Source organism: Eucalyptus grandis, chromosome 11 (assembly GCF_016545825.1).
Source record: "Eucalyptus grandis isolate ANBG69807.140 chromosome 11, ASM1654582v1, whole genome shotgun sequence".
NCBI lineage: Eukaryota > Viridiplantae > Streptophyta > Magnoliopsida > Myrtales > Myrtaceae > Eucalyptus > Eucalyptus grandis.
This window is the reverse complement of record NC_052622.1, coordinates 29,576,229-29,643,395: the sequence shown is the minus strand read 5'-3', so window position 1 is coordinate 29,643,395 and position 67,167 is coordinate 29,576,229. Positions and strand designations below refer to the sequence as shown.

Sequence of the window (67,167 nt, the reverse complement as noted above, 5' to 3'; positions counted from 1 at the left end):
TTCATACAATTGTTTTTGCATGATTATTTTGATCAAAGTTTAAACTAGATCTAGCCTAATTTAGAAAAGAAATTAACACCCAATTTATTGAAAAGTGGTGTGAAAAAAGTAGGCACTTAAGCTATTGAATTATAGTGCGGTAAATAAATACTCAAGTACTTGAAAACTTCTAAGTAAATTCGATGATGCGTCGAGCAAATTATGTAACATGGTCTTATTATTAAGCTTCAGGATAGTAACCCCAATGAGCTTGGCACTAAAGACATTTTGAAAGTTGAGCTAGACTAGGGCAAGCCTAATTATACTAATTTATTCACGATTAGACTAATCTAAGCTAAACCAACCATTATTCTAAAAGTGATTCTATGTCTATTTGATTTTAATGGATTGGAGTCTAATCTAATTAAGGCCTCAATTTATGAGAAGCTAGTCTAACTAATCTAATCTAAACTAAGCTATAATAAGCTAGAGTTGCCTTGGACTACCATTGTTTCGCCTTTGATTGTCGAGCTCTCAACCGCCTCTCGAGGTGTTGGGTCTCACCCACTCATTCATCACCATTCAAAGCACGCTACCAATTAAAGTAAACGACTAGCAAAGTTTACAGCAAATCAACATTCAATTTGCCTTGAGATCGGCTTTGGATTTAGTCATGCAATTTGATTATCCCAAGCCACCTCCTAATCCATTAGGTGTTCGTTGATTAAGATTAGTGATAATTAACCCAATTTGATTTTTTTAGCATAATTGTCAAATTTTATATTTAAAAAGTTGCATACATTATTTATTTTTTTCAATTTTAAACAAATTAAAATTAAAAAATTCCAACAAAGGGTTTGGTCTTTTTTTCTTAATTAAAAAATTATATATATATATATATTTGATTTCTTAGCATTATTTTCAAATTTATATTTAAAAAGTCGCATACATTATTTTTCAAATTAAAAAAAATAAAAATTAAAAAATTTTGATGAAGGATTTGGTCTTTTTTTAAAATATATATGTATTTGATTTTTTAAAGTATTATTGTCAAAATTTATATTTAAAAAGTTGCATAAATTATTTTTTTAATTTTAAACAATTAAAAATTTAAAAATTCTAATGAGGGGTTTCATCTTTTAAAAAAATTATATATGTATTCGAATTTTTAGTATTATTGTTAAAATTTATATTTAAAAAGTTGCATACATTATTTTTTTTTTCAATTTTAAACAATTAAAAATTTAAAAATTCTAATGAAGAGTTTAGTCCTTTTTAAAAAAAATTATATATATGTATTTGATTTTTTAGCATTATTTTCAAATTTATATTTAAAAAGTTGCATATAATATTTTTTCAATTTTAAACAAATAAAAATTCTAAAAAAATTTGGCGCTAGTCTCGTTGTATAGTGGTTCAAGCTTCAATATATACTTAGCTTTCACCAAAAAAAAAAGAAACAATTAAAAAATTTTGAGGAAGGATTTGGACTTTTTAAAATAAATAAATTATATATATGTATTTGATTTTCTTTGTATTATTGTCAAATTTTATATTTAAAATGTTGCAGACATTATTTTTTTTTTCAATTTTAAACAAATAGAATTAAAAAAACTAATATTAATCACCCAAAGAACTTTTGAAATGTGTTTTCTACCAAATAGCATTTTTCTCGAAATTGCTTTTCAAAACATAGTTTACCAAACGGTCTTTACATTTGCCTAAAGTCCTTTAAGCTAAACTACTTTGTATTTTCCCAATGGGCTTTCAAAATGCTGAACCAAACGCATCTTAAAGCATCCACAAATGGTCTAACCTAAATTGACTAATTTAACTCATTTTGATCCATTTTTATGTAATACGATTTTGGCTGCTCATGCCTGCCTTGGTCTATGTAAAACACATCCATACTTAACTTGGTCTATGGAAATAAATTACTACCTGTTTAACCCACACTAAGCTCTTCACGTTAACGGGTTACTTAAATAAAATTTCATACCAAATTTAAAAAGTAAATAATAAAATATGAAATGTAAGTAAATAAAACAAAAACAAAAAAATTGAAATACCTATAAGAATCAGAAAAGTGCACATACATTTGATGACACATATTCTAGATGCATTTTTTTTTATTGATCGAACTAATTTTTTGTTTTAAACGACAAATGAATGTAATGATAAATCGAATTTTCCATAAACCTCGCACTTTTGCTAAAGTTACTCTCTCTAAAATGTGAAAAAATCGAGAATCACATAGTAGAATGCTAAAATTCCACATGAAAAATGCTATCAAATGAAATGTAATAAGCCTAAATAACTTTTCAAGTTGGTGGAATGATTTTACATCTCTCTCTACTTACCTTCTTCAGTTCATACTAATCGTAATCCTAACCCTAGGCCTTAAAAAAATTGAAGGATTGTTGTTGTTGTTGTTTTTTTTTTTTTGGTAAGGATTGTTGTTGAAGAGGATGGAAACTCTCCCAATGAAATCATATCAAGTAGATCATTAATAAGAGGCTATTGGTACCTTTTTTTTTTTTTTTTTCTTTTGTTGATGCTTAGGATCCACCGAGCCCACCGGGCAGCCCACGGCTCGTAAAGTGGGCAGTGCACCTTGGACTAAGTGTCAATACCTGGAAAGAAGTTAGTACAGGACTCCACTACTTTGGCCCCTCATTTAAGACGTGTTAGCAGCTGCGGAGTTTCGACCCTAGGACCTCTGCGATGAAGTGCCTAAAGCCGAACTAACTCAGATGCCCACTGGTGGGTAGGCTATTGCTACCTTCTTCACTAGAAGTGCCAAAAGTTATGTGTAGAGCTTATTTTAGTGTCAAAGTGCCAAAAGTTATGTATATGACTTATTTTAGTGTCAAAATTTTTTGCCAACTTACTTAAGTGCCAAATCGAGAAAAAACAATAATTTAAGTGTCAAAAGAGATAAATTCCAGCCAAATTGATTACGTAACATTTATAATTAATATTATAATATGACTTGGCAATTTTTTTTAAAACTTTAGTCCACATGGCATGTTCACGTGGCGTTCTTGGTATTAAAGTGATCGTTTTTTAACAACGACTGGTACTAAAGTGGTCACTTTAAACAAAATTTGATACTCAAATAGTCACTATTTAATTTAAATGGCATTGTTTAAGGGTTATATATTGACTAGGCATGCCAGTGAGCCACATAGGACTGAGAAATTAATGAAATATGATCATGTCGGATTTTTGGCTACCCAGATTGAAGTTGGCATTTAACTGATCTTTTTTTTTTTTAAAATTTTTTTTTTTTAAATTTTAAATTTTTTTTTTAAATTTTTAAATTTTTTATTTATAAAGTGGCACTTAAGTGATTCGATTTTTTTTTTTTTTTTTGGGACTAAAGTGACCATTGTATACAACTTTTGATACTTTTAGTGGACTTATCCCTAACATTTGCAATGAAAGATGAAATTGGAACATATTATGCCTAAAAAAGGCTCATCCCCAAAGCAACTCTTCGAAGACGCCTAATAGTGTAACACAAGCTGATGCTTAGTGGCTAGCCCTATAGCACCGACATGGATATGTGACATGTGACACAATACGACATGACACGCCGACACGTCATTTATAAAAAAAATAGAGAATTCGACACGTTATATATTAAATATATTTTTATTTATAAATGCACAAATAAATAAATAATAACAGAAAGAGCCTATGATTAATTTACAATAAAAACATTAATCCAACATTAATTTGACAAACTCAACTGCATTCCATTGTAATAATCTGTAAAACTTGGAGGAACAAAAACAAGCAATCCACATTTCACTATTAAATTTAGGGATATGTGTGCTACAAGTGTTGTGGTATTTTTAAATTATTTTATTTATCCTACATGACATTTTTTTATTACTTTTTTTCTTTAAATAAGATTTAATGAAACAAAATCAGAAAAAGCTAATATAGTTCTAAAAAAAACTAGAAAAAAATAAAGGCAGGGTTGTTGTAGCGATTGGGCATGCCGCCATTGCCATTGCCATTGCCAAGGGCTGGCAACTAGGTGGCAAAGGGGGTGGCCTTGTTGATCCAAGCAAGGCTCGCCCAGATCTGGGTGACACCGACCTTTGCCTATGGTTGGCAAGCCTCCTTAGCCCTAGGAAAGGCCTAGGAGATCCCAGGTGAGGGCCGGCGACTCTTGCTAGGCCCAAGCAAGGGTACGACGTCACTTAGATTTGGGTGAGCCTCACCGACCCTTGGTTGGCTGGTGATGGTCTTGCTTGGGCTGAGGAGGGCTGCCCCACCTCCGTCGCTTAGGACTTCGCCTTGCCAACCCCCACCAATGGTTGTAACGGTGGTGGCAGCAGCCCCTAGCCATGATCCTTGCCCATTTTTTCATATATTTACATTTTGACCTTTCAAGTATTGAAAATTTTTAAAATTGACCATGTGCATGTCGGAATTGTGTGTTGGAATTTTGAACTCAGGTGTTAGAGCATGTCAAGGAGAGTTGACCATGTGTTAGATTTTTCGACACTTGTTGACCGCGTGTTGGAACGTGTCGAGCATGTTGGATATGTGTTGGAGTGTTGAACACGATACGAAGGCCCTTGGAGAGTGTCGTCTGCTTCTTAGGTGGCTAGTGGCCACTTCCTTTATGATCTCGACCCATCCCACCATCTCATTGCTCATCCACTGGAGCACGCGGATCTTCATGTAGCCTTGCGAGAGGAGGAGCCGCGACAAGTGCCCAAGGTCGCAACCTTGTAATAAAGTGCCAATTTAGTGCAGATTGGAAGTAGGAGTGTTGCGATGGCGGATTGGCCGCCATCTTCTAGTTGTTTGATAATGCAGAGTGTAGGTTGAACATGGTGTCGCCACTTTGGGCTCGGAAGCGAAGAAGACCTTGGTCTTGGGGTCCTTGACGGGGAGGTCGAGATTGATTGTGCAGACAATCGGGGCGAATGTGGGCATGGTGGAAAGGGTGGCATAGGGTTTTGTAGCGGCAAATATGGTCATGACGTGTGAGTGGACTGAGGATAGAGAGTGACAATCGTTAGAGATGAAAAAGAGACGAAGAGAGATCTATTTTGAAAACTTGTCAAATGGGTGAGTTGGGTCTGGTTTGGATTGGGTTTGGGTCAGGTCATAAATGGTCAAACCCAAATCTACCCATTTAATTAGTCGATGGCCCGTTTATTATAGTGCAAAAGTCTTGACCCCTATCCAACTCAACCCATTCATAACCCATACCCGACTTATTTAACTAAATTTAAGAAGGCTTATTTCTTGTAATATATTTTTTAAATGGTATTGCTATACAAATTTAGCTGGCAATTTTTATAAATTTTTAAAACATAAACCTTCATTTTTTTCTTGGAAAACCAAAAGTATTTTTTTCAGGAAAATTACAATATTTTTGTTTTCTCGCCTACTGAAAATAAATTAGAAAATATCTTTTGCCATTTGGCATGAAAAATATGATTAAATTTCCTCCATGACTCATTTTTAATATTTTTATTTTTAAAAAATATAATTTATAAATTTTTTTATTTTTATAAAAATCAAAATTTTAATTATTAATTATTTTTATTTTTAAATATAATTTTTAATTAATTATTTTTATTTTTCTTCTTCTTCAGTCGGTTGCTGACCATAGCGAGCTCGGGGCTTGCTAGATGTCGATGAGCTTCTCAAGTTTCGCTAAATTGGCGAGGCTCAAACCTTGCTAGAGGTTGGCGAGCTTGAGTGTCGCCAAATTAGCGAGATTTAAGCCTCGCCAATCGTTGGGGAGGCCGAGGCCTTGCAAATATGGGGAACTTGAGCTTTGCCCGATGTCGGTGAGCTAGAGCTCCAGTCTCACTAGTCATTGATAAGCTCAAGCCTCACTTGGCGGATCGCTAGTCATCGCCGCGTCAGCCACTGGCTGAGGAAGATGGAAGAAAAGAGGAAGAAAAGGAAAAAAGAAAGAAAAAGAAAAAAGAAAAAAGAAAAAGAAAAAGGAAATATAAAAAAAATCATAATTTTGATATGTATAAAAAAAAAGAAGAAGATTTTTATAAGGCTAAATAGGGAAAGAGAAAGTGTGAGCCTTAGGTTGAAAATGGGTTCTAAGTCTAACCCATTTAAGACCCATTTATTCTAAACTTTTAATTTTAAACCCATTTAAGTAGTCTTTAAGTAATCAATGGGTCATATATGGGTTTAAGACCCATTTTAACACCTCTATTGTTTTGTTGGGCTAATGGATCAAATATGGGTTATAAGCAAACCCATATTTGACCTGTTTTCTAGACTTTCTTTGTCTTCTTTATCCACTTATCGAGGGGGTTTCCTTCCTCTATCTTGTCTTTCCAAGATGTCAAAACCTTTTAAGGTCTTGCTTAGGAACGGAGTTATATAATATTGGGCCTCTTGAAACTAAGTTACATATTAATCTCTAGTTGGAGTAAAAAAAGATATCTTGCAGTGTGAAGTTCAAACTAGTTCATGATACTAGTCAAAACTCACTCTTAGGAAAGAAGCAATGAAGTACAATGATTATATTCGTTCACGGAGCATGAGTTTGGCTGGCCAAACATGTTAGATACAATTAGTCGCGTGGACTTGATTAATGACATAGTCTATAATGACCTAATTAGTATCTAATTTGTTTGCATTAGTTATATATATGTATTTATCTTTATTGCTAATGACTATAAAAAAAATGAATATCTTCATCATATGTCCGGATTTATCTATGCTATTATTCAACAGAAGATAAATTCAATTGATATGCCGTTTTAATTAATGATAGTTTTTAAATTGACCATAAAAAAGATAATAGTTATGTGAAAATCAAAATGTATTATAACTGAAGACATATCTAAAAATCTTTATCCTTCAAAGTTAGGGAGAGTAGGTGGCTTGTGATTATGGTGGAACCATAATAGCTAAACGGCTTCTAATAATTTATGGACCCGTGCATACCCCTATTAAATTTTTTACCTTCACTTATATGGAATATGTCGCAACACACCAAAATGAAAATGGATCATGGCCTGTGTATACAGCCCCATCGTATAGATGGAAGCTTGAATTTATCAACCAAAATGGTCAAGATCTTTTTTTTTTTTTTTTTGGGTCTCATTCCTCTCTTTTATATACATGTGTGTAGTGCTCATGGGTCCAAACCTTGGAGGGTCACTCCCCATTCCCTTTACCAAGGAGGCTGCATGTTTATTGGCTGCCAATATCTTTTGTTATATAGTATGATTTAAGCACTCTAAATGCTGCACGTGCTAATAATTAGCGATATCACATTTATTTTATATAAATAAAAGGATTGGGAGTGTTAAGCAGTGCTGGACATCCTTTGTAAGTGTTATCATAAGAGTCCCAAACTTGCTACAGAAGGTTTAGTAGATGACAAATTTTTCATTGTTGCACCACCAAGATGTTAATAGTTAAGAAGTCCCTCCACATGATAACAACCTGTTTCGCAAAAATTGCCCTCTTGACTAATGAATCTGATACACTAAGATAGGTTGATGATTTCATCTGTCCTGAAAGACCGTCAAATACCACCTAATTGAACACCCATTTTACTTAGGGTCTTGTTAACAAACATTTTAACAGTACTCGATGAGAACCCATACATAGAAAAAAACTACAATTTTAGTACAAGTTAAAGCACATCCAAAATTAAATAAAAGCCTCTTTCTAACATGTCATAATAAAAAACCCAAATTACAAAAGCATTAATACTTCTTATGAAGTGTTTAACAGAGTCCTTTTTATTTAGTCCATTATTCATTACACACTTCGAAGGTAAAAAAAGAGAAGAAAAAGGAAATAGAACCATTTTCTTCTATTACATCGAACTACCAAACGATAATAAATACGGCAAGGAAGGTCTTCATAGTAAAATAGCTCCGATCATATTATTCCCTTCCCTCCACTTAGAGGTTCTCGTAGAGATGAAGCGGAAGGCGCGGCTCCAGTGCAACTCGAAGCGGTTTCACCTTGGGCAGGGCAATGCCCGACCCTTCCTCCATGTCCACCGTCGCCCCCTCTTCCGGCGTCACCTGGAATCCCTGAAGGATCCGTGCTAGCGTGAATTGGACCACCTGCAATTCGTATTTACGTGTCAAAGTCGAGTTTGAATATTCAAGTTGGGTCTGACGAGTCACCGAGTCCCGTCAGACACATACTCGTGCCAAAAAGGTTGGAAGCATGATATAGCGAACGTGCGTATGCATTTTCTTTCTTGGTTTAAGCCTGTCAATATAGGCCCTCTAGGCCTTGCCGAGTCCTGTTCAATTTTGTAACTCGATTAGTCAAATACGTGATTACCAAAACGCCTTAATTTCTAGTGTCACTTTGGGTTGGTCCTTTTATAAAAGAGCGAGAATCATGCCAAAAGTGACCCTTACCTGCAACCCCAGCGTGGATCCTGGGCAAGACCTCCTGCCCGAACTGAACGGAATAAACACGAAGTTCTGATCTCTCAAGTCTACTTCCTCCTGCTCCTTCAAGAACCGCTCCGGCCGAAACTCATCGGGCTTCGCCCAGACCCGAGGGTCTCTTTGTAACTTCCAGATGTTGACAAGCACTCGAGTGCCCTTAGGAACATGGTAGCCGCTGATGTGACAGTCCTCCATGGCTTCTCTGATCCCCGTCAAAGGAGCTGCTGGGTATAAGCGAAGAGTCTCTTTAACGATGGCTTGGAGGTATTTGAGATTGCTAATATCCGACTCTTGGACCCATTTGTCTTGCCCGACGATGGCATCGAGCTCCTGTTGGGCAGATTTGAGAGCGGCCGGGTGGTTGAGGAGGAGGGAAAGTGCCCATGTAATTGTGATGGATGTGCTCTCTGTCCCAGTTAGTATCAGGATCTGCAGATCGAGAGAGTGAGAGAGAATGAGGTGTCGTAATGGAGAAGTAAGCTGGAAAGCATATATAGATTCAACCGAATCTTGAGTGGATGTCCGATAAGCAGATTCAAGAACATGAGGGAATAATTGATTTGTTTAATCAGTTAACAAGATTTCGTCAATGTGACTCATAATATCTAAGAAAGTTGTTGGAAATTGTGATCCATTTTCTCTAGAAACTATTACTTAACCGTGAAGAAAGAAGAATCAAGAAAAATGGACAACTAGAACGAAGCAACATACAGCCTGCAAACTAGAAGAATCCTCAATGGTGATGGCTGCAAAATTGAAGAATTGCTAGCTGAACCGAGAAGATTCACGTGGGAATACAAGCAAGCAGCAGCAAAAGAAACAATATGCACAAGCCAAGTTGGAGAAGATTCAAGTAAGAAACCTTGAATAAAACTCAAGAATAGCGGCTGAAGAAGAAATTGGAACGTGGACAACAAGAAGTCAAGTTAAGGAAGGAAAGCTTTAGTCAAAAGTTGAGGTCAGACAAAATTGTGTGCTACTCGGTTGTAATTCCCTATAAATAGGCTTATGGTTCATCATTTGAGTGAGTGTGAGGTGAATCCTCCACCGTGAGAGGTTTTAGACCTCCACGGTGACTCGGTGTGGGGAGTGAACTTATAAACTCCATATCAAGATTCTCCTCCACCAACACCTCTATCAAGCTATTTTGTGCATCTAATAAAACTATTTCCCCCATATCCCATGCTTTATTCTTGAACTATCGTATCTTGTCCCTTATCCATCTACTACAAAATATATCATATATTTGCACGCATCACTAATCAAAACCTATAATCAATACCAAAACTATGCTTCCGCATGCACACATCCAAATTTTTAACAAAAGTAAATTATTTTCAGTATATGAACATTCGAAAAAAGAAATTTCCATGAACAGTGCCGGAGTTGAAGGCATCTTCCTTAGACGAGGTCGAGAAAAGTTTTTCAGGTTGAAAGGAGCGACTGTAGACTTTCAAATCAGGAGCGGCTGCATCTAGCAAATTTATATTTGTTCATGCAGTATGATCTCAACCTTAATAAAAAATGATGATAATGAACGCAGAAATTTATACCCAAGCTGTGGCTTTGATTATGTTCTTACGCTCGTGGCCAAACACCACATCGTCCTCGGGCAGGCTCTCCAAGAGATGGTCCATGACATCGGCGTCGCCATCATCAACTCGAAACCCTTTGTTTGATCTCTTCTCAAGGTGTTGTCTCAGCCACTTCTCGAGCACGTAGTCGAGCTCCCGGCCCGTCTCCTTCATGGACCTCACTTGCCCCTGGAAATCTAGCCACCCCAGCCACGGAATCGCATCCGAGAGCACGAACGCCCCGAAAAGACCCAAGGCCTTGTTCATCGCTGTCTTGAACCTCCACGCATCCGACCCGACCTCCTCGAATTCCTCATCCTCGTACCTGTTCCCGGATATCATCCTCAGGTTCATGTTGAACGTCATGTGCTCCAACTTCTCGCTGATTGCCACTCCGCTGCCGGGGGGTCGATGCCACAGCTCCTTGGTAAGGGAGTCGACCTCGGAGTTCCAGACCGGGCGCAGCGCCTTGAGGCGCTGGCTCGAGAAGAGCACCAGGTTGGCAGTCTTGCGGACGAGGCGGAGGTAGGGGCCATAGGGGGCGAGCCCAAGCAAGGCCCTGTTGTAGCCCATGTACCGGCTGGCTGCGATGTCTGGCCTGGAGGCGAGCGCGTGGTCACTCGTGGCGAGGCACTCCTTGGCGGCCTCCCAGCTGCTCAGGACGACCACGCGGTGGATGCCGAGCCGGAGTGAGAACACTGGCCCGAGTGCATCGGCCATCGCCCCGAGCTTCTGAAAGGCAGGCCTTGCGCCCGAGAGGAGGTGGAGGTGGCCTACCAGAGGCCATGCCCCGGGCAGTTCCGGGGTTCTGCTTCCGGTGGCATTTTTATTGTCGGATTTGACAAGTTTGTGAATGATGCGGAGCGCTAGAAGGGAAAAAACTATAGCCAGAACGACATGCATTTCATGAGGGATGTCCGCGAAACTGCAAGAATCCATTGTGGAATGGTGTGATTTGCTGGTAACAATCTATGTTTAGTGCACTGGCATGCATGCCTATTTATATTCTCCTGCGATGATTTGTGTTAGTATCCATTCTAGCCCAAAGGCATGAATTTGTGGACAGCATCACTTTGTACCCAGCTAGAAGCGTGAAACACATGGGTGGGACATTTCCATCTGATTAATGCGGTGGAACCTATTACATGTCGAGCATCACGACATGAGCAAAGTCTTTGGGGAGTACATCAAATTATGACCATTAACCTTACTAAGAGATCGTTCGAAGGATGAGATTGAAGTTTACGAATGATCTCGAAAGCAAAAGGTAAATACATATATTTGGGCAAAAAAAAGCTTCAAGTGTCAAAAGTTGGTATAAAAGGACACTTAGTGCTAAAACTTACAAAAGTGCCACTTTTTATGAAAAATGAGACACTTGAGTGTCATATCCAGTAAGTCTCGCCAGAAATCCTACATGGTATTTTTTATTATTAATTTTCTCGCTTTGGTAAGCCTCGCCGGAAATCTTACATGATATTTATTTATTTATTAATTTTCTCGCTTACGTGACTCGCCGGAATGTCGAATCAGCAAAACATACACACAAAAAACGTCGCTTTGGCATAATTTAAATTTTAATATAATATAAAAATTAATTAAATTAAATTTAAAACTAATAATAATAATAATAATTTATTATATTAAAAAAAAAAAGGAGGAGGAGGAGGAGGATGAGGAAGGCAGCCGGCGGTTGAGGGTTGAGCCCTCGCCATCACCTCCTCCCTGCTGTTGTTGAAAGGTTGGGGAGGGTCGACTAGGGCCACCGAGCCTTGGCTGAGGGCCAGCGGCCCAAGCTTGGTGCCCCCGGCTGACACTCCCCCACCTTCTCGGCGATGGAGGGGAGGCGGCGGCGGTAGCGGTGGCAAGGGCTGAGCCCTTAGCCGCCGGCTACCTCCCCTCCTCCTCCTTCCCCCTATTTTTTTAAATAAATAAATAAATAAATAAATAAATTTAAATTAATTAATTATTATGTTAAAATTCGAATTATACAAAAATGATATCGTTTTGTGTACAGCTCGCCGGAAAATTGCCACGTCAGCGTTTTAGTCGGATTTTCTCGCCGGTGGCAGTCAAGTGATCCATTTTGCTTCGATTTTGGCACTTAAGTATCACTTTCATAATTTTTGACATTTAAGTGTCCATTTGTGCCAACTTTTAACACTAGGGGTCCAGGTATCCATATATTTGATATATTCAAATGTAAGCAGTGGTTAGGTGAAAGAAGAGATGCATTTCTTTCTTTTTTTTTTTCTTTTTTTTTTTAAGAGTTTTTATGTGGGTATTGAGATCTAGAAATGGAAATTGCCTTCCATCTCTTCCTTGTCCTCCAACAAATTTGCTCTTGCCGTGATGTCGGACAATTTCAACGGATCCGTCCTAATCAAAGGACATTTTCTCACCCATGTGTTTCACGGATCTGGCGGACAAGTGATGCCGTCCCCACGACGTAGTTTGCACAATTTGTCCATGCTTCTATATAGTAAGTCAACAAGCAATCAAAATTTCAAATCTTAAAGTGCATCTCCACGACGGAAAACTAATGGACTTTCCGTAAATTATTGTTCTTTTGTTTTTTTTGGTGACCGAGGATCTATTTTCCCTTGTCGGCTTACACTGATTCGGTATTCGTGACTATACCTCGGGGGCAGACTAGCACAACAATTCACCGCCATAGACTCCCACTTAAATCACGTAGCTGATTAGAGAGTTTGAAGCCAGAACCTCCGAGGAGGAAAGGCAAGCTCTCAACCACCTCAGCCATGTGTGGGTGGGTTCCGTAAATTATTGTTGGAAGTTAAAAGATCTTACTTTGAAGGATAAAGATTTATGAATCAATCTTCAGTTATGATAACATTCTGATTTTCACGTAACTATTATCTATTTTGTGGTCAGTTTGAAAACTATCATTAATTAAATCGGCACATCAATTGAATATATCTTCTGTTGAATGATAGTGTAGATAAATCTTGACATGTGATGAAGATGTTCATTTTTTTTATAGTCATTAGCAATTAAGATAAAAAAATAATATAACTAACACAAATTAATTAAATACTAAGTAGGTCATTATAGACTATGTCATTAATCAAGTTGACGCGATTAATTATATCTAACATGTATAGCCAGCCTATCTCATACATTGTGAACGAATGCAATCGTTGTATTTTATTGCTTCTATCCTAAGAGTAAGTTTTGATTGGTATCATGAATTAGTTTGAACTTCACATTGTAAGAATTTTTTTTCTCTCTCCAACTAGCGCTAGCAAAATGGGTAACACAGTTTCAAGAGGCCCAATGTTGTATGGGTAATTTTTTTTTTTTTTAAATCCATATCCCTAAAAAATATGAGATCATACTATAGATAACACTTGGAACAGTTATTCCATATGACACGCCACATGTGGCAATGTACCAATTACAAAGGTAAAGTTAGGTTCCACGTGGCAAGTATTTGAGTGAATATTATCTCAGTTCTAACTTATATATAATCGAATGATGGGCCAATGGACACCCTCCTCGAGAGACCTTTCTTGGGTGCATTTGATATTTTTCTAATATTTTTAATATTAGACGAGATACATTTTTTAATTATTTTTCAAGAGTTTTTATGTATTGAGATCTAGAAATTGAAATTGCATTTTCATAGTCACAAACTTAGTGTAATAGTTTAGAAAAGATTAAATGCACCCCAGAAATCTGTCGTACTAAATAAATAATACTTAGTTTGAAATATACATTTGTTAATTACACAAATAAATGCATTATTTATCCATCAATTCAAAAATAGTTTAAAATAATTTCAACAACAACTTATTTTATTACTCGAATAAACTTCACTAGATATTCGCTATATTCAAATAACAACAAATTAATAAAAACAAATTGCAGCTTAATTTGAAGCATGTGTGTTTGCATTTTATTTAGTGTTGTTTCCTTCTTTAAAAACGTACATATTTCATATACATCTTATTCACGAATCCATAATCTGGTACTGACATGAATTGACTTGAACTAAAAGCGCTATCGTCACTTTGGCACGTCTAGCAAAGAATACTAATCTTTATGGTAACACTACTGGCTAAGGATCATCAACCCGATCAATCCAAGCATACGTGGAGGAGTCTCTCCACCTACAACTACCTAGCTGAGTCAAAGGCACAATAGGCCACTGGGTATATCAATGGCATGCAACTCAATGTTCAAGACCGTGTTTCATTGCATTGTTTGTTCTCTGTTTAGGATGTCCAAGAAATGGCCCGAAAGGTCAAGATGCAACTAGAGAGAAGTACCCCCACTAATTTAATTAATAGTTATTTCGCCCAAGGATCATTTGGAAGAGGGACACAATTAGATGTTCCAAAATCCTCCAACTAGAAAACCGGCAATATAAACCGAACTTTGGGGAGTGCTATTGGGGTGCCTGAGGCACTAGTTGCTGCAAATAACTATGACATCAACCAGAATGCCCAGAACCTCTATGCTAAGCCACAACCAATCAAATGCTACAAGTGTAACAAACTGGGCCATCGTTCAAGCGACTGCCCACAACGGAAGAAGGCCAATGTTGTCAAGTACAACAATGACATATACGAAGATGGCTGGGTGGATGAAGAAGAAGTGGAGGACAAAGAAGGCAAGCATGTCGACTGCATCGTTAGATAACTATTGCTTGCTACAAAGAGAGGACACCTAGAGGAATAATCTTTTTGTACTCGTTGCATTGTCAATGGCAAAGTCTACGATATCATAATTGATAGTGGAAGTTGTGATAACATAGTGTCCGAGGCCCTAGTGGACCATTTATAACTAAAAATAGAGTCACATCCCTCCTCTTAAATAATCGGGCGGATTTGTAAAGGGGCCAAGCTCAAGGTAATGTAGTTATCGTTTATCTATTTCAATTGGAAAATCCTATAAGGACACTATTATTTGTGATGTGGTGGAGATGGGCGTGTGCCATGTTCTGCTAGGACAACCATGGTAGTATGACGTTGATATCACCCAATGGGCTCAAGAGAACACCTATTCCTACGTGTGGGAAAAGATAAAGATTACTTTAAAGCCGGAGAGTAGCACTTCCTAGGCCTCATAGAAGTAGAGTATGAGTATTATGCTAAACGTTAGTAAACGTGAGGAGATGTACATGATTGTGGAGGAAGGTGATCGACAAGTTGTTATTTCCATTCCTGAGGCTCTTTAGCCCTTGTTGAAAGCATTCAACAATATTATTTCGGAGAATGTGCCTATCGGATTACCTCTCCTGAGAGATATCTAAATGACATTGACTTCCTTTTAAGAGTGAGCCTCCTTAATTTGCTGCCCTACCAGATGAATGTGAAGGAGAACCAGCTTTTACAAGACCATGTAGGATAACTCCTTTGAAAAGGCTTCTCGCGCGAGAGCATGAGCTCTTGTGCAATCCTTGAACTCCTTACTTCAAAGACAAATGGGAGCATGCACATGTGCATTGATAGCTGAACAATTAAATGGATTACTGTCAAGTACCGATTCCTAATCCCTCTCCAAGATGACATGCTTGATCAACTTGTTGGATCAAGGATTTTCACAAAAATGATCTGCATAGCGGATACCATCAAGCCCGCATCCACCCTTGCAATGACTAGAAGATAGTCTTTAAAAGAAGTGAAGGTTCGTATGAATGGCTTATCATGTCATTTGGCCTCACCAACACAACCAACACTTTCATGCTTTTGATGACTCAGGTCCTCAAATCTTTCATTGGCAAGATTGTGGTGGTCTATTTTAATGATATCCTCATGTATAGTCTAGATGACTGGCAACGTATTGAGCATCTAAGGGATGTCTTGTTGACTTTGTAGACGAACCAATTGTACATTAATCGCAAGAAATGTAGCTTCTAGTATAATCGCCTTGCCAAGGAGATGATCCCCCTTAACGGCTACAACCACGAGCACTATTTCATGGTCATGGAGTTCCCCACTGACTTCAAGCCCTCTAACGAAAGATGATCAGCGCTTGCATCAAAACCCTGGCCTCCATTTCTGTAGCGAAGATAATAATAAAAGAAAATACTATCTTTTTTTACTTTATAATTTCTGGTCCCAGTTCACGCTGAAAGTGTTCAGTTTGTTTGTTTATTTGTTTCTTGGTGCTGATTTTGAAGCATTCGAAGTTAGTGAGGAGTCTTATTGATACTTTAGTGGTGAGGACCAGAAGAAATGTTGATGCAGTTGAGGTTAAGTCCAAATTGAAAAAATCTGGGAAGCTTGCCTTCATTGCCTGTTTTAATATGCCCCTTGCCAAGTTGTGAGAATTTGAAATAAAATTATACTCATAAACAATGTATGCAACAAGAATAATGATATTCATCCCTCTACTGTAACAAGAATGATGATATTCTTTGTGTTGATTTGGATGAATTCTATGTTTCATTGAGGAGGAGGCAAATTAGAAGGCTTACTTGGTTTGCATGACCCCTTTTACAACATTCGGATGCTTGATCTCCGAGGAGCTCTCCTGCCAAGTTTAAGGTGATTTTGATGTTCATATGGTTTTTGGATGCTAGTGTTTTCCTTTTTTAGCTTGGATATGCACTTGATTAGTTTGGTTATAGGTTTAGTTGTCATTTTTTAGTGATGCTCTAAGCCTGCTTTTGGTAGTCAAGATAAAATTTATAGAATAAAGTTTATCATATCTTATGTTTGGTATTTGCTCAAGATATGATAAAGTTAAATAAAGAGGAATATAGACTAGATAAAATTATCCCATGTAGGATGTGAGATAAATGTGGCTTGGATTCTTAATATTTGTAATAGGAAAGTTATTTTTCATGAATAACAAACTTCTTAAATTAATAAAATTAAAATCATATTCTTATATAAGTAATATTTGAATTCCAATATAAAAATTTTAAAAAATAAAAAATAAAGTTTCAGTTTTTTAATTTAATCTAATTTTTATATTTATATATGAATTTAATTCTATCTTATAATATAAATTCAATATATAAATACAAATATATTACATATTTTAGGTATATCGATATAGCTTACTATTTAATAAAATGTTATTAGAGAATGATGGAAGGGGAAAAAAAAAGAAAATTGTTAAAAAAAAAAGAGAGGAAAATAAAAATAAAGTAGGCAAGAGTGTCATGAGATATTTTTATCCTCTCCTTTTATGAACTTCCTTTTAGGTTAATTTACATTAATATACCGTTTATATTAAATAATGTACATGATATGATGTGAATAAATCCGACTTTATTATTACAATCACTAAACAATGGATAGGTATAGCAAAATGCTTGGATTTCATGTTTTATTCTATCTAGTCCTATTATGATTAGAAATCCAAACGATCAAACATAACTTAATTAGATATGCCAACCAATTAATTCAATGATTGAGGCTGGGTCTTACCTTGTTGTTAGATCACGTTGGCTTGAATTTGATTAATGCTTCATCTTGGTTAAATAGGATTACTGGGTGTTCTCTAGGTCTTGTCGGATTCATATCCTGATGTGCCAAACAAAGATTATGAATATCATTATTGTTGTTACATACATGGATTTTTCCTATAATTTTAGTTTAGATTCTCACAACTTGGTAGGAGGCATATTTAAAAAGGTAACTTGAGCAGTGAAGCCAAGCTTCTCAATTTTTTTCAATTTGGACTTAACCTCAACTACAGTTACGTTTCTTTTACCAAAAAAAAAAAAAACTATAGTTACGTTTCTTTCGGTCCTCACCACCGAAGCATCAATGGCCAACTGAGACTCCTAACTGAAACTTCGAATGCATCTAAATCAGCACCAAGAAACAAATAAACAAACAAATTGAACACATTCAACTTGAACTAGGACTGGAATTTAAAGGGGGAAAAGATAGTATTTCTTCTACTCTTTACCTTGCAAGAAGGGAGGTTAGGGTTTTGATGTAAGCATTGATCATCTTTTGTTGGAGGGCCAGTGGTCGATAGGGAACTCCATGATGATAAACAGTGCTCATAGTCGCATCCATCGAGGAGGATTATTTCCTTGGGAGGGTAGTTGCCCCAGTTGGACGACAGGTCCTTCAAAAGCGAATAGCGAGACCAGGAGTCTTTGGGCGAGCCGAGTCGAGTCTAGGTCTTGACAAGGAGAGGCCCTAAGGAGAGGAATGGAGAGGCGAGAGCATGGGGATGAAGGCACAATTGGGGAAGGAGGACGAAGGTGGAGTTCGAGAAGGAGTATTCAAGCGAGGAGGGAACAAATTTACGATTTTTGTCGTCCTCTTTTTGGGTTGAAGGAGGAGAGAGAAAGTTGATTGGCCATTTCAAATTTTTTAATAAAGATAATGTGCTTCTATCTTCCTCATCTTCAGCTTTTTGTAGGCTATTTTTTTTTTTTAAATGCTTTGCCACGTATTCGATCGAGACTGGTCTAATTGGACGAATGAGCACCCCCGTCCACACATGACTTGACTATTTGATACCACTGATATTTTCCCTTGATTGGAGGAGAGCAAAGAACGTGGCGCTTTGTTACCCTTGAATTTTTAATAGAAGCGGGTTGAGCACTATAAAAATATTTCGATGAAGTAAGTGGAGCAAATTAATTCAAAGTATACACTATTATCTATTTTTATCATGACATAGATTGTGGTAATATACTAAGAAAGAACTCATAACTTGAGATTGTGTTCTTAATAGACCATCTTTTTTATAAAAGAAGGGCTCGCGAACTGGTTAATTCCTAGCCATCGACCTCAAACGGTTTGCTTATACTTGATGGGATTACTGATACGTGTTTCTTCAGTTCCCGAAATGGAGACCCCTAATGCCTTGACAACCAACCAACCGGCTTTGGGCCCTGAATTCTGACGTTTGAACTTCACCTAAGTTAATCCAATTTCAAGAATGAATTTGAGTTCGTGAAATGTGGATTTCACCTGCATTAGTTCACGGCAGCTATGAATTTCCACTTCCGTCATGGGGATAACTAGAATTACCCTCAACTTGCCTTCCACGGTCGAATGGTTCAATGAATAATATTAAATAAAACATAAACTAAGTGCAAGTGGGCTCGTGTCTTATTGTCTTGCATGCTTGAGTCGTAGATAGAACGATCTGGTCCCCCTTTACGTCGGTCCTGCTTCACGACAAGGGTGTCTGGCATCGGAAATTGGGCAACTTGGTTTCCTACGGAACATTGACCAAGGACGTGTGAGCTGCACCTAAAATAAAAGACAACCTCTGTCTCAAGTGGTCATCAATGATTTAGGTTTAATGTATATGACATGACATGATTGTCGACATAGGTGGGGTAATGAATCGAAAATAGATTATCTCTACCATGCTTCTTATGAATAACTAAATAAGGAAGTCTTGGGTTTTCAAAGCGTTCATTTTTCTTGATTTAGATCATCAATGAGACGCCTTTTGTGCCTTACACCCAGTCAGCCATTGGTGACTTTTACGTGGCCTGGGGGGATAGGATTGCAATCCGGCTTCCATGCAGCTCGTGATCTCGATATCGGACGAAGAGGCCTGTGACCTCGGTTCAAGGTGTTGATGCCATGGCCACTTGTGAACCCAGAGAGAGAGAGAGAGAGAGAGAGAGAGAGAGAGAGAGAGAGACGCAAGCGCTGATGGTACTCATGATGGCGAACAGGGAGGAGGGTACAGGCGGTGGTTGAGTTTGGGTTCGAATTGATGAAGACGAATGTAGATTCTTCGTAGAGATATTTTGTGAAGAAGAATGACTATTTTGCAGAAAAGGACACAACGTTAACTGATGATTTCACATAACAGAGGGTACCAAGTGGAATCAGACTATTAGAGCGAACGGATGAAATAATGGTCGAACGAAGACAGTTAGATAAAATCCGCGCAACAACTTTACTTGAACCTCGAAAAAACGTTTCAGAAGGAGATAACATTTGATGAAGACTCTCGACAATTCCATCAAAATCAATGTTGTTGGTTGTCATCATCTAAAGGGCACGACTTTGAGTGGAGAGTGATCAGCAATAAAATAAGCAATTTCGGCCCGTCTTTTGGATGGAATTAAGAGCCGTCCTTCTCTCCGTCGAATCGCTGGGCCATCTTAGTTTTTGTATAATTTCGCGCACCCTCTAATCGAAAAATCATCTCACGAGCTGAAGTTGTAACAGCGGCCGTCTGTAGTATTCTCTTACCGTCCTCCGGATTGTTTCTGAAACTGGCATTCGATGTGTCGTAGACAGATATCAGAAGATTACTCTCACATTTAGAATTCCGTTTTGAATCAACACCTACATTTCAATCTTGTTTTATGGTATCGTAATTGTCCTTCCAAATTAGGCTCTTTCACTATGTCAAAAACACTGTCCGTCGCAAAGTCCGCAATACTAAAACCTTAGCCCAATCCGATCTCAGCCCCACCTCCCTGGCATGGCCCACTCCGCCGCCTCGAGCTGAGTAATGGACGATCGCGCCAATGGAGCTCATCTCTTCCTTCATCCTTACTACTCCATCACCCACATTAAAATATTATATTGAACCATAATTTTTATCCAACAGTTTGAGTTTTCTAATTTTTTCAAATCAGTGTCCCCAAAATTTTACAACCTCTCTCTCTCCCTTATCCTTTGTGCGTCTCAACCGCTTTTCACCTGGATCTGCGATGCTCGATCCCAGATTTGCCACTAGACATCGAATTTAGTTTTTTTGTTTTGGCGGGCCGGTGGCTTTTTTCAGAAAGATTTTGGGAGTTGATGCAAATTGTTAATTTTCCAAACTAGAGAGGGCGCTTGATATGTGCACGCAAAAGTGAGGATGGTCTTAGAAATTATTCTTTTTGTTAATCATTTTTGTATAGGGAAATATTTGGAATTGACAACAGTACACCATTCTTCGGATTATTAACTAACTCGGGTTTACATTAACCAAAATCCTCTACTCACCATTCGTCCTATTTGTGCTCGACAAAGATCTTGATATTTTGTTGACACCTAAATTTATAAAGGTTTTAGTGACTCTTATCTCACCGCATAGATAACAAACCTTAATTCTGAGATTAAATATGTCACATTTTGAAACCGACTTGATTTAGGACAAAGCGCTAGAATGATGGCTATATATGCCTTTCATTTTCTTCAATCTTATCTTTGATTGCTTTTCATGACGTCGTGTGGGGCGCGTATAAGATACAAAGGAAAGCTCGTCACTTGTTTCAGGCTGCATGTCATTATAATTGGTATTCAAAATATTAACACGTTTTTATTCAAGGATCAAATAGTCGTTTCTTATACATGGGTCAAAATCACAACCGTCAGCTGAAAAATGAAACACAGAGTTCGTATCCGAATCATAATCCAACCTCAAATTTAAATTCATTTTTAAGTTATCATCATTACGCATGGCTGCTCTGCCAATTAACTCATTCTCCTTCATAATTAAAGAGGCCGCAGAGACTCACAATTCATCCTCGTGCCAAAGCTAAGACATCGCAACTTCCTTTTGTTTCACCAGTAGGAGCAGAGAGAGAGAGAGAGAGAGAGAGAGAGAGATGAGCCAAACCCTCTTCTACGTGCGCGCAAAACTCGACCCCAAGTTCGTGCCCCGACCTTCTATCCGCCCAAGATTCAGTACCGGTCCATTAAAACCAGGCCTTTTCGTCAGAATTCCATGTGGGTCTTCCTCGTCCGCAAGATCAAGAACCTCTTCGAGAGCCGCCATTGACGACCTCCGCGTGGCAGCGACGGAGATGGACAGTTTCTACGACCTTTTGGGCATTTCGGAGAGCGGGACGATGTCGGAGATCAGGCAAGCTTACAAGCAACTGGTCCTGAAATACCACCCTGACGTGTCGCCTCCTGACAGGGCCAAAGAGTATACCAAGAGATTCATTCGGGTGCAGGAGGCCTACGAGACGTTGTCTGATCCGACAAGCAGAGCTTCTTACGATCGAGATATGGCCACTGGTGGTCGGAAACCATTCTGTTATAAGCAGGTGTTTGCTGTATCTTCCTTCTTTTTCCATGTTTCACCTTTTTATTTCCTTGCTTGTCTTACTGTAATTGATTGTCATGAATTCAAAATTGTACATGTTAATATGCTGACTACAGTCAGATTCTTCACATAGAATCCTGCTTGTCATAAGAAAAGAATTGGTATTTAAGTAGGATGAAAAGGGAGATACCAATCATGCCCGTTAAAAGTTAAAAGTTCTTTTACCGTTCGGTAGATTTGTATACTCCAACCAAAAAATTAGATTAATCGATTGTCTTAAAATATCGCAGGTACAACATGGCACGGTGGAGTGGAAGCTTCGGTGGGAGTTTCAAATCAATGAGCTACAAAGGAGAAGCGCCGAAAAAGATCTCCGCCATGAGAGCATGTCCTGGGGAGCTCGAATTCGCAGGCGAAGAGATAGTTGAAACTGATCACTCTATATGACACTGTAGAGAATGAAATCAACGGTCTTGATCTAACACACATCCCGCTCCAATCATCAATAAATTCACAATAGGTGGCGATGTGTTTCCACGTTAGCCAAGGAGATCACAAATCCCCTTTTCTTCATAGTGACATAAGTCACCCGCCACCCAGGCAAAACCTTCCAGCACTAGAACACTCCCAAAATACTCACTGTGCAATATCCTACAAAATGGAAAGTTTTAAGGAGCTCTAGGAACCCTCCTTTTGATTAGCTGTATGTAAAATATTATTGTTTCTCCTGCATCACCCGCGATCAGTAACAGTATGATGAGGCCCTACCCTGTCTCACAGCCGTCGTTCAAATCTCCATCCATTTTGACTCGTATAGAGAAGCAACGGGACCCGAGTCCCCAAGCACGTAAGACAGTTGCCCGTCCCTAACCGGGAATGTGGGCCATTTCCTTGCGCAAAGAATCCCTCTTCCTACCTGAGAATATTTTCCAGGTAGCATGCGTCCATCCACAAATACCATGTAGGCTATTTCAAACCCCGAAGGCATGTGCAAGGCTGAATGTCTTACGCCACAAAAAGACAGCCCAATTCAGACCATTACACGACTTCATTCAAAAACTCACTACCCAGCAAGACGTACAAATTGTCTTCCTCCCAAATCACGATGACCTATGCAATTCGTTCCTTGAGACAGCAATTTATGTACCCACACGCATCACAATAAACTTCGCAACCACTTATCTGCGAGCACCTAGAAAAATTTGATTACTCTGTTGATATAACGCAAGAATGAAGTCGAGAATCCTGTACAAATTTTCTCCTCCATATTCCAATTTGTTCATCATGTATTTCCGAACTATACTCCCCAAGAAGCAAACGTATTGCGGGGCATGTCCATTTATGGACATCATACTGATGTCCTGTTGAGCTTTACAGGAAGAAAAAAATTGAAATAAATTACAAAGTTCATTGTCGTTGACGTCAATGCAATTAGTTACTCAAAGCCAATGACCCTGCTGAAAAGAAGAGGGCATGGCCAATAAAGGGTAGTCCAAGATACCGGGCTGCAAAGAAGAAAGGGTCAACCCAGTTGACTGTGGAACTCCAATTGATGGATGCCGAATTGAACTGTTACAGCACACAAAGATAATTAGATATCATTTCTCTGAAAGCACAATCGACTTGTTTGCATGATAGAGATTTGTTTCCAATCTAATCTTGACAACTACAATGTGGTCTGTGATAAAAAGTTTATCCACATTACTGATTTTTGCCTGCACAACTGACTTTCAATGGTTTTATTGAAGAAAAAGATTCACCATATATTTACTCCAAGAAAAGTCTAGCATTCTTATAAAAAAAAAAAAAAAAAAATCAGTCCGACAACTATATTAACATCCACGTATAACTTTTCCGTATGATCATATAGGAAAAGGCTGTCACAATTGTTGTACAAGTGAAAATTGAACAATTTCAAACCTGGACTTACCTAAAGGACAGTGACAATGAAGAGTCGACTGGTGTCTGAATTTGATTTTGATTAGGAGAGAGAAGCGACCAATAAACTGAAACACCAAAACCACAATATGTGAATGACAGCTAATCAAAGACGTGAGATATTTATTCTAAGAAAACGCTACACTAAGATTCAGAGCAAAGAAAAGGGCCTTTTTCATTTCAAATGCTACACTTGCCTGATGGTTCTGAGCAGTCTTTATAGTCGGATCCAAAAAAAATATCCTGCAGTGTGAAGTTCAAACTAGTTCACGATACCAGTCAAAACTTATTCTTAGGACAGGAGCAAAAGGTACAATAATTGTATCTAACAAAAAGTCTCTTTACAACTTTTGTTTCTGAAAAGCAGTATTAAGTAAGGATACATAGCGAACTCCATTATTAGCACGTTCAAACAACAATTTACATGAAGTGCTTACAAAGTTTAAACTCACCTTTGCTAAACCCTGGGAGACGTTATGCACCAAATCTGCCAAAATCAAGCATATAAAAAGAAAGATGATTGCCAATAGAAATCAAATGGGGAAGGAGAAAGATGGGATTGGAAGACAAGCAAAAATTTGTGTCAAACCAATGCCAGGGAGATGAGCACCCAAACACAAGTCAAATCAAGCATTTACAGAAAATGACAGGAAGAATGTATAGAAGCGTGTAAAGGCAAATTAAATATTTCTGAGAGGAAGTGTGTGCAAGGTTTCAAACTATCATGTGAGTTTATGCATGTAACACCTCCAATTCCTCTTGAACCGATAAGTGAAATTGAACTTCACAATTGGATAGCAGAGAAGTTCTCTATAGATATCTTACAATAAATATTGACAGGACAAAAAGTTCACTTGATGAATATGAAGATGATCTTGACTGTGAGCAATTTCTATAACTTATCACAAATTAACAAGACAAGCATCAACCAAACAAGAAAACTAAAATACATACCCAAGTTCTCATTACTTGGCCTCACTGCTAGCGTCAAGCCAAGAAAACAGTCATCAGGTTGGTTGCCAAAGTCCCACAGGTTCAACTCAAGGTTTGGGATTGCACCTGCAGCAAAGTCTGTTTCGTAACACTTTTTTCAAATAGCTATTGCTTTTCCCAAACTTTGCTTTGACTTTTATTTGACAATGAAAACCTAAAACCTTTAAAATTCTAAACCTACGGTACAGACAAGTTTTCATAATTTTAACCTTCCATATATATATATTCAAATCTTGAAGTGGGAGTAGAAAATGCTTATTAAGAGTGTAAGCAAAATACAGTGAAGTTGTTAAATAAATGCCGCTGCTTTAGGAACTGCATAAAATCTCAATTCCGCAAGACTCACCCATCTTATCCAGCTTCCTCTCATATGGATCACGCAGAGGAAAAGGAACCCGCTTGCTAACCTGTGTATTGGGCATTAACAAAGCATTCCCTAAAGGTGAAATAAATATTAAAAAAAAAAAAAAAAAAGTACCAAGAAGGGGTGCTTACATTGAAAAATGGATGTTGAAGCGACTGCTCGGCAGTTGGCCTTTTCGAAGGGTCCCATGAACATAGTAGCTAATATTGGTCAAAAGCAGCATCTGTTAATTTATAAGTCCATAGATGGCAAGAAAAACATAATTTTCAAAGGGTCCCATGAGCATAGTTCCTCACCATTATGAGATCAATTGCTTCCGAGCTAGCATTGGGTATCATAGCAGAAAGATTGGCAGGCAGAATCTGGCCAGAAACAATGACATCACGATGACGACAAAATACTTCCAGAGGAAAAAGGATTGTAGGAGTTAAATATAAGGCAGAGGATGACAATAATGGGATTACAAACAGATTAACTTCAACACTCACCTCTGTAGAATTGATATCAATGAAGGGAAAAATACTCGCTCCTTCAGAAAAAGGAGAAGAATCTGGCATGCCAAGAATCTGGCATATCTTGTACAATTGATCAGTTTCACTGGCCACAAGAACTTTTTTTATGAGATCATATTGGTTATATCCGCAGATAATTCTCCAAAACTAATTTAAACTTGAACGCAACTAATGTACATATGTGATTCACTGGACAAATCACAAATAAATTTCAATGATAATTGTGAAGAGAAAATATTAAAAATCACCTTTCACCAGGAAAAATAGGAGACAAAGTGAACAGTTCAGCTAGTATTGCACCGACAGCCCACATGTCTGTAGAAAGTTCTACTTCGTTAGACATGAGTATAACTTGCTTCTATGAAATGGAATATGAAAATCTGATTAACAGAAAATAGCAAATACATAAGCTCATATAGGTGCTTCACAAGAATTTGCTTAGTATGATCTAAACATCACAGACAGAATTTATACACACAGGGACACTAAGCCATTAAGTGCATGAGAACATGGGCACCCTCGTAAATCTACAGCAACAGCATAAGAAATCCTCATGAGAAGTATGCTTCTGAGATCAATGAAGCATGTCATCTTCTTACAAGATACAAGTATGCCCATTAAGCACAGGTAAACATATCAGACCCGATTGATGATCACTTAAGTAACCTTAACACTAAATGTGACAATATATTGGCGAACGCTTTCCTTCTTTCACGTCACGCAAGCTAACCACCAGCTGTTTTCCAAAGAAAAGTGACATATTTAACTCATTACACAAGATGGAATTTCAATTGTCAACATATAGGCTGATGAATAATGGCCATAATGCATGCTAGGATGTATGATACCAGAGAATATAAGATTTCACAACCTATGAATAAGCTTGGTCCCGTACACTAACACAGTATTATATTTTAATGTACTCCACTATACACATAATTTGACTATCTTGACAGAATAGATTTCAGTTGCTCATCTCTTGATTCATGGCATGGGTGATAGACAAATTTCCAACATAATATCCTCTCCAAAATGATATTCTTAAATGATATTAACAATTGAGCATGCCAACTGCATGATATGAAGTTAGATTTCGACATAGATTGACAACTGTATTAAAATCTCTAGTACGGACTTCTATGTACGTACAACATACCAATCGCAGGAGTATATGATGATGACTGCAAGAGAACTTCTGGTGCTCGGTACCTACAAGAAATAAGGCACAAGATCATATGTAGCAACTCAGTCACGCTGTTTGCATTAACCAGGAGCTGACAGCTGCATCAGGTAAGCAAAAATTACCAGAATAATTTAAATAAACAAGACTCACCAACGTGTGGAGACATATTCAGTGTAAGGTGGCATGGAAGCCACCTCTCTAGAAAGTCCAAAATCAGCAATTTTGAGGACACCATCAGTCACAAGCAGATTCTCTGTATGAAGGAAATGTAAATTGTCTAAAACTTGGAAATAAAAATCCTCAAGCATACTAAAGATGCTAAATGAAATCGAACCAGGAATTGAGCATGCACAGCACCAAACAACAACTACAACAATAGTAGAATTTTACCTGGCTTCAGATCCCGATGGAAATAACCTACTTTATGCATGTGGGCAAGACCTTGCACCAACTGAGATACAAAGTTACATATTTCTTCCTCTGAGAAAGGATTTTGATGTTCTCTCATTAGCTGGTACAAGTTGCATTCCTGACAAGATTAGGAGCACATTAAATATTAGCACCAATAACATCACCTTTCATGTACTGACCAAACCATAGAAGAATGCCACTCTTATGGAGCTGCAATTTTCTTTAGTCACAAGGGAACTTAAACATAACACCATACATAGCTATTGACAGATTTCATGCGGTCAGTGTTGCATGTGCGCCAAAGCATCTTTGGCATTCTTGGTTTGACGAAACTTTCTGGGATGTTATTTAATAAATTCCATTGAGATAAGATTTCAACTCTCAACTACACTCTTCACACAAGCTGTAGGTTGATTATGTAAGAGTCCTGTTCTACATGAGCACCAAAGCAACTCTTAACCATCTTGCTTTCAAGAAATCTTAGAGGCGGTAACCAACAAATCATTTTCATGGAATACCATATAATGCATTTGATGAGAAAGACTTGTATCATACTGCTGATCATCTGAAGATAAAATCTTAAGCAGCAGAGAAGTTTTATCGCTTGCCCATGTTGAATGTTGCCACTACAAATTTAACAATAGTTTTCATTTAAAAGAAAATGTAGGAGATATCTTAAACCCATTTATTTCTTCAGTTCTAATTAAAATTCATTCCTCTCATTTTCAATGTACTTGTAGAAAATAACTCCATCTTCCCATTGGCACACACCAGGGACAATAATTGCTAAGGCTGTAAATATGTCTTCGTAAACTGAGCACAGCAGTAAAATATCAAGGAGAGTTTTGTGGAAGGTTCTTTCCTTAGAAGTAAATTTAGTGGCTAAATCATTCTGTACTAAAAAGAGAGTACATTAACCATTCCTATTACAGGCTAGGTAAATTACACGAATATCTGCGAGGAGGAAAATGCTCACTCACCATGTACTCAAAAATGAAAAACAGCTCATTGTTTTCTCTGACAACCTCCTTCAACTTGACTATATTGGGATGATTCAACTTCCGAAGGGCCTGCAGAATTATTTATCATTATTGATATGATGCATAGAATAGATTTATAGCACAGTATCCTGTAATATCTGAAGTACCTTAACTTCCCTAAGATTCATGCACTCTTCCCAATAGTAGAACTTCCTCTTCATTTTCTTAACAGCAACCTGAGATTGTGAAAAGCAAAGCTAAAAGCATTACACTCCATTGATCAAGGTATGCCCAAGGAGCTCCTCAAGCCGCCCCGCACCCCAAGACCTCTATATATAAAAACATAAAGTTTCCAATGAGCATTAAAGTCAATAAATGAAGGCCCAAGAGGAAGCCACAATGATAACCATACAAATCCAGTTCCTCATCCCCACCTACAGGGCGACAGATGTCAAATACCACACTACGGTTCCCAGAACCGCATGTGAAACTGTTTTGTTAGGAAAGACTATTTCAGACAAGAAAATAACAGAAAAAGACTCTAAAAAGTCAAGTCATGGAAACACAGCCACGCATCCCCAAATCTTATTAAGACTCCAGCAATGGCACCAGATTGCCAAAGCCAGCAAATAAATGCAGCAAGCACAATCCGCAAATTTTGCTGCCTGATGAAAAATATCATTATAACGTCCAAATGAAAAGGAGGTTGGGAAAAAACATAAGTAAAAAAAAAAAAACTTGTAAGTCAACATGATGTGCCAAGTCATATCCATTTTTTCCAACAAAAGATCCCTTACAATTTCACGTGTCTCCTTATTGAGGGCCTTATAAACGCTGCCACAGGTGCCATCTCCAAGCTCTCCTGAAATTTCGTATCTGGAAGATAGACAAACAGGTGGACAGTTAGTGCAAGATTATCAAAATATATATTAGCAGTATCGAACTTAAAGCAGTCAGAATCAGCAAACCTTTCCATTTTTCGTGTTGCCACAAATGACAATCAGCACTTTCTCAAGGGACTTCCAAAAAAGACAAAAAGCAGGTCTCTACACCGTCAACGCAGTGCAGGCCACTGGTTTGTGAACACTTTCTGGTGTTATTGAGTCGCACAAAATATCCAATCTCGTGAACATCGGACTTTGCATTGGAATGATTGAGCATTAGGGACAAAACCCCCAACATGCTGCAACTTCCAACTAGTACACTCGTACAAGATGCATCCAACTTAACACCAGATCAATCTAATCAGAATTTCTTCACATCCTTCGACGGTGGCCCATTTAAGACGGCGAAGCAGGCTGCAGGACAGAATCGATCTAAATAATTTATTAATAGTTCAACAAAGCAAGGGAGGCACATATACGCCGGAGCTGAGCACGAGTCCTTCACTCTCCTGGCTAAATACCAAGATTCAGTATTTCCCCTTTTCGGATACTTTCAAAATAGATATGCTATGTAAAGAAAACAGAGAGAAAATTTGAAATCTCTAATTACACACTCGACACACTAAGATAAACAGCAAATCAGATAATCTTTGGAACGACAAAAGGACCGTCACCTATTAATGAAAACCAAAAAGGAAATAACAATCCCATTTCTGCAATAGAAACACGGATTCCGGACGCATTTGACCAAACCACGCAAAAGAGGAGAAGGGGGCGCCCGAGGAAAACACAAGATTAGTCCTCGGGAGGCAAACCCGTTTCGGAATTGGAAATCACGACGAAACATTCGCCGAACTCCAATAAATGAACTCCCTTTCATGACTCACTCCGACAACTCGAGAATTTTTCTCTCTACTTCATCCTAACAACCAAAAAAAAAAAAAAAAAAAAAAAAAGAGCAGCCCGCACGACAGAAAACTCCACGCGCATTCCAACGCGATCGAACGATCGAACAACGCAACCTCGTCAAAGCCAAGGAAACGAAACGGGAGATGGAGAGGGCGGAATTGCACGATCAAAAAAAGATTATCTTGGGAACGGCTGGAGCCAAAGACCGGGGGATCGATGAACTCACCATTGATTTGAAGGAGAGAGAACCGAGGTCGAAGAATCTGAGGAACAACGGGGAAGAACAAGAACGCCAATGCGTGAAACCATTCAAAACGAGAGAGAGAGAGAGAGAGAGAGAGAGAGAGAATTAGAGTGTTGATGAAGCCATTGAAGGAGGAGGAATCCGCAGCAATGGAGAAGAAACCAAAGAAACATTAAAGTAAAGAAAAACTTTAAAAACGATTTAATAATTCAAAGAATATTTTAATATTCGAAAAAAGAAATATAAATCGGGATTGCTTGGTAGAGGTGGGGGAGCGCAGGGTGGGCCCCGCGTGGCAGTATTTTATTGGGTAGACCCTAATTACACGATTGTCCCTGGGCTGCTCCGTTTATTTCGGTGGTGCACCTCGCAATGACGATACTGACCCGCTGGGGGCAGCGGAGGGCGTGTTGGTGCCATCGGTTATTAGAGGTCTAGCTTATGGCCTTAACCGTCAATGCATTCGGGGCCCCTCTTATTTTGAGGAAATTTCAATTTGCCCCCCCGAGCCCATTTTCGCAAAATGACCCATCAACTTCAATTCGTTCAATAAGGCCCCTAATGCCGACCAATCGTGCGTCATTGTTCGATCAAAAATAAAAAATAAAAATCGTGCGTCATTGGGCCCCTGATCTATTCGTAGGTGGGAATTGCGGACGGCGGCGACTTGCGCCCCCTTCCCACGCGCCGACACGAGGGTATCTTTGAACGAAAAGGTGAAAGATGGGGTAGATATTGGAATTGGACAAGAAAATGACGGGGGATTTAGCAAATTTTAGGGTTTCCACGCCAAAAAGTGCGGAGACGGAGAGAGATTTGACGGAGGAGAATTGCCGTTGGGGTTAAAAAAACGGATCTCACTTTTTGTCATGCTCAATTTGACCTTCTTTTCTCCTTTCCTCTTCTCCAAAAATGCCTACGTTGAAATATAGAAACCTATCGAATAAGTTTAGATTCCGTTTGCTTTTGCAGAAGAAAGAATAATAAAAAAAGAACCTGTATATTGTTTAAAATAAATAATTAATAAATAACACTTTCGTGGATGATGAATTCTAATTTATAAGTGCTTATTTTCTGAAAAATATTTTTTAAATCATCCATTTTTCATGAAATAAACATTCTCTTAAATCTAAAATTTCAAAATCAGTTAGTATATGATAAGATCAAGATTTGGAATTATTCCCAAATTATACCTGCCTCAGGCCCTATGCCATGGACCTTATGGATATGCATGTGTATACATATTATAAAAGTTTGTTATTATTAGACACAAATATGTCTCGCATTATTAATGCGTTTGTGTTTCATGTTGAATCTCAAATGGTTAATAATTGAAATTTATGGCATCTTTTGTTTACTAAAAATACAAGGTAAAACTTATAAAACTAACAGGTGTCAGGGTGGTTTTAAATTCTTATAAGCTGGTTTCCATTTTTAATCGGCTGGAGCATCGTTGCCACCTCCGGGAAACATCCCAACAAGCCAATCATTCGATACATGGGTCTTAATTTTCTAAAGCGTGACTTGCATGCGAGACTTTACAAGATTTATTTTTCTTTCGCAAATGACTTTTTATACTTAGCAGGAAGGGATCACCCCAATTTAGGGATATACAGAGAACCCATAAAACCGGTATAACAAGGTAGGCTCAATATCTAAAATTTCAAAATCGGTGAGTGCAGGGTAGGGTCAAGGGCTTGGAATTATATATTTGCCTTGTACCCTCGCCCTGTGTCGAGTACCCTATGGAATAGGACAATTTCAATGTTTCATGACAATATTTACTCGTTACTTCTTGGATGGTATGGATCAATAATCAACAAACCAGATTAACACATAAGTTTGCCATCAGCTATTTCGAGCCTGTTTCTCATTTCAAAGGTCCCAAACCCAACGGTCGTAGGCACGAACGAGAAACACATTATTACACACAATACATACAGAAAAAATACAGCAAAATCACACCAGTACTTAGTCTTGTGGCTCTACAATAATCTTACCAGTGGCGCGACCACTGAGAGACTTTGCCCAACCGTCTTCAGCTTTGCTCAACGGATGCGTCGAGTCGATGAAGGTCTTGAGCTTCCCTTCCTTAGCCAACTTAACCAGAAACTCCAGATCCTCACCTTTGACTGTTGCAATCATTGGCACAAGCCGCTTCTTGGAGAAGGTGAGCTTCTTGACAGCAAAAGTCATCATGCTACCGGCGCCTGGAGTGAGATCTATCACTCTGCCACGGTCGCTCAAGTTCGGCTCGAAGACTGACCAAGGGAAAGCTTGTGCACAGTGGACCACGAAGTCGTACTTCTTGCCGGATGGGCTCTTCAAGGCAGCTCCCTCCGGGGTCTTGTAGTCGAGGACCTCGTCAGCACCGAGGCTCTTGACAAAGTCAATGTTGCGGGCCCCACAAGTTGCGGTCACGTGTGTGTTTCCCAGCTTCGCAAGTTGAACCGCGTAGTGGCCAACCCCGCCTGAGGCAGCGGTGATCAGGATGTTCTTGAGTGGCCCGCTCCCATCCAGCTTTACCCCAGCAACTTGGGTGAGGGCTTGGAGAGCAGTGATACCGGCCATGGGTAAACCTGCCCCTTCTGGGGCTGATACCTCAGGCGGCCTTGCCACTGTTAGGTTCTCCTTTGCAACAGTGAACTCAGCTAATCCACCTGCTGTCTGTAAAAGCACAGAATGACAAAACATCAGCCGGCCTGAACTAGCATGCAGGAGTTCACAACCAGACGAGGAGAGCAATCAATTATTCCAAGAATTCTCTCCATCTGTGAAAATGTCATTTAAATTCCAGTTTGTGATTCATTATCGTAGCAGCGACATACAACGCTAGTCGAAACTCAAAAGACAAAAAATGCAAAACATGAAGGATGAGCATTACAAAGATGTTGAGCATGGCTACGACTTTGTCACCGGGTTTAAATTTCTTGACTGCTGGCCCAACCTTAACAACCTCTCCTGCTACATCCGAGGCTGTAAAATGAAGGCAAAGAGACAAAAGATATGAAGTTACACTTATATTCAGCACATACGCTTAATAATATAACTGGCCCACTTATGAAGCTCAGAGAGTGAGCACGCTACTTGGCAAAACAAACATGCCTATCTCCAAATAATTCACAGCAACACCAGGAAAAATGATGTCCTATCCTCAAGAGCAAAACCGATGATCTAGTAAACGCTCACACAAGCATTCCCATGTGCATGCACATTTGGGAAGCAACCAAACAGTGTGGCAATTGCACATCATTTGAAATGGCTCATACCCACAGGTTAGATAGGAAAAGATAATGACAGACACGAATACTTCAGGTAGCAAAATAGTCTGCATGAATTGGTTCTTGTTAACATTCTGTAGGGCACAAGATGAGTGGTAAAGCAGACAAAAGCAAAAGGAAAAAAAGAAGAAGATGAAAATGAGGACATAATGCAACTATGCCTATCCAGGCAAACATGAACAATTTTTAAGAAATAAATCTTCAGCCAAAGATCGAAAAAATTAAAAACAAAACCGTCACTCTTCTTCTCAGCAAGGTGGGAAATATAGCGATTTCCAGTTTCAGCACAATACCAGGTATCTGAGGGAACTTGCGCGGAAGAAATGGTCTCATCACTCCTTTCTGCATTTTCAAATCATAAGGATTTACACTGATTGCTTCTAGTTTCAGCAAAACCTCATCCTTTTTAGGTGCAGGAACCGGTACATCCACATGCTGCAAGAAGCATAAGAACAGGTAACATGGCATGTAATGCAAGTCAAGAGCACAAATGAAACAAATGAAACTTGACAACCCAAATCACTCGGCAAGTATCTACACAAAGAAGAACAGAGGAGACATTTGTGACATTAATCAGATCCTATGGTTAATACCCATCAGCTCACACAAGAACAGAAAGAAAAGAATAATTAACTTGAAGAGGATCAATTTTTCACTGATTTATCCTAACCAAATTCCTGACTTTATGCAGTCTATTGTGACAAAACACTTAAAGAGAAAGGGATCTTACATTAACTCACAAAAGTATATCTAACATATATAAGCATCAGCCCACGTGTGTCCCGGGGTTCTACTGGTCCTCTTCTGGGGTGGGAGCAGATCAAATTCGCAATTTAAACTTCAAATTATCAGATAGATATTCCTGTCAAAGACTTATTCTGTTTGCTTCATCATTGAAATTTTTTCTAAACGCCAACAACCAAAATCTTGATTGGGTCCGGTCACACAGAACAAAGAAATGAGAAAAGATAATGCTTGGCCGAAAAACAACTGACAGAAGTTGCAGATGAAATCATCAAATACTCGATAAGGGAAACAAATAAACGTGACAAGAGAACAGCTTGGGGCTTAATCTGTGCCTCCTACACCAAAGCTCTGATCACTGGGGGCATGTCGATAAATAAAATCCTTACATATCCGCAAAAATTTAAAGTCCCTGTAGCAGGATAAGCGGTTTGCTCTGTTGCACGAGCAAAACCTGACCGAACCCCACCTTTGTGCATGTGCAAAAGTCATAATCTTAATAGTATTAGCACTCAATTTTTAATGTTCCGTATCCTCAACTGTTGACGCAATTGCTAAACAGAACAAGCTGTTGGCTCAATAAAATAATGGAACAGAACAGGCTAGTAGAACAAGTTGTAATTTGAATCCCAAGAAATCCACCAAACGAACATTCCCAAATCCAACACACGAGAACACCGAATAGCTTCCTCCTCTCTTTACTATGGAACGGCAGAATTTAAAAAAGCAGGAAAGGCTGGTTTCGACGTTTTCACTAAAGTCACAACAATCCATCGACATCATTAGTTGGCCAAGAACACATAAACATAGTACGTCCATGCAAACTTCATTATGTCAACACGCGCACGTGCATATGAATCACGAGACGATCGAGAGCCGAAACATTCGCACCTTCAACCCGGCGGCTCCTCCGCCATAAGACTCGTAGCAGATCGCGTGCATCGTCGGATTGTTCTCCGCCATTTTCAATCCGGAAGCTCACCAAATTGTGCGAAGATCTAAAGAGCGAGAGAGGGCGAGAGAGAGCGAGATATAGCTAGAGGCTGAAGAAGATTTTTCGTCCGGAAGACGTTTCTACGGGCATGAATGAGACCGGGACGGTCTGGTCAAAGGCGTACACCTATAGATAGCAGCGGGTTTCCATCTTGGAATGAGTGGAATGGCCTCACTTCGATGGGACAGTTTCTACAGTTAAAGGATGGAAAAGGTTCGGAGCGGGGAAACGACACGAGGGCATCATCGGAATTTGGTTCTTGTTCAATGAGAGCGCAAGGCGGCGATGGAAAACGGAAAGTGGACCTGGCTTGAGCACGCAAAAGTAGAAAGTCTAAAAGCAATCATTGTACTTTCTGTCCACGTGTTGTGCCGACCTTCTTGTCAGGTCAAAGAAGATGGCAATCGGACAGCTCCTTAGACCGCCGGTTGTTCGTCGTCGAATACACACAAATGCGGGAACAGAGAATTACATGCTCCGTACGACATGACATTCATGAAAAAATGACCGAGGGGCTGCCCATGATTCAGTGTTCTACCAATAGCTCGGGGGCAGAATTATTTTTAGGCACAAGCAATTCCAAGATAGATGGATTTCAATGAAATTTGAAACTTACTTTGTCGAATCCAATTCTTAATTTTTAAAATTTGGAATTTACTAAATAAACTCATAAATCAATTATGTTTGTTCGGTTCAAAGCCTACTTGGGATTTGATTAACTCTTTTATTTTATTTCATATAATTTTATTTTTTGGAAAGGACAAACTTTAGTAAAACAATTGATTGTGAAAACAAGCAATCGAATAGTAAAACTAAAAAAGAAGGAAAAGTGAAAATAGACATATTTGATAGGAAGGACTTTAGTTTCTGGAAGATGTAACTTAAGGATTTAATTGTACCAAAGGATACTACACTTACCCTTGTTCAGGGAGAAACTAAAGTCGATGAAGCAAGCTGAATGGGAATTACTAGATAGACGAGTGTTGGATATTATGTGGATGACATTGACTCATAACATCGCGTTTAACATAGTGAAAAAGACAATCACTACGGGTTTGATGAAACCAATCGAATATGTACAAGAAACCCTCTACGATCAATAATGTCTAGTTGATGCTACGTCTTTTAACTTAAAGATGAGCGAATGTGCGTTAGTTGTGATCATTAGTAAATTAGTTTAGTTGAGATTAGCTTCAACTTTGAAAATGAAATATGCGCTTTGATTCTATTATCCCTATTACTTGATAACTGCTATTAATAATTCCTTTAGATCAACAAGTTTATAGAAGAGAATCTAGTGAACTTATCTACTTTGTTTTACTATGTGAAAAAGAGGAATAATCAATACTTGTATTAGCATAAGTAATACAAACCCGAACAGACGTTAGAACTGGTGTTGTTATCTATTGGAATTGTAGTAAGGGGGGCATCTTAGAAATGATTGCCTTAAACTAAAGAATGAGAATGGTAAGGGAATATGAGTTGAATCTACTGATGATGTGGCTGCTAGAGTTAATTGTAATTTGAATAATGGATTATGATTATTTGTTTCACACTATATTAAATAAGAACTAGTTTACCACTTATCAATATACACATATTAGTACAGTGCGGTTGGGGAACAATGCTGAATGCGATGTTATGACTGTTTATGATATTAGAATCAAAATATATAATGGTATTGTGAGGACATTGACTAAAGTAAGGCAAGTTAGAGTTGAAGAACTTGATTTGCTTGAGTGTTCTAGATTTAGCTAAGTGTCAGTAGACTTTAGAAAGTGGAATTTTGAAGGTCGTTCGAGGTGCCGTGGTAATAAATAGGGAATTAAGCAGAATAGCTAAGTTTCAAGACAAGACAATGATAGATTTTGACGAGGAGAAACCGAATGCATCTACTTGAGAGTTTGAATGGTGCCATATGGGTTTTAGGCATATTAGGAGAGAAGCCTAAAAGTTTTAAGCGAAAGGAATTTGCCATGCAGTTATGTTGCTCATGAACAAAATGTATGCAAGTGTCGTGACTTAGTCAAATGGTGAAAAATGCAATTCAGTACGTCTATCAAAGAAAACCAAAAAGATTGTAGAGTTAATATACTTGGATGTTCACAAGATGTTGCGGTTTCTTTCGAGGAAAAGTGTCAAATTTATGATAACAATTGTGGATGACTACTCAAGGAAAATTAGGGTGTTTGTATTGGGACACAAGTTTGATGCTTCTGTTAGGATATAGCATATAAGAGCTTTAATAAAAGAGGACACTACTAAACAATCAAGCATGTGCGAACTAATAATAACATGGATTTCTGCTTAGAGTCGTTAGATGAATTTTGCATGAAGGAATGCATAATGAAACATCATAGTAGTGCTTCTGAACTACAACATGTTAGAGAATTGATGAACATAACATTATTAGAGATAGCCCATAAATTACTCTCTAGTGTCGATATAGCCAAGAGGTTCTTAATGGATGTACTTAGTACAACAAGCTACTTGGTGAAGAGACCACATCGATTGTGATTAGATGTTTGATACCCAAATAAATGTTGTCAAGTAACATTGCTAATTATTCTGTTTTTAAAATATTTGAGTGTCCATGTTATGTTTGAGTGAGTTATAGTGAGCTCAATAGGAAGGTAAGTAAGAAAGTACATGTTCCATGCAAAAAACGAATGGGGCTATAGGTTGTAGTGTTTAGAATTAAATTGCAGAGAAGTTACATTTGACAAGTCTCCAATACTTTTGGATAAGAAAATTTGTGTCAATATTTATAAGGATTTGAATGGTGTTTAACTCAAGGTGGAGTTGCACCTAAAAACTCTTGAGGTAATGAATCAGTGGAGTAATAACATAGATGACTTTTGTTGCAAGGTAGAGCTTGTAAAGCCAACAATTGCATAATTGCTGAGTTTTACAAGGTATTTTTTCGATTTCATAATGATACAAAGCAACAATGGTCTTGTTATTTGTGATAGAGGAAGTTGTGTCGGAAAAAAAAATCCTTATGAGGTAATTAAAGGTATAGGTGGACTTGGTGTTTTGATGAGTTCATAATAATGGCAAAGTCCAAGCAAGACTTGGACTTGAAAGATGTCTATGGTGTTGAGCCCTTAAAGGGCTATGGGAGAGCATCAAAATTCTGATTCTAGTGAAGCAATTGTGACTTGGTTTGAGCCAAGGTGGAGATAGTTAAAACATGTCTCTACTTGAGTCCCTCTAATAAAGTGTGGCCCAAATTGAAGAGATTAAAAGAACTAGACATGGGAAAGTGAAGTGTTTCTTGATTGTGAAATTAAATAGAAATAAAAGGGGTATACAATATTTTTTGGTGTTGGACTTATTCCGAGAGTAAGGACTCAAATAAGGAAGTGTTGGTCTCACTTTGACTAGGATCTTTTACACGTTTTCATATACAAGTATCCCTTCTATGTTAGATGCCAAGGTTGTTGCATCATGGTCTTCATGCCATTTGTGTCTAGTGAAAGTTCTTTTCTTTGTGGAATTACATCAAGATTAATATGTTTAAGCCAAAATCTTGTGAAAAGATTTGTTAATTTATTCTTGAGATTAAAGGTTCATTTCATGAGGAATTGTGAGTTTAAACCTTGTGAAAGTTATTAGGTGTAATTGGGGGTTGGAAAACATTGATATTATTGAAATGACTTGAGTGTAGTTATAATTTCTATTATATCGCTTGATTTATAGTGAAATTCTTTATCACCCTTCCCATGGATTTAAATCACCTTATTGAACATAAACATGGGGTCCTTATATCTATTTTATTTTTCAATTGTTATTTTTGTAACACTTCCCCTTATTTATAATCGAGATAAATAGCCGTTATGACAAAATAGTAGAGTAACAACACGGCGAGAAATATGGTACAAAAAAAATAGAATTATAAAGCATTAGGGAAGTGTCTAACTCATGCTTTAGTCAAGCACAATGACAGTTAAAGCAACAACAAAAATTACCATCTGCCAAAAGTAACAATTCATAAAAATTGAACACATAAAATTAAATAAATAATAAAAAGTTCAAAATGTGAAACATAAATCCTAAATTATAGAACTCCATTCCTCGTTCATCAATAAAAGATTACTCTAAATTCTAACAACCAAAAAACAAAAGAAGCAACTAATATAGCTGATCACTCATCTATAGTTATAAATTAAATTATTTATAAACTAAATCAATTAATAGAAAACCTCTTCACATATTTTCTTTCTACTTTAACTTGTAAATTTAATTTACTCATGATAATCTCCTCGTTAAGACAATCTCTATCTAAGAAAGATAGGTGATCAAAAAATTTACTCATTAGATATATAAGGGAATTGCAAAATAAAAAGAAATGCTCATCGATTTGATTTTGCACTCACAACCAAAAACTAGACCAAAATTGATCGGGTAGGTTGATTCTTGTTTGGTTCCAAGGTTTACCTTAAAATTGGTGCTCACCCCTTGTCATTGTCACTCTATTTACTTGTCTAAGGAGAACAATTTATAGACCTGGTGTTTTTTATTCTGGTTTTCTACTTACTATATGTATCCCAAATAATAATAGAAAACAAAAAGATTTAGCGCCTTCAAACCGGTGGCTCCTGCTACGGTAAGAAACAGTGTGCAATAGCTTCGTTTCACCATTTTCTATTGAGAAGCTCCCTAGAAAAGGATGATTCATGAACAATCATGACTTTGGACGGCATCTCCAGCAAGATCTATGGCTATTAGCGAGTTGTTGATGGCAATCCTCTTTGTGCTCCCTCTCTTTCCTCTGCGTTCCTAGTAAAATAAATGATTAATATCTTGAAAACCTCAAATTTGTACATATATGACAAATTTATCTTAAATTAATTTTTTGACCACTAAAAACCCCAAATCGATACATCTTTGACAAATTTATTACCAAACTGGTACACTTGTGATAAATTTATCTTATGTTAATTTCTATTACATTTTACTGTGAAATTATTAAGTTGAATGATATGCGACAATTGATTGGTGTACCAGTTTGTGTTTTTACTCTCCGTTTATCATAGTTATACAATTTTTATGATTTTTTGTGGTATTAATTCAATTTAACGGAGGATATATTTGTCATAAATATACCGGTTTGAGGTTTTTGACGGTTGAATAAATTAGTTTGGGGGTAAATTTATCACAAGTATACTAGTTTTGAGTTTTTTTATTTATTTATTGTCAATTGGGGTAAATTTGTTCCAATTATACCGGTTTGAGGTTTTTCATGGTTAAAAAAATGGTTTTGGGTAAATTTGTCACACATGCACTAGTTTAAGATTTTTCAAGGTATTAGTCCTAAAATAAAACAAGTAGAAAATGTACACGATTGAGTATATTAAGTTGGCCAGTGATTCCAGCACCTCAACTGTTATATTGGCAAGGTTTATAAACTTTTTCCAACATAGTAATTTCTAATTTTGGCCATGAGAGAAGCTTCACGCGGAAAAAGGTATCATATCTGTTGTCAATGGAAAATTAACAAAATCAAAGTATCAATGTCAGCAAGTGGGATGAGAAAAGGCAAAATAAGTTTTCATATAATTTTTTTTTTTTTTTTGTAAAGGTAAGTAATATATTGATTTTGCAAGAAAGAATACAAGAGGGAGGCCTGGCACCAACAAAAATAGACACTCAAGAAGACAAAAGTCTAGAACGAGTGTAAGGGTGCCATGGTTCCCAGAAAAAAGGAGCAACAACAACAACATGAAACAAAAGACAACAAAAACTAGAAAACCTCCATCAATCAAAAATAGAAGGATGGATGTTCCAGCTTCGTTGAAGTCTTCTATTCATGGGCACATCAGGAACATGTTTAAAGGTCTGCCTTATCTTTGATAGCCTTTTGAAGATGCATTTTTATCACTAGAAGAAAGAGAGTCTGATTTCGAAAAAGCACATTGTTCCGCTCTTTCCAAATGATATAACACACTGCACCAAAACTAAACCGAGCCAGGATATGATAAAAACTCTTCCCCATAAACCGCTTGGAAGCCCAGGCCAAATTATCCACCCAACGCTTGTTTCGCCACACTAGGTTGAATCTTGCCTCCCAAAATGAAATAAGACTATCTGAAGCACGGCAAGCAAAGAACAAATGATCTATAGAATCAGGTTTGCACGAACAAAGGGGACAATTTGTAGGGGGGATCCTACCATAAGAGATGAGCAAAACCTGAGTCGGCAGCCGATTGTGCGAAATAAGTCAAAGATGCGTTTGATATCTTGGAGGCAAGGCAGTATTCCAAACAAAAGAAGTCCACGAGATGACATTACGCTTCGGTCGGATCAAATCCCAGGTAGAAGCAATGGAGAAGTGATCGGATGGGTGCGGAAGCCATTGAAACCGATCCTCCTCTTGGTTGAATACCGGAAGGGGATTCCACCAATTAGCCATGATGTTAATGATATACTAGCCCATAGGAGTAGCAAAACCATCAGCAACCAAAGCAGAACGGGATATACCCGAGCGATAAATATCCTAATTAGAAAAGATCTTGTATAAAGGACCATTCGGGTGCCAAGGGTTGAACCAAAAGGAGACCGACCTCCCATTTCCAATGCTCCATTTGAAATATTGCTGAAATTGATCACGAAGATCTAATAACTTCCTCCAGGCCCAAGAGCAATGAGTAGGGCAAGGGACCACCCAAAATTTTTTCCGCTTCAGGAAATTGGAATGAATCCACTTACACCACAGGGATTCTTTATCCGAGAAAAGAATCCAAATATGTTTGAGCATGGATGCAATGTTGTTCTCCCTTAGAGTACGAATACCTAAGCCCCCTTCATTTTTGGGAAGGAAAACATTACACCGCGAGACTTTAGTACCACTTGCACCCATCTTAGGGCCTCTCCACAAGAATTGGTGGAAAATTTGCTCAATTCGGTTTAGAACCGAACATGGCAGAAAGAACACATTAGCCAAAAGACTTGTATAGAATGAAGCACCGACCTTATAAGTTGAAGACGCCTTGTAAAGGAGAGGAATCTATTGGTCCAAGACTGAACACGACCTTATAAGTTTTCATATAATTTGTATATCCAATTTTTAAAAAGAAAGAATATATAGAATTTTCATCGGGTAGGACAATTATCACCATCAAAGCTAGAAGGCAAAGTGGAATTAGCATTAAATTTCAAAACTCAACCTCAATTTTGATAATAGACCACAAATTCATTGCATATAAAATAGAATAAATCAAGCGACAAATAACGGATGGTTCTAAAGTTTAAGAATAGTATTAAAAAAACATCAAAATTATGGCGTAAGCATGACATCGGCTCAATTTGTCTAATCAACCAAATTGCAAATAATCGATTTTGAAAGCTTGACCATTTTTTTGTGTGCCTAAGTCTTAAGTTTTATCTATTTTTTTGCTAATATATAGCACAAGACCATCTTACTGTTAGCTCTCAAATGGTAAAGAAGAGTTTCTCATTAAGTCAATGCAGCATTAACACGTGGCACATTTGTAGTGTACCGAGTGTCCTTTATCATCGTCCCACTCCCTATAATTTTAACTTGATTATCAACATAGGCCCACATTTTTATGGGGAAAATTGTTTAAAAAGTCCTAAACCTATTTTGCCAAATCAATACCAAACCTTTTCATATTTTGCCAATTGAGTCAATCCGACCAATTTTTGGGCAGAAATTACCAATGTGGCTAGTTGGCATTAATGTGACGCTTTTTAATAATTTTCTTGAAATTTTAATGTGTTTTTTTTTTTTTTTTGGGTTTGCGGTCAGGGTTTGCGAGGGTTGCCAATCAACCCTTGCCCGCCCTTGGCAAGGGCATTGCCATCCTCATTAGCAAAAGCAAGGGCTCGCGAGCCCTCACCTAGAATTGGTGAGGGCCGTGACACTCTCACTAAATTTGGCCAAGCAAGGGCGCGCGACATCATTGGGGGCCTCACCTAGCCAGATTCGGTGAGCGCGTTGTGACCCTTGTCGATTTTGGGTGAGGGCTCACAAGCCCTTACTTTTGTCGGCAAGGGTGTTGCAGCTTTTGGCTAGGGCTGGCCCTCGACTATCGTCGGTGAGGGTTGGCCAATAACCTTCACCAACCCTAACCCCAAAACACCCTCCCCTCCCAAAAAAAAAAAAAAAGAAAAAGAAAAAGAGAAAAGTAAAAAAGAAGAAAAGGAAAAAAAACTAAGAATTCCAAAAAATTATTAATATATTATTAAAAATGCCACATCAACACCGACTAGCTACATTAGCAATTTTTAGTCAAAATTGGGCAGATGGATCTGTTAAAAAATAAAAGTGTTTAGGACTAAATTGGTAAAATTGAAATATTTATGACTGAATTAATAAAAGTATAATATGTTTAAGATTTTTTGGATAATTTTCTTTATTTTCCGCATTGCTGTGATTTGTACTTTATTGTCTACTAATTTTTTTCTTATTATAGTTCACATATGACTATGATACCCAACATGAAAACAAATGGTCCAAAAAGTTCAAAAGAATAATAAAAAAAAATAATGCATTGAATACTAGGGTAAGATCAAGAAAGCTGAAATTAAAAATGATATGGCCACAATTAGAAGAAAATGAATTATAATGGTGGGCAGTCATGCAGGTTTATTCATAAGGAAATCTCGCTCTCAAATCATTTTTTTCATATATGATTACTCAAATCATTCTCTTAAGAGTTTAGCACATATGAAACAAATCAAGTCATTATAAGTGGTGCCACGATGCCCAACGATTTGTATAACATTTATTTGGGGGCTCTTGTCATGGGCATTATAGAAAATACGCCACTGAGATAAACGTGAATAGCAGAGAAGGTGAACACGCCATCATAAGTACTTTCATGTTGTATTAAGGTTACTTCTGTTGGAAGGAGAATTTGTTTTTATCTATTAAGATTGCAATTGATAGGGAGATCATAGACATAGAATATTTTAGGAAAAACAATATTGTGCATATATTCTTTTTCTTCTTTTTTTCTCCTCTCTTGTATTACAAATACTGACACTTCCTGTACATTTAGCAATACAAAAAATATACAGAACCTTTTTCTCCATTGTTCTGCATTTCCTTTCATGGTATCAGAGCAGCTTTTCTGATCCACCTTCCGCACCATTCTTTCCGAATTGCCTCCAATTGTCTTATGTTCTTTTGTTGCTGCAAACCTCCATCTGCAGAACAAAGACAACACATTGAAAAGAGGAATTCAATATGCAGAACTCCAACAACTTAGAAATCCAAAATCTAGATCAACCCAGAAACACAACAGAGGAGTTGTTTGACCACTCTACATTCGCTCCAACCATCGAGCAACTTCCTACTCCAACTCAACCCAGAAACACAACAGAGGAGTTGTCTGACCACTCTGCATTCACTCCAACCACCGAGCAACTTCCTACTCCAACTTCATGGCCATATGCGCCATGGTTCCTAGTTCAAGGACCATGGGTCACCGGACCAAATCAACAATGGGCCAGCTACAACCCAAATGGAGAACCCCAATCCAATCCGGGTGGGTCGGAAATGAATCCCTACCCAAGCTTCCCGCCCAGGTTTGCGTCGCTCGTTCTTCCACCCGTCGTTGGCCGTCCAGAACCTAGAGATGCCCTGTACACATCATCAGCCGACGGCCCGGAGCTGCGGCTCATCACTCTTCAACTCACCGGACCGGATCACTATTCAGCGTGGGCGAGGGATTTTCGGCGAGCTCTTGTAACCAAAGATAAGGATGGATTCCTTGATGGATCTGTCCCCTTTCCGATCGATGAACGCCTGCAGCGCCATTGGCGCAAATGCAATCAATTAGTACGCACGTGGATAGGAAATTGTGTGTCGCTGGAGGTTACAGCTAGGCTTCCTTCGACTGAAGACGTGAGATTAATGTGGAATAACATAAAGGAAATGTACGGGAAGCTTGACAGGCTAAAGGTTTTCTCGCTAACTCAAGCCCTCGCCGAGTTGAAACAGGGGAACCTCTCGGTTACTGCTTGTTTCAACTGGCTCTCGGCGCTCTGGAACGAGCTTGAGTCGGCCGAGGAGCAGCTTGAAGGACCGGAGTCCACACTCAAGCAGTATTGAGCGATCAAAGATCGCGAGAAAGTGACAAGATTCCTATTAGCCCTAAACGAGAGCTACATACCTTTTCGTACCCAGATTTTAGCCATGGAGACTGTCCCACCACTCGGCCGCATCTTCCAGCACGCTGTCCAGGAGGAGAATCAGCGAATGGTAGCTGTTGGAACTGAAAAAGGGGGAGAAAGCATGGCTCTTGTTGCGCCGGCAAAGTTTTCCGACCGTTCTCACGGCGGCCTTCGCGCGCCGCAGCGAGCCCCAAATTCAGGAGGGAACCCTAGCTCCTTCGGGGAAAATGAAGATCACAAATGGAACCCTAATTTTAGGGCTTCTCGAACAGACGGCCAAGATCTGAAGACTGGATCCAACGGCTCCTATTCATTCGGCAGAGCTGACGGTCCAGATAAGCAGGGGCGCAGATCTGACAACCCAAATTTAATCCGATCGGATGGTGTAGATCAAAGGAGAAGTCGCGGATCTGACGGTTCTCATTTTATCTCGTATGGGCCTGAATCCAGTGGTCATTATAATGCCACGTCATCAAAGGGAGGAAGCCACAACTACAAATTTAAAGGTAAATATTGTGAATATTGTCGGCGTCCTCATCATACCATTGAGACATGTTGGAAATTACATGGTAGACCCACTAACAAAGAAAAGAAAGGAAAAGAATTTTCTGCTTACCAGGTGTCAGCACAAGGATATGGCAAAGCTCATCAACCTATATCCTAGGATCAATATCAAAACATAATGAAGGCGCTAAATCAGCTACAGACAGTTGACAAAAGTGCAAATTTCTCAGGTACTTCATCAAACAAGACTAATAATATTTCAGTTGATGCATGGATTATTGATTCAGGCGCCAGTGATCACATAATTTGTCATGAATACTTGTTTTCTAGTACCTATACAAAGCCTGATTCCATATATGTTCGACTTCCAAATGGAAATATTACTGATGTCAGAAAGATTGGCACTGTTCAGCTTAGCCCAAACATTATCCTTAAAAATGTTCTCTATGTCCCAGAATTTGAATTTAATCTTATAGCCGTTTCCAAAGTCTATAAGGACAATAATTGTTGAACCAATTTCAATTACAAAAATTGATCCTTTCAGGACCTTTCGATTGGGAAACTGATGGGCTTGGGTAGAATGGAACAAGGGCTATATTTATGGATCAATTTCCCCAAAGATTTTGATCTTTCATCTTTGAATAAAGGCATTTCTTGTAATGCTATTGCTGCAAATAAAATTCCACTTTCCCATAAACGTCTGGGTCATAGTGCATGTTTTCCCTGTTCTGATTGTAAAGTATGTCCTTTGGCAAAACAAACGAGACATCCATTCCCAACTAGTGTATCTCGAGCCACTAGTACTTTCTCATTAGTACATATGGATATTTGGGGTCCTATCATACACCACATCGTGATGGATCTCGATTTTTTCTTACTATCGTGGATGATTATTCTCGTGCCACTTGGGTATTTCTCATACAATCCAAAAGTCAGGCTTTCTCCTGTCTGTCGAAATTCTTATCCATGGTTAAAAATCAATTTGATAAGCATGTTAAGAGGATTCGTACAGACAATGGAAGTGAATTCTTTTCCAATGAGTATCAATCTTTTCTGTCATCACAAGGAATTCTCCATGAGAGTTCTTGTGCTTACACTTCACAACAGAATGGGATTGTCGAGCGAAAACATCGACATCTCCTAGAAGTTGCTCGTGCACTAAAATATCAAGCCTTCATTCCCGAATCTTTTTGGGGAGATTGTGTGATCACTGCAGCCTACTTGATTAATCGCATGCCAACTAGAATATTAAAAGGTTGCACTCCTTTTGAGACGCTCTTTGGTAAGCAACCAGACATTAGTCATCTTCGCGTGTTTGGCTGTCTTTGCTATATGAAGAATGTTCGGTATCGACATAAAATGGACCCCCGTGCTTTTTGGTGTGTCTTTATGGGATACGACACCCTACAAAAGGGTTATCGGGTTATGGAAATATCTACCGGTCGTTTCTTTGTTAGTCGTGATGTTATATTTCACGAGGATATATTTCCCTTTCAAGAAATGGGATCTTCAGATAAGGCGTCCATGACTGAATCAGGCCATCGACAATTTTTATCAGTGGAGGATATTTCTGTGCAGCCACAATACATCTTGATTAGACTAGATCAGCTGTCTCCCGACCCATGTTCTGCCGCAACATGTCCTGACTCACCTGTTCTCACCACTGGGTATTCTGATTCCCCAGCACGTCAGACTAGTGATGACTCTCCAGTAGCATGTAGTGAGCTTCCTTTGTCACCGCAACAACATATTGAACAATCATCCCCAGCAGTTGACAGGCCTAGACGCTCAGGATGACTAGTTCATCCCCCGACATGGACAAAGGATTATATTTGTTCTACCTTGCGAGCTTCAGGTACGCAATACCCAGTATCCTCCTATGTATCCTTTAGTCGATTATCTCGGGAACACATGTGTTGCATCAGTCGAATATCCGAAGAACAAGAACCGTCTTCTTATGAGGAAGTAGCGCGTGATATTTGTTGGCAAAGGGCCATGAAAGAAGAGATTGCTGCTCTCCAAGAGAATAACACTTGGGACATCGTCCCTCTGCTTGCTCACAGAAGGCCCATTGGCTGAAAATGGGTTTATAAAATAAAATATAAGGGAGATAATTCAATTGAACGATACAAAGCTCGGCTTGTCGCAAAGGGATTCATGCAACGTGAAGGATTTGACTACCATGAGACTTTTTCCCCAGTTGCTAAAGAGGTAACTGTTCGCTCCTTTCTGGCGATTGCTGCATTACGCAATTGGGAGTTACATCAAATGGATGTCAACAATGTCTTTCTTCATGGAGATCTTGATGAAGAAATTTACATGGAGGTTCCACAGGGATTACGTCGACAGGGGGAGTCTCGAGTGTGCCGTCTCCGCAAATCCATGTACGGGCTTAAACAAGCATCTAGACAATGGTATGCAAAATTCATCGCAGCACTTACAAATGCAGGTTTTCAACACTCGAAGCATGATTATGCATTATTCACATGGACCAAAGGTACTTCATCAATCTACCTATTGATTTATGTTGATGATATACTTATCATAGGAAATGATGATGTTGCAATTCTAAAGTTCAAAGAATACTTGCATTCAGCTTTCCATATCAAAGACTTGGGTCCTCCAAAATATTTTCTCGGTATTGAAATAGCTCGATCCAATGAGGGAATTTGTCTCAGTCAGCGAAAATTCGTCCTGGAAATCATATCAGATGCTGGATTATCGGGATGCAAACCAGCTGCTGTACCTATTGAGCAGAATATCAAATTGACAACATATGAATATGATGTAAGTTCTTCCTCTCCAAATGAAGATTCACTGCTCAAGGATCCGTCTGGATACCAATGACTTGTTGGAAAATTAATCTATGCTGTACAAATACTTAGTCAATTTATGCACAACCCGAAGCAATCACATATGAATGCAGCGCTAAAGGTTGTAAAGTACTTGAAGGGATGCCCGGGGCTTGGAATTCTACTATCTCTAGATTGCAACATGAAGATGACAGCATATTGTGACACAGATTATGCTACTTGTCCCATGACAAGAAGATCCATCACTGGCTTTTGCATCAAGCTAGGAAAATCTTTGATTTCATGGAAAACAAAGAAACAATCAACAGTTTCATTGTCATCAGCAGAATCAGAATATCGAGCCATGGCAAAGACTGTTTGCGAGATAGTTTGGATACGAGGACTGCTTTCAGATCTTGGTGTGCAAGTCAACGGAGCAAGTGAATTGTTTTGTGATAATGATGCTGCGCTAAAATTGGCAGCGAATCCAGTTTTCCACAAGAGAACAAAGCATATTGAGGTTGATTGTCATTTTACTCGAGAAAAAATTCAACAAGGCATTGTTACAACTCGAGGAATTGGAACTGTAGAACAGCTAGCAGACATTTTCACTAAGCCATTATGCCGGAGACAACATAGATATTTGTTGAACAAGCTTGGCCACCTTTGACATTTATAGGCTGCCAGTTTAAGGGGGAGTGTTGGAAGGAGAATTTGTTTTTATCTATTAAGATTGCAATTGATAGGGAGATCATAGACATAGAATATTTTAGGAAAAACAATATTGTGCATATATTCTTTTTCTTCTTTTTTTCTCCTCTCTTGCATTACAAATACCGACACTTCCTATACATTTAGTAATACAAAAAATATACAGAACCTTTTTCTCCATTGTTTTGCATTTCCTTTCAGCTTCAAGTTAACCCATGGTACGACGAAATAACACGTGGACCCGTTTATTGAAAAATTCGATAGCGCAGATAATCAGTAGTTAATTTAGTAGTGAATAGTATTTACATGTCTAAATGCAAGTCAAAAAGCCCACGCGCCAGAAATAAAAGTAGAAGTAAAAGAATGAGGAGCCAAGGTCAAACAGAAGTCAACAGCTTTCAAACTACTGAGACAAAAGTACCAAGTGGCAAAGGAGAAATGATTCAAAGAGAAGAACACATTCATAAGTATTTCATTACAATGTACATCGCTCCGTTCAAAGTGATGTCACGCTTTCCAGAAATCTTTCTAAAAGATGAAAATGAGCAGAACGTTCAATAACATTCACAGCAAGAAGAAAATCACTATCATAGACAATACCAGCAATTAGTGCCTATGGCTCTACAATGATCTTACCAGTGGCGTGGCCACTTATAGACTTCGCCCAAGCATCCTCGGCTTTGCTCAGCGGATGCTTCAAGTCTATGACGGTCTTGAGCTTCCCTTCCTTAACCAGCTTAACCAGGAATTCCAGATTCTCGCCCTTGGGTGTTAATAACAATGGCGTGAGCTGCTTCTTGGAAAAGGTGAGTTTCTTGAGAGCGAAAGTCGTCACTGTGCTGATGCCCGGGTGATATCTATCACTTTGCCGCATTCGCTCAAGTTCGGCTCGAAAACTGACCAGGGGAAAGCACGTGTGCAGTGGACCACGAAGTCATACTTCTTGCTAGATGGGCTCTTCAAGGCGGATCCCTCAGGGGCCTTGTAGTCGAGGACCTCATCAGCGCCGAGGCTCTTGACGAAGTCGATGTTGCGAGCCCCACAAGTTGCAGTCACGTGTGTGTTTCCTAGCTTCGCAAGTTGACAGATTCTATGCTGAAGCTAAACTTATTCAAAGTTTTTGCAAATTGTTAAGGAAATCCCTAATGTGTCGTACGAAAGGTTGAGTAGTTCTAAATTTTAATTTTATATATGCTATTCAGTTTATTTATTTGAAGAAAGGGCATTATATATTATATGGATATTATTACAACTTATTTGTGCAAAAAATTCGTTCAGTTTACGCAGGTTGAATTCGAGAAGAGCTTGATTGAAGAAAATAAATTTTTGCCTCGAATTTCAAAATACAAATGATTGTTGTGGATATTGTTGTTACGAAGGAAATAATGGAAAAATATTCAGCTCTACGTGCACAAGGCACAATTAGTACTATTCGCAAATATTGTCATGATGATAGGGGGAGAAAGTGAATCCAAGAGAAAGGAAAAGAATTGTGATCACCTCAAAAAGGCAATAAATTGAAGGGGAGCATTGATCAATTTTGGAAAAATGTTTTTGAATTGATCATGATCTTGATTATTATGGAAGGAATGAAAAGGTAAATGTGATAGAATTTGTCAAAATCCGGTTAGTGCATAGTTTATTACATTTTGTCATTAACAAATCTCTTATTTATATTATCGTTTTATTATGACAAAAGCGGTAAGTGAATTTTATAATGCATCCGTGATTTTTATTAAATATCTACTGATATATATGATCGAAGTGAGCTATATTGCATATCTTTAATATTTGACTTACTTATAAAAGCTGATTTTTTGAAAATTGTGTTTCATGCAAGATATATTTGTTATCATTTTATAATCTCTACATGATACTTTTTATCGCTTTTTGATTATGACAAAAAAAGGGAGAGAATATAAATATGCATATGTTTTGATTTGTTGATATTATAATATTGAGCTGTGATTATTTTTCTATATATTGTTATGCTCGATCTATTTGCTGTCTTTCGATTCAAATCACATTTTTTAAAATCTAAAATTTAATGATTGATTTATCAATATTTTAGAAAGTGTGATTACACATCTGCATATTCATAGATTGTTTTGTCATCATCAAAAAATTGAGAGATTGTTAGGGGAATCCCTTATGATGTTTTGAAGATGACAAAATAAATCAAACGCTACCAACATATTTAATGGTTGAATAACAAACTATGCATATGATAGAATATGTAAAGGATATTGTCCAAAGTCTATTATGAAGATTTCCAGACTTCTATGTCAAAGTCTAAAAACTGCCAAACTTTAGTGTAAAAGTCTGTTCTATATCAGAAGTCTGCCAACTTTGATAAATTCCAGATTGAATGTGAATAAAGAACTAGAAGACAGATTATATGTTGAAGTTGAACTTATTCAAATTGTGTTCAGACCTTAAAGCTAAATCTGTTCAGAAGCAGATTATGTTCAGACTTACGTCCTAATTGTAAAGTCTATTGCACTCAAACTCAGATTATAAAGTTTATTGCTCTCAGACTTTACATTCAGAACGAGACAAAACGTAGCACTAGCCCTAAATGTATAATGGCTAGTGATCTGGTTTGGATTCTACATCAAGATTGATTTAATTGACTCAATCTAATTGATTAACAATTGGATCTTGAAGACAATAACTTTCTATACAAAGAAGTTCTACTTATGGAAACAAAGATTCTATTTATATAGGCGATTAGAATCAATTTGGGATTATACTTTTGTCATTCAACGGCTACCAAATCTTCTAGATACAGATTTGTCAAATGGGTAGATTGGAAGACGATCCTCGAGATATTGTCCAATGGCTAGTTTGGAAGTGGATGAGTATTTAAGGAGATCAAGGATCGATGAGCAAGTAAGAGACAGAGCTTAGAATTTATAATTCTAAAGTCTGAGCGGCCTACAATCATACACTTGTCTCTTGTGAGCTTAAACATTTGTGATCGTGAGAGAAATACCAAAAGAATGACTCAGTGAGATAGTGTGATCTATTACTAAGTGTTTACACTCAAAGTTGTAATCTGTTATTGATTGTATAATGGAATCCAGTTAGAAGGCTGTTAGTGTGGGAGAGTAGACGTAGACTTGATATAAGCCGAATCATTATAAATTCTGTGTTATTATTCTTTTCCCTAAATTCCTTTATTTTGTTCATAGTTCTATTTAACTGCTAAAGTCTGATCTCGCTGAAAATATGCTGCTCTTCAGACTCAGTTTCAAAAGTCTGTTGTTCTTCAAACTCAATTTCAAAAGAAAAATATTTATACTGTTCTTTGCATAAAAATTTTCTTCACACCTATTCACTCTCCCTTTAGGTGTTCATACTAACACTTTCAATGAGCAATACACTAATATTGAGGTAGGCTACAACTTTGTCGCCAGCTTTAAAATTTTCGACTCTAGGACCAACCTCAACCACCTCTCTTGCCACATCGTAGGCTGTACAAGTGAAGAATCTCTTTAGCCAAAGAGAAGTGAAATATATGCATGCAAAAGTTGCAATTTGGCAATCAATTTGGATCATGTGCTTAACAAAACAACCGGCCAACTGTGAAACTCAAAGAGCCGGAACCATATTATAACATACATAACATGCTTGTAAGTATTATAACAGGAACAACATGCTTGTAAGTAATACATTAGTCTGCAGATTTGGTGAGGCCGAGCCTCGCCACTCGAGAGTGGCTGGGCTTGCCTCTGGCGAGCTCGCTGAACCTCGCCCTGGCCTAGCGAGCCTCCAGCGAGCTCGCCAGACCGGCGGACGACGACTAGTGGCGACGGGTGGCGGCGAACGGCAGCGGGTGGAGGCAGATGGCGGCGGCCAGTGATGGATGGCCGTCACGAGATGGCGGAAGAAGAAGAAGAAGAAGAAGAAGAAGAAGAAGAAGAGTTGGTTTTGATTATCAATTTTGTTCCCGGAATAAGAATCAACTTTTTTTTTTTTTTAATTATTGATTCCATTCCAAATGCTTCCTGAACAAATTGTTCCTAGAAACAAAATTTTTATCAAACGCGATTTTGTTCTAAAACTACTCTCGGGAACAAAAAAATCAGAATTGAGTATTGTTTGACAAGTTACCAAACAGCCCCTTAAATTCCATTTGCTTTGCAAAAAAAAGAATAATAAAAAACGATCATGTATATTGTTTAAAATAATTAATTAATAAATAACACTTTCATGGATGATGCAAATACTTTTCATTTATAAGTGATTATTTTTTGAAAAATATTTTTCAAATCATCCATTTTCCACAAAACAAACATCCTATTATATCTAAAATTTCAAAATCGATTAATATATGGTAGGGTCAAGATTTGGAATCATACCCAAATTATACCCACCTCGGGCCCTATACCCTGGACCTTATGGATATGCATGTGTATACATATTATTAAAGTTTGTTATTATTAGACACAAAAATGTTTTGCATCATCAATGTGTTTGTGTTTCATGTTGAATCTCAAATGGTTAATAATTAAAATTTATGGCATCTTTTGTTTACTAAAAATACGAGGTAAAACTGATAAAACTAATAGGTGTCAGGGTGGTTTTAAATTCCTATAAGATAGTTTTCAAATTCAAAAAACTTAGAACTGTCTTGCAAGCTGGGTTCTCCTCCTAGGACGGGCAGGGAAAGTACAGAAAAATCATTGTTTGCTATTAAACTTTCATGGATCAAGTTTAGACCTGAAGAAAGACATTATAGATGAATATGAGTTTTAATGGGTGTTGACACCTAAATTTTGGCTACCCGTATAGTCATTTATCAGATTAAAAAAATTAGGGGTTAATTTAATTCCTGAAAAAATATTAATTATATAGCATATAGTTTAGGTGCATTTTATTTTAATTGGCGTTTTGGACCGGTGTAGACAGTTTCAAATTAATTGGATTAAGCCCACGAAAGGAACAAGTTAACCCGAGCCCATCTTCTAAATTTGAGATTTGAAATAATGATTTTTGGAATTTAAGAAAATTTGGTTGTGATCTTATCTTTGAAAATCAGTAGAGAATATTTAGGAGATAAGGAGAATATTATGAGATAAAAGGATTTTGTGATTCGGAGGTTATAGGCAATTTTCGAAATATTCTAAGAAGATCACATTATACTTGCTTATATTGCTTATAAAAGGGCAGTGTACGGATGAGGTGGGGTGGCTTCTCTTCGTAAAAAAAAAAAAGGGAAAAAGTGAAACAGAGAAAACAGAGACAGAGAGGGTACAGAGAGACGTGAGAGAAAGAGACGTGGGGGGGGATGTGGAGAGAGAGAGAGTGAAAAAAAAAGAAAGTCCTGTTCATCTTCTTCCCTTGCCTCCGTAGACGTTTCCCCCCAGCAGCCGTTCGAGGTTTTTGCCGCGCCGATCGCCGCGCGGCGTCGTCCGCGAGTCGCCGCCCTGCTCGCGTCCGTTTGCCATCGTCGCCTCTGCGCTCCGCTTCGTTGGCCGCCGATGCTTGCTGCAGCCGCGACTTGCAGCGCCTCTGCCCAAGCACCGGCACTCGATTCACCCCTCGCCGCCGTTGCTATACGTTTCTATAGCAGATCCCGAGCTATCCTCGCCAGTCCGACGTCCGTCACTCCGCCCGTCCCCGGTGCCCAGCAGCCCGTCTCGCCTACAGCCCGCGCCTAGCCGTCTGCTGCTCGCGAATCTGTTCCCTCAACTGCGACGCCGAGCGACCCGCAGGAGCCCGCGCTACGATCCGCTTCTGTTTAGCCCCAACAACGACCCACGGCCTCCGACCCGTTTTTGCCTGCGAGTCACCGGAGTTCCCCGACGCCGTTCGGATCCGAACCCCCTGCTCGCAGCACCGCTCCAGATCTGGAGCCTGATCCACCATACGCCCATCCGATGGCCCAGCGTCCCCTGTAGCCCGCACCTCTGCGCCGGTCCGTGACCAGTCGCCACTGCAGACCCGGTGGTCCACTCGATGCCAGCAGGCCTCGAACCCGTCGCTGCTCTGCCTTTGCTCGACCTCCCAGCGATCCGACGCCCCTGTTCGCGAAGCCGCCGCCAATTCACCTCCGCGCGCTCGCCCACCGCCGATTCACCCTCGCCGGAGTTCCTCTTGTTGGCCCGACGACTCTCTCCCCTTGGAGATTCACGGCTGTGTGTGGAAAGGAAAAATAAAAGGAAAAGAGAAAAAGAAAAATCAGATTAGGTAGTTTCTCTTTTATTTTATTTTTATTATTTCTTTAATATTCTGTTTTAGTGGAATTGTTCCTTAATGTATTATTGATATCCCAATATGAAATAGTCCCTCAAGCCTAGGGATTGACAGTCCGATTTTCGCAAACCGACTCGCAATCCCTTCAAAATCAACAATCCAATCGTCTGGCTCAGATTTGATTCGCGATTTAATTTAAAATTGGCCAATCCGATCTCATGCGCGAGATACGGTTCGCTAATTTTTGGATGTCAATCTTATCTTGTTTGATTTCTTTATCGTTAAGTTAGTGAGTCAATCTTATTTTCGTAAAAGAAAAATCCAAAAAATATTTGAGTTAGGATTAGATTTGCTGTTTGAGGGTTAAAATTGCAATCTTATCCCAAGTTTTAAATAAGAAAATCCAAAAAATGTTGAATTAAGATTAGGTTTGGCTATTATCTTTTACATTTAAAATAAGAATTTTATTTTGAATCATGGAAAAGAAAACCAAAAGAAAAAGCACATTCATTTAGGATGTTGGTTTTATTTGAATTGCATGTGGAAATTTTAATTTCAAAATTAATATAAAAACATAAAAAAAATATCATGCATATATCATGTTGAATTAGGACATTCTTTGCACGTCATTGCATGTTAGGCTTGCATGTTTATCAATTATAGGTAGATAATCTCTCCTAGATAAATTGCATGTTTTTTTAGGAAAATAAAAAGCCTATGTCATATAGAATTAAGTCCATGAAATGCACGTCATTTAGTGATTATTGTTAGGTTCATTTCTAATTAGAAATTGACCGTCATTAGATTAGGTCATTTAATGAAGGTTGCGTGACATATAGCTCGCATATTGAATTATATGTCGCATGTCATTTTAGTTGAAATAATTTTGTACGTCATTGCATTGCATTGCACGTCATTAGAATTAAGTCATTTTGGTTAATTTAAATTGCATATTTAACAATTGCATGTTCATTAAGAGATCATAAAATTTTTATTCATATGTTTAGGACATGTTGCCATGCCATATCATTTTATATTAGATTAAAAGCATTGCATTGCATATGGATTATAGTCTCGTTTAATAAGTGAAAACAAAAAGAAAGAAATTGCTTGTTAATTAGAAACCATATCTAGGGTTGTTGATGCGGATTTTAATTTAACAATGCAGATGCTTTCGTTGCTTTGAGGTAAGTTCTGCATCATTTAATTGTTTTCTTGGGTGTTAAATTGGTGGTTTGCGCACCTGCATGAACACCTCACATGTTAGGGAAATAGATTTAAAATCAATCCAAATTGCTTGCCAAACATTTTTCAAAAATAAAAAGAAAGGTACCGAAAGGGCGTTAGAGAAATCTAACGTAACCAAGTCCCCGTACTCTTAGTCTCTGGTTCGTAGGAGTAAAGTAAATCTCCTGTTACTTTACTAGGGTTTCTAATCGACCCACCAAAAATAGATTAGTGGCGACTCCTAGTTAAAATTCAATTGCATGTTAACAATTCAAACCTAAGTCGCGAATTGGTATGGGCTTGGGAGAGCCTGAGTTAAGTCTAGGCTTAACAATCCATTAGCCAAACCCTAGGTGGTCTAAACCCCGAAAAAATGGGTCGCGACAACTTGGCGACTCCGCTGGGGACTGAGTCGAAACTCTTAGTGGACTTAGGCCAATGTTCTTTTTAAAAAATTTTTTTTTTTGCTTGGCAGCGAGGATCCCAGGTACGTCCCTAACATTTAAGGTGTTAAATGTCTTTGCAGATTGGGAGGTATAAGGGGAAGTGATTGCTAACCCTTGCCTTGCGGGTTGGAGTTAGGGATGTATGGTTTATTTTATTTATTGAAGTGTTGTTTGATTTAAATTGATGTGCATGCTTTGCATAAATCACAACACTTTGCACACACAACCTGCCGTCGGACTTGGGCCGCATATGATTATTTAGGATGGTATTGAGATGGATACCACTTCGACCGCATGCTCGCGGTAAAAGTCGCCCATCTCAATCCCGAAGTTTCTTTTATGGTGTCAAGAATACTCACCTCGGTCCGCATGCCCACGACCTGGGTCGGTTCTTTGACCAAGCCGGAGTCATGAGGACCCGACATAGTCCACACGCCCGTGGCTAGTCTGATCATCCTTGTGGCTTCACTTTGCTAAGCCTATCTAGAGTAGAAATCGAGCCTCACATCTCATGTGCATGTCTATGTGATTGCCATTGATTTTCCTTTGTGAAGTAAGTCTTCTATCCCTATACTATGCGATTTACTTTGTCATACTTTTGGTCGGTTCATGACAATTTAGGTCAATCATTGATTTAATTCATTTGTCAATTATGAATGAAATGAGGAAATTATCATGCAATGAATCATTTTATAAAAAAACTTTGGAGAATTTGTTTTCAATTCATGTCTAAGAAATTTGATTTTACTAGGATGTCTATTTTTCTAGCTCTCTTTAGGAAATTCCCTCCTTGTAAAAGCATTTAAAAAAAATGATAAAAAAAGTTTGTAGATCATTGTCATGGGTTGATTCTTTATTTGCACCTCGTACTTATATATTTTCATTCATTTGAATTAGGTGATAACGAATCCTTCGCGTATTACGCGATCAAGAGCTAGAATGGCCGACCAAACCGAAATGCGTGATCGTATCTCCGCTATGGAAGACCAACTCCGCAGTTGCTCGCCTCTATACAATTCATGACAGCTCAAATCCAATCCCTCCAAACGGATTTGACTCTTGCACCTGCTCTCCCTGAGACAGTAGTCTTGAAGCAGTCAGGTAAGACCCAAATGGGCAATGGTGACATGCCTGACCTGGAAGATGACCCACCGTTGGTCACTGCTGAAAAACCTAAACCTGACAATGTCCCTAAGATGGGGCAAGATGAAGTAGAAGTGATGGACACTCTGGGGCAGCCTAGTGGCAAGTTTGATTACCTAGTGAAGTATTCGGCTCCTCCCAGCTTTTACTTTGATTCCCACAACATAGTTCCAAGTGGATGGGATGACATGGACGATCTGACGCCTCCAAAGATAGGGAGTGGATGGGATGACATGGACGATTTGACGTCTCCAAAGACAGAGAACTCTGATGATGCCCTGGAAGGAATCACAAGTCTGTTCGATGACCTCTTCATAGGAGCCAATGAAGAAGGACCTTCAGAAGGCATGGATGTTAGCTTGCAGGAGTAACTTGTTATCTTTTTGCACATTCCCTAACGAATTTTTATCTCTTTCTAGGAATTTTTATCACTTTTTAGGATTGGCTTTCACATTTTAGGAATTATTTTCGATTTTTTCTCTTTTTTAGGGGATTAGGAATCACAATTTCCATTCTAATAATGTAATTCATTTGATTTTATTCAATGAAATTACAATTTTATTTCCAATTTTGAGGACATGATGGAGTATACCAAACCAGTCCAATGACGATATCCAACCATGAAAAAGAAAAATATCATCCACGGAGAAATCCTGAGAGCTGGACTTTCTCATGTTTCCTCCCAAAAAATTTTTAGAGAACAAAAGCATTTCGTTGTAAAAAAAAAAAAAAAAACATTTTTCCAAAGCTTGTAGCAGATTAAACATGTTTGTTTGTCTGACTCATTTGCTTTTTGTCTCAGAGCATAATTCTATAACTCGTGATGACAAGGGATATCTGAGAATAGCAATGATCATATACTTGACTTGTGATCAACAGGTTTAGAGCGTACTTGCAATGAAAAAAGATTTGGGGCAAGTAAAAGAAAATCATTATTCTTCGGTGGAAGATCTTGGGGGCAAGTTTGCTCCAAATTACAGCCTATATATGGTAAGGAAGGTACTTACAGGAGGTGCCATCCTAGCAGAAATGGATGGTCGTGCGTTTTCAAACTCCAGTAAATTCTAATGCTTTCAAGAAGTATTATCCATGATAGAATTGCCATGTCATGATTTGAGCTGCAAGCATTTCTACGATGAGTAAATTTCCTCAGTGAATTGAATTGTTCGAATTTGCTGCAAATCTTGCATTTTTCTTCCTTGATGAATTGTGTGAGATGGATTGAATGTGTGAAATGGGATACTTTGGAATGATGAAAGGCAAACCCATTCCATACACAGACCCCCGGTGAGGTGTGTGAAAAATTCCATGCCTATGAGGAAAAGGGTGATCTCGCAAAGGGTACGTCAACCAAGGTGATGAGAGGCAGTTTCTTCTGCTACCCGAAACACTACAAATATATCCATTGTTCAGCCCTTTGAGCCCACATACATGAAGAACTTTTTAAATTATCCCTGTCAAGAATCGTCTCATACTGGGACAAGATTTGAAATGAATGATAGGAATTTTCTTACTCGTACTTGCATCAATCTTCGAGTATTGCTTTTACAATTTGACTTGTACGATAATTTAAAGTGCCTTAGGACGACGAAGAGCAGTTCTTTCTATATCCTATACACTTTATCCATTGCATAGCCCCATTGAGCCTATGAATTCATTTTACATTAAACCCAGTTGGTGATCATCCCCCACACTGGGGCAAGGAAAGAAAAATCAAACCACTCAAGTAGCATGATTTACAATGCTGATAAAAATGGACTCTTTGTCCAAAAAAGAGTGCAAAAAAAATGGGACATGAAAAAGTAGTGTGCCTGGTAAAAGCAAGACCAATGCCCAAAGAAAAAATCAAACACTTGATGAAGTGAGTCGTATCTCCAACAAGGTGGTACTCAAAAAAAAAAAAAAAAAGATTTTTCGTCCGAAAGACGTTTCTACGGGCATGAATGAGACCGGGACGGTCTGGTCAAAGGCGTACACCTATAGATAGCAGCGGGTTTCCATCTTGGAATGAGTGGAATGGCCTCACTTCGATGGGACAGTTTCTACGCTTAAAGGATGGAAAAGGTTCGGAGCGGGGAAACGACACGAGGGCATCATCGGAATTTGGTTCTTGTTCAATGAGAGCGCAAGGAGGAGATGGAAAATGGAAAGTGGACCTGGCTTGAGCACGCAAAAGTAGAAAGTCTGAAAGCAATCACTGTACTTTCTGTCCACGTGTTGTGCCGACCTTCTTGTCAGGTCAAAGAAGATGACGATCGGACAGCTCCTTAGACCACCGGTTGTCCGTCGTCGAATACACACAAATGCGGGAACAGAGAATTACATGCTCCGTACGACATGACATTCATGAAAAAATGACCGAGGGGCTGCCCATGATTCAGTGTTCTACCAATAGCTCTGGGGCAGAATTATTTTTAGGCACAAGCAATTCCAAGATAGATGGATTTCAATGAAATTTGAAACTTACTTTGTCGAATCCAATTCTTAATTTTTAAAATTTGGAATTTACTCAATAAACTCATAAACCAATTATGTTTGTTCGGTTCAAAGCCTACTTGGGATTTGATTAACTCTTTTTTATTTTATTTCATATAATTTTATTTTTTGGAAAGGACAAACTTTAGTAAAACAATTGATTGTGAAAACAAGCAATCGAATAGTAAAACGAAAAAAGAAGGAAAAGTGAAAATAGACATATTTGATAGGAAGGACTTTAGTTTCGGAAGATGTAACTTAAGGATTTAATTGTACCAAAGGATACTACACTTACCCTTGTTCAGGGAGAAACTAAAGTCGATGAAGCAAGCTGAATGGGAATTACTAGATAGACGAGTGTTGGATATTATGTGGATGACATTGACTCATAACATCGCGTTTAACATAGTGAAAAAAGACAATCACTACGGGTTTGATGAAACCAATCGAATATGTACAAGAAACCCTCTACGATCAATAATGTCTAGTTGATGCTACGTCTGTTTAACTTAAAGATGAGCGAATGTGCGTTAGTTGTGGTCATTAGTAAATTAGTTTAGTTGAGATTAGCTTCAACTTTGAAAATGAAATATGCGCTTTGATTCTATTTCCCTATTACTTGATAACTGCTATTAATAATTCCTTTAGATCAACAAGTTTATAGAAGAGAATCTAGTGAACTTATCTACTGTTTTACTATGTGAAAAAAGAGGAATAATCAATACTTGTATTAGCATAAGTAATACAAACCCGAACAGACGTTAGAACTGGTGTTGTTATCTATTGGAATTGTAGTAAGGGGGGCATCTTAGAAATGATTGCCTTAAACTAAAGAACGAGAATGGTAAGGGAATATGAGTTGAATCTACTGATGATGTGGCTGCTAGAGTTAATTGTAATTTGAATAATGGATTATGATTATTTGTTTCACGCTATATTAAATAAGAACTAGTTTACTACTTATCAATATATACATATTAGTATAGTGCGGTTGGGGAACAATACTGAATGCGATGTTATGACTGTTTATGATATTAGAATCAAAATATATAATGGTATTGTGAGGACATTGACTAAAGTAAGGCAAGTTAGAGTTGAAGAACTTGATTTGCTTGAGTGTTCTAGATTTAGCTGAGTGTCGGTAGACTTTAGAAAGTGGAATTTTGAAGGTCGTTCGAGGTGCCGTGGTAATAAATAGGGAATTAAGCAGAATAGCTAAATTTCAAGACAAGACAATGATAGATTTTGACGAGGAGAAATCGAATGCATCTACCTGAGAGTTTGAATGGTGCCATATGGGTTTTAGGCACATTAGGAGAGAAGCCTAAAAGTTTTAAGCGAAAAGAATTTGCCATGCAGTTATGTCACGCCCCGATCCTCGGTCACGTGCCCATCCTTCTATTATCTGGTCGATTTTAAACTTGCGATATCCCAGGACTACGTATCGCTGACCCTTTCATTTATTAAGCACATGCGGAAACAGTTATTAATCCCCAGACAACAAAAGAATGTGATAGAAAAGTAGGGCCATAATTTCCATACTGAAATTCACAACCACTCTTTTACACAAGCACCTCATAATATATAATGTAATACTATTCACAGGGTTCTGATCTAACACTTCTCCACATATAATCAAGGTCTGACAAAACAAGATGGGATCTCAGTCCTCATCCGGGTCGTACTCAGGATCCTCCTCGTGGTCATCTTCTTCTCCAAAATGTTCTTCCTCATTTGGTTCCACATCAAGGTTCTCCTCTTCAGGTTCCTTCTCCTCATGCTCCTCATCAGGGTCCTGAAATGGTTATTCAATAACTATTAAGACCACGTCTCAGCAAGTTTTACCCCCTAAGACTCGATTAGTAAACTAATACGCTAATCGGGCTACCTATACACATATAAGTCAGAGGACTTACCTTGGCCTCAGATTCCACCTGCATATTAGCACAGTTCAGGAGGCACCCAAGTAATCATATTACTGATCGAAGCATCGATCAAATCGACCTAGTCGATTACATGTCAATCAGATCATTTTATGGTCATTTCCAATTAATCAGTCAATTCACAACATCAAATCAAAGTAATGATCAATCGACCTAGTCGATTACATGTCATCACAACCCATGCTTGATCGACACATTCAATACTATCTATAAGTCCGACCATAGTCCAGGACTGCTCACTCTAAGCTGATATATAGATAGTATAGCTCGCACTAAGCTGATAGGGTTAAGGTATACTGCTCTCGCTAAGCTGACATATCGCCCATAGGCTTGTATAGTATACCGGTATACTGCTCTCGCTAAGCTGACATATCGCCCATAGGCTGATATAGTATACCCCAAATGCTCACACTAAGCTGATAAAGTGTACTACTCGCACTAAGTTGACATATCGCCCGTAGGCTGATATAGTACACCAGTATACTGCTCTCGCTAAGCTGACATATCAAAGCCCGTGGGATGATATAGTATACTATCCGACCATTCAATCCATTCCATATTTTATCACTCTCGATAAAATAGCCGTGTGTGGGGACACGGTCGGCCTTAGCCAAAATATAATATTTTCCTTTCCATAACTCCCACATTTTCTGTAGTCCACTCAAATATTTTTGACATTATTAATCGATGCCTAGTTATTTTTCGATTAATAACCAATGATTATCCAATTAAAGAATAATTCCCTCTTTCACAAATAATTCAATTCAGCATGAAATAGAGCTCAATTAAATAAACAGACTATGCCATGACAATCAGCATCAAATTTCGGTCACTGGCCATCCCAGTTGAATTTCCGGGAAATAAATAATTAAATAATTAATTTCGAAAAATAAATAAATAAATACAATAAATTCAATTTAGCACAATATAAAGCTCAATTAAATAAACGGACTGCACCACGATCATCAGCATAAAATTCCGGTCGTCGACTATCCCTGCCTAATTTCCGGAAAATAAATAATTTATTAAATTAATTTCGAAAATTAATAATTAAATACTAAAAATCCAATTTATGCCCATAATGCCTGATTGGACGCCAGAACGAATCGGGAAAAATCCCGAGATGCATTCAATAATTATTAGAAGCTCTCTATTTGCTAATGATTAAGTCTAACCACCTAACATGCATCATTAAGTCACTAATTTAATTGTTCTAAATTAATCTAACCACCTAAGTGCACTCAATTAAATCTAATCAACCCTTAAGCATAATTAGCCAACTAAGAAAGCATTAGTGAGTAAAACTCACTTGATTAAAAGCGGGGACCGGGACACCGCGACGGCGACGCGACGGCGGCCGAAATTGGACTTTCGACGACCTCGGCGGGCTTGGACCGGGCCTTAAATTTTGCCCAACAAATCTCAGCCCAACTGAGATTTATTCTTGCTTATGGGCTGGACCCAAATTGGGCTGGGCCTGCTGAAGACGGGCTTCAAGATTGGGCTGCTGAAATGGGCCTCAAATTACTGGGCTGTTGAACTGGGTTTAAAATGCTGGACTGGGCTGCAACTTGAATTAAACCATCTTGGGCTGAACTGCTGAAGAGAAGGCCGAACTGGGCTGAAAGGCTTGAAATCTGTGGCCAACGTTGGGCTGGACTGAGCAAAAATGCTTGCTCATGGACTGGGCTTGCTGTGATTGAACAAACTGGGTCGAATTTGTTGCTGGCTTCGAGCGGGTTTCGGTGGCTTGAGGAGAAAAGATCAACGTTGGTGGAGAGCAGGCGTGTGGCCGAAGATGGAACAGGGAAGCAGCTGGCGTGGACGCGTGAAGGAGCAGCTTCGGTGGACGAAGATGGAGTCTTCGCTGCCGCGGCTGCTCCGCTTGACTTCACAAGACCGAACGGAGATAGAAGCAGCGAAACAGAGCAGAAAGCTTCGGTGGTGGCGTGAGTCTTCGGTGGAGAAGCAGGCGAAGATGGATGAAGGTTGGGACGCTGGCAGCTGCTTCGGTCAACACCTGGGCTTTGCTTGCAGTGGAATTGACCCAGTAAATCGAAGACACGGCAAGGCAGCTTCGGTGGGCTTCAATATAGCTTCAGGAATTCGGTGGATCGTGGGCAAGGAAACATCAGCTGCTTCGGTAAAGTGAAACCAGCGAAGGTGGAAGACGCTGGTAGCAAGCGGACGAGTGGCAGTCAACTCGGTGGAGGGAACGCCGGTTTGTTGACTCGATGGCCAAGTGGCAACAACTGAGGAAGAGAGTTCGGTTGAGTGGAGCAGCTGAAGGATCCGAGAGAGAAGAATAAAAGCGAAGCAAAAGCAGAAGCAAGGCAGATGGGCGGCTTCGCTGGCGTGGGGAAAGAAAACGTGGGGGATGGGTTGCTCGATGAAGATGAAGACCGGCTGAGCTTGTCCCACAAGCTGGAGAGAGAGACCAAAAAGTCTTCATGCTTAGCCATTTAATTAAATGCTTGTTCCCCCCTTTTAGCTTCCAACCTTATCCTATTGGTCTCTATTACTTTCTTGCCAAATAAATCCACTAATTAACTTAGTTTGAAGCCAAAATTCCAGCTCTATTTAAAGCTCCGAATTTTTCAATTTCTGGACTTCAATATCTTCGACTAATTCTCCGTTCGACGTCCAATTTAGCCAAGGAAAAAAAACCCATATGATTATCTGTAAGTGCCCATCGTAAAAAAGCTCGGCTTGAAAGTCAAAACTCTTTTAAATTCGGCCCGTACGAATTTCCGTTAATTTTCCGCGACGTTCGATTAGATTTTCCGCAAAAATCTCAGAATCTCTAAAAAATCTTCGATTTCTGTTTGGGCAATATTCATCTTCCTTTGGGAAAGTATAATACCATGTTTTTTCACGATTTCTGCAAACTGCTCAAGGAGTTGACAGTGTGACTGCTCATCAGGACTGTAGAGCAGAATATCGTCAATGTATACGACTGCACTCGATAGAATTGGTTGGAAGATGCGACACATGACCTTTTGGGAAAAGGGATGGTGCTACCTTTAAGCCAAAAGGAAGAACTTTCCATTGGAAGTGCTGGTTTGGGATACAGAATCCTGTTTTGGACCTGTCTTCAGGATGGATGCCCAATTGCCAAAATCCGGCTTTGAGGTCGAATTTGGAATAGATGTGGGCCTTGGTTAGACCACTAAAGAGAGAATCTCTAGATGGTAAAGGGAATTTATCATCTTGGAGGAAAAGATTGAGAGGTTGATAGTTGATCACCAATCTCATTTTTCCTCTGTTTTGCTCAGCGCGCTTATTGACATAAAAGGCTTCACAAGCCCATTGTGAGTCGGAAACTTCAATAAGGCATTATTGCAAAAGTTCCGAGCATTCCCTTTGAGCTAGAACCAAATGTTCTGGCTTCATTCCCATGTGGCTCGCCCTGGTTGGGTTTATGTCTTCATTTTTCTTGAAAGGAAGGCGAACAAAGAACTCTGGGTTTTCCCATAAAGGATGAGAGCACTTTTGAGCGAATTCTGCGTGGGATTCTGAACAAGATTCTAACAACTTCTGCATAATTGGATTTAGTAGACTCATTTGGATGGAAAAGAGTCTTTGGATATTGACAAACTCAGAGAATTGATCTTTATATCTAAGACCTTTTCCAGGAATGATGCGAAGCTGAGAGATTTGAGTCATGATGTCCCACCCAATTATCGTGGTCTTTATTGGGAAGGTTAGATCCAAAAATCTTTACACGGTTATAGAGCACTCAAAGAACTGGACAGATTACAGGAGTGGTTCTGACATTGGTGGAGAAAGTATCTCCTGACGCAAAATTGAAGTATCTGGTGTAAGGAGTCCAGAATTCTTCAGGAAGAACTTTGGTGTCTAGGATTGAACAACTTGCTCCTGTGTCAATGAGAGCAATAACAGTGATAGGTTTGGCAAACTTTGATGTGAGGATTTTTACGGGGAAGTGTGGACAGTGAGTTTGACTTGAAAATATGTCAAGGTTTGGTTCTGGGGATGATGGTGATATATGGAAAATATCTTCAGACTCTGAGTCTGACTCAGTCTCACTGGAAGTTTGGTAAGAGGGAATGGCACAAAGAGTTTGTTCAGATGGTTCTTCATCAACAGAGAATAATGATTCAATATCATCATTTTCAAGAGAAATACCTATTTCATTCTCAATGTGATGGATTAGATGATTATGACCTTTTCTCGCTTGG

The 67,167-nt window shown here is 38.6% G+C and overlaps 4 protein-coding genes, 1 long non-coding RNA gene and 1 pseudogene across 10 annotated transcripts; 1 reads left to right on the top strand and 5 right to left on the bottom strand.

Annotated features, from left to right (window-relative positions):
• Positions 1 to 7,647: 7,647 nt before the first annotated feature.
• LOC104425704 (dimethylnonatriene synthase) lies at positions 7,648 to 18,291 on the bottom strand. 3 transcript variants are annotated; one of them, XM_010038481.3, is made up of 6 exons: positions 17,879 to 18,291; positions 17,392 to 17,487; positions 16,431 to 16,486; positions 9,965 to 10,910; positions 8,379 to 8,840; positions 7,648 to 8,072 (listed from the first exon to the last, which is right to left on the bottom strand). In XM_010038481.3, the coding sequence occupies exons 3-6, from the start codon at positions 16,439 to 16,441 to the stop codon at positions 7,905 to 7,907; spliced, it is 1,587 nt and encodes a 528-aa protein (XP_010036783.2). In that variant the 5' UTR covers positions 16,442 to 16,486; positions 17,392 to 17,487; positions 17,879 to 18,291; the 3' UTR covers positions 7,648 to 7,904. The 3 variants fall into 3 exon arrangements, with proteins under 3 accessions (XP_010036783.2, XP_010036784.2, XP_010036782.2); XM_010038482.3 differs by lacking the exon at positions 16,431 to 16,486; XM_010038480.3 differs by lacking the exons at positions 16,431 to 16,486; positions 17,392 to 17,487; positions 17,879 to 18,291 and having other exon boundaries at positions 9,965 to 11,585.
• A 3,101-nt stretch (positions 18,292 to 21,392) lies between these two features.
• LOC104425703 (chaperone protein dnaJ 20, chloroplastic) lies at positions 21,393 to 22,618 on the top strand. Its single transcript, XM_010038479.3, has 2 exons — positions 21,393 to 21,946; positions 22,234 to 22,618. Exons 1-2 carry the CDS (start codon positions 21,501 to 21,503, stop codon positions 22,388 to 22,390), a joined length of 603 nt encoding a protein of 200 aa, XP_010036781.2. The 5' UTR covers positions 21,393 to 21,500; the 3' UTR covers positions 22,391 to 22,618.
• Positions 22,619 to 23,136: 518 nt separating this feature from the next.
• On the bottom strand, positions 23,137 to 30,527 carry LOC120286019 (serine/threonine-protein kinase MHK-like). 4 transcript variants are annotated; one of them, XM_039304962.1, is made up of 18 exons: positions 30,344 to 30,527; positions 29,293 to 29,721; positions 29,122 to 29,200; positions 28,492 to 28,560; positions 28,325 to 28,414; positions 27,324 to 27,462; positions 27,084 to 27,186; positions 26,907 to 26,959; positions 25,999 to 26,065; positions 25,727 to 25,835; positions 25,535 to 25,600; positions 25,370 to 25,438; positions 25,221 to 25,281; positions 24,836 to 24,952; positions 24,334 to 24,368; positions 24,079 to 24,124; positions 23,874 to 23,949; positions 23,137 to 23,512 (listed from the first exon to the last, which is right to left on the bottom strand). In XM_039304962.1, exons 2-18 carry the CDS (start codon positions 29,298 to 29,300, stop codon positions 23,383 to 23,385), a joined length of 1,317 nt encoding a protein of 438 aa, XP_039160896.1. In that variant the 5' UTR covers positions 29,301 to 29,721; positions 30,344 to 30,527; the 3' UTR covers positions 23,137 to 23,382. The 4 variants fall into 4 exon arrangements, with proteins under 4 accessions (XP_039160896.1, XP_039160895.1, XP_039160894.1 ...); XM_039304961.1 differs by having other exon boundaries at positions 29,293 to 29,640; XM_039304960.1 differs by having other exon boundaries at positions 29,293 to 29,622.
• A 1,622-nt stretch (positions 30,528 to 32,149) lies between these two features.
• LOC104427625 (chloroplast envelope quinone oxidoreductase homolog) lies at positions 32,150 to 35,492 on the bottom strand. The gene is made up of 4 exons (XM_010040688.3): positions 35,278 to 35,492; positions 33,936 to 34,077; positions 33,246 to 33,337; positions 32,150 to 33,028 (listed from the first exon to the last, which is right to left on the bottom strand). The coding sequence occupies exons 1-4, from the start codon at positions 35,347 to 35,349 to the stop codon at positions 32,333 to 32,335; spliced, it is 1,002 nt and encodes a 333-aa protein (XP_010038990.1). The 5' UTR covers positions 35,350 to 35,492; the 3' UTR covers positions 32,150 to 32,332.
• Positions 35,493 to 50,044: 14,552 nt separating this feature from the next.
• LOC104427623 lies at positions 50,045 to 55,404 on the bottom strand (annotated as a pseudogene).
• Positions 55,405 to 62,533: 7,129 nt separating this feature from the next.
• LOC120289516 lies at positions 62,534 to 65,401 on the bottom strand. The gene is made up of 2 exons (XR_005547543.1): positions 64,275 to 65,401; positions 62,534 to 62,817 (listed from the first exon to the last, which is right to left on the bottom strand). It is a non-coding gene; the product is annotated as an uncharacterized LOC120289516 (long non-coding RNA).
• Positions 65,402 to 67,167: the final 1,766 nt, after the last annotated feature.

Excerpts from the sequence above, each read along its gene's own strand:
- LOC104427625 (XM_010040688.3), bottom strand. The coding sequence starts at position 35,349 with ATGGCGGAGAACAATCCGACGATGCACGCGATCTGCTACGAGTCTTAT. Across the intron at positions 34,078-35,277 it reads GAGGAGCCGCCGGGTTGAAG|CATGTGGATGTACCGGTTCC; the intron begins GTGCGAATGTTT and ends TGCTTCTTGCAG. Across the intron at positions 33,029-33,245 it reads TAGCCATGCTCAACATCTTT|ACAGCAGGTGGATTAGCTGA; the intron begins GTAATGCTCATC and ends GTGCTTTTACAG.
- LOC120286019 (XM_039304962.1), bottom strand. Across the intron at positions 27,187-27,323 it reads CCATCGGGATCTGAAGCCAG|AGAATCTGCTTGTGACTGAT; the intron begins GTAAAATTCTAC and ends TCCTTCATACAG. Across the intron at positions 25,282-25,369 it reads TTCAACATCCATTTTTCAAT|GTTAGCAAGCGGGTTCCTTT; the intron begins GTAAGCACCCCT and ends CCCAATACACAG.
- LOC104425704 (XM_010038480.3), bottom strand. The coding sequence starts at position 10,924 with ATGGATTCTTGCAGTTTCGCGGACATCCCTCATGAAATGCATGTCGTT. Across the intron at positions 8,841-9,964 it reads TAATCAAAGCCACAGCTTGG|ATCCTGATACTAACTGGGAC; the intron begins GTATAAATTTCT and ends CTCGATCTGCAG. Across the intron at positions 8,073-8,378 it reads GATCCACGCTGGGGTTGCAG|GTGGTCCAATTCACGCTAGC; the intron begins GTAAGGGTCACT and ends TACGAATTGCAG.
- LOC104425703 (XM_010038479.3), top strand. The coding sequence starts at position 21,501 with ATGAGCCAAACCCTCTTCTACGTGCGCGCAAAACTCGACCCCAAGTTC. Across the intron at positions 21,947-22,233 it reads CCATTCTGTTATAAGCAGGT|GTACAACATGGCACGGTGGA; the intron begins GTTTGCTGTATC and ends AAAATATCGCAG.